This window comes from Humulus lupulus, chromosome X (genome assembly GCF_963169125.1).
Source record: "Humulus lupulus chromosome X, drHumLupu1.1, whole genome shotgun sequence".
In the NCBI taxonomy this organism is placed as follows: Eukaryota; Viridiplantae; Streptophyta; class Magnoliopsida; order Rosales; family Cannabaceae; genus Humulus; species Humulus lupulus.
The window spans coordinates 49,057,825-49,125,805 of record NC_084802.1 but is presented as its reverse complement, the minus strand read 5'-3'; the positions used below and the strand labels follow the sequence as shown (position 1 = coordinate 49,125,805).

Here is a 67,981-nt window from a genome sequence, read left to right as displayed (position 1 = left end):
CATGGAGTGAGAGTGTCATATGGCAGGAAGCCCGGGCAATGGTATCCCCATTTGTGGGATCAGGTAGGGGCGAAAGCCTAATAACCAGAAGAAGAAAAAAAAACAAACAAAAGACCCCCGATAGTTCTACTACTCCTGGTCCTGAGTGTGGATTTGTCTTTCAAATAAAGGACAACCATGGATTGTAAGAAATGATGTAAGATCATGAGAAGGTAACAAATTGGTGGTTGATTTCAAACTTGTTGACCCATAAAAGTCAATTTGTTGATAATTGAGTGGTACAATAATTAATTTTGTACATCAAAGGCTTAATCATACAGTTTAATTTGTGACTAATGTGTCTATTTTGTTCATAACCATGATTAAATACTTTAGTGAATGTTTATTAGTGACTTTTAGTCACTAATTGTACTCATAAACTGCATGGAAGCCAAAAAAATTTTGAACTTTAGTGGTATGATTTATGTTCATAATCAACAAAAGCTTATTAGTATGGTTGATTTTGTCTCTAATGTGTCCACTTTATGGTTGTTGATGAGAAAATAGCAAATGGGTGTTTAATTTGTGATTAAAGTCGTTAATTTCATGCGTTGACCTTTGAAAATCAATTGTTCGACGCTTTACTAGTACCATTAGTGATCATAATCATCAAGAGCCTAATCATGCGATTAATTTTCTCTAAAATGAGTCTATTGTATTTAGTATCTTGAAAAAAATACCAAATTGATAATCGATTAGTCACTAAAGTCACAAATTTCACCTCTCGACCCTTAAAAGTTTACATTATCTAACTTTAGTAGTATGATTAATTTTGTCTAATATATTCATTTTATACAAGATCATGATAAACTATGAAAATAGTGTTCGAATATTGATAAAGTAAGTGTTGAGCCATAAAAATAAACTTTTAATATTTTATTACTACAATTAATAATCTTGATCAACAAAAGCTAAAACAATTTTTCATGTATACTTTAGTGTTGCTGAAATTACCAGTATGATTATTACAAACATACATATATATATATATTCAAGAGTATTTCTGTACCTAAAACCTACATTTAAAAATCATTATCATTTTTTTTATATTTAAACGTACCAGATTGTTTTTAACTAATTATCTAATTCAATGCGCAAGTTCTAAACTTATATCAAATAAATTTGAGTATTTCAAATAATTATATAATTAGGAATTTTAGTACAATGAGTAAAAATATATTACATCCTAACCCACTCAATTAAAAATATAAACAAAGTTAAAAAAAATACTTGTATCACACTATAAAATGATTATTTTTAATTGTTTATTTAAATATTTTGGTCTGAATTTAATTTTTGGCCTCCAGTCACTCGGGCTTGTAGTAGTTCAACATTCATATATAACTAGAGTTTTTCAAGACCAACTTAAAGACCTTTATCAGGTATGGGATGCATGGTCAATAAGTTGGAATAATGTGGAGTTTGTTTAATTACCAAAAATACATATTCTTTTTTCATATTTATGTTGTACGTTTTATCCCCCATGACCTAAGTATAGAATATCATGGCAGGCTAAATATATCATATCCTCTCACTTGTTTAAATTGTTGAGGTCATTGGTTAACACAACACATTATGTGGGATGTTAGGTGAACAAAAGATTACAGCTGGAAAATGTTCAAGATATAATGAACTGAACAAATTCACTTCTCCTATTGTTGTACTCAATCACTATGCCACATGTTCATCCTATACTTTCAATATACTATTTAAAATAGACCCTACGCATAGGGTACAGATTGGTACCATCATCCTACCTCAGACACGTTCTTCATCAAACCCTCATACTCATAAAATCAAGTTCACTACTTTCAAATTCCCGCCAAAGCTATTTGCATGAATATTTTTGTTTAAATCTAATATATTCCTGTTTAACTATCGTTGCATGTGCAATATAATGGATTCTGACTCATCAATAGACTCGTGTAATCGTCCAGTTCTCCCTACGGTACAATAGCCCCAACCAGGCCCGCCGGAGTGGGAAGAGCTCACTCATTATAGGATAACAACCCTGCCACCGGAACCTATACAATACATCAACGATCTTCATGAGAAATTGGAGGTGACAGAAAGCAAAATATTCTTTATAAATTTATAGAACCGTGGGTTGGAACAAAGGAACTGTTGATTGAAAGATAGGATATCGCAATTGGAAGCCCAGGTGGAAGAGAAGACCAAGGAATTTGAAGATCATAGGTTCAGTTGTTTCATGCCTAATTATCAATGGGTATCCCACGCTTTCAAAGAACTTAAGATAGAAGTGATTACCAGATACCAAGAGTATCTAGATCTGAAAGTGAAGAAAATCATGGGTCGTGATGTGAGAATGGATGGATGTCCATGATGAAGATCACCTCTGTTGTTTCATGTACAGGTGGTTCTTCCTTGTTCAAGTTAGAGATGCGTTGAGATGCAATTGGCATGTTTAGGTGACCAATTATATCAAAACTTGTTGCAAATCATAATTTATTAAGTTGACTACGATTATTGTAACATATTTATCTTAATAGTTCTATCCATGATGATGATCAACTCTATTGCAACATATTTATCTTAATTTAATTAACTGTATTTTAGTTGCTTAAACAAAGTGTAAGTAATTATGCTTATACTTGTTCATTGCTCAGGTTCAGGGAATGTAAGTATCGTACGCAGGCCCTCATACTCATATAGGAGAAACAAAGTAATGTTTACACCTTAATTTGAATTATTAGTTTAAAATATTACAAGGTCAAGTTAGGTTCATACGAATATATTTCTTTTTAGCCAAATGAGTAGCTACTACCCGCCTACTAAACTTAGGAGTCTAGAAGCCACCTAATGTAGAAGCATCACTATACCATACACTGCTCAAGGAACTAACAGCCGACTAGACAAAGCATGGAGTTGGATGTTGACCCTTAAATATGGTAGTTGCATTTTACTCGACATATTTTGCTTATGTTGGTGGTCTATCAAAAATAGTTTAGTAGCATAATTAATTTAAATCGGCTTGGGTTAAACCATTGCGCTATGTTTTTAAGAAGAATTTGTCAAATAATGCCAACTGCAATAAAGTGCTACCAAACATGCATTATAAACCATGACTATTCAACTCCTAAGTTTCATAATAAGTAGATATGTCTATGGTTCATAAAAACAATGTGTTGCTTCTAAGCAATTTTAATGATGTGTTAAGTAATTTAAATGATGTTATCCATAACACGAAACAAGTAGCACATAACTAAAATTGATATATTATGATTGTGTATTAAGTTTCTTTGGACATATTTGATTTTTTTTATTTCTTTAATGTTGGGATAAGTGAATTACCATAATTAAGTTTGAGATATTATTCACATGGTTTGAGAATATATTATGTGGTAGAAACAAAGTTATAATTTTTTTAAAGTTGTGTTTAAAAAATATATATATATATAGATGCATGGGAGAATATTTTAGCATTACTTATTTTTGCTAATATATTTGACACTAACATTAATTTGTTTTTTAAACTAAAATAAAAAAATGTTATAGATTGTACAACAGTTTTAACATTAATTAATTTTGCCAATATATTTGACAAAAGGTTAGTTAGATTTATATTTAGCAATAAAAAATAAATTATAAGTGGTTGAATGTTTGACAAATAGTAATGGAAAAAGGGAGAGGATAAAGAAGGTGATAAACCAAATACTAAGGATAATGACATACTAAGGTCAACTAAAACAGAAAAGGTGATAAACCACATAGACAACATTCAATTAGTTCGTCATACATCTTAAGCTTTTGCTTCTTCACTGTTGTTAGAACTCGATGTCCTCCAACTCTTGGAAGCAACGAACCATAGTGTTTATTGCGTCTTGCATTTCACCAATGTTCTTGTAGTTCAATCCTTTCTTTTCAATTTTTGCACGAACTAATTGTGCATTCTTCATAGCCTCATCAAACTTTTGAATCTCTTCATGAATGAAACGATCAGCGTCTAATGGTTTTGTCTTCTCTAGTTCTTTGTACACCGGTTTTGGAACAACCTCCCAAGGACCCAGTGTAGTTAACTTCATTCCTGGTGCCACTTCGGTCACTTGAAGGTTCCATGACTCGGGTACATGAAGAAGTTAGGCATTCCTGCTACTATCCCAGATTGAGTTCACGCCTTCATCGGCCGTTGAGCCAAATTCATAAATGTTCACATCCTGCACCTCCTTTGAATCTTTGTTGGAGATTGCCATCACATTCTCCTATGGGAAAATCTGATATTAACCTCTCGGAGTAAGAAAGAAAATGGGAATGGGATGCTTGTGTTGTTTGCGTGCATGCAGTTAGTGGGGATTGCAAGTTCTTTGGGTATTATATAGAGTAATCCATCAAAAAATAATTTTGTTAATAAAAACAAATCCCATGCATGGAAAAAACACGTGCCACCACATTTCCATTTAAAATTATTGGTGTATGGAAAGTAAATTTAAGCTTAGGGACTTGATTTTGATTTAAATGGATGTGCCAAATAGTGTAAAAGATAAATATTATGTTAACCACAAGTTTGGAGTACGTCCCATCATATAGATACTGAAAATATACATGTAAGGTTAAATAGTTCATATGCTCAAATTATAATCAAGTAAATGATAGTGAACTAGTTTATTAATGGGACATGTTAGGTGAACAAAAGAATTTTGTTTCAGTGGTCTTAGATATTCACTTTGTTATGGAATTCCAAATATTTCAGCCATTATTATTGGTGTACTTAGTAAGTGTGGTGAATAGTCCAACCAAATAATGGGTGGGGACCAATTTCTTGACTTCAAATACAACAAAAATGGTGGCACTTCCAATTACTGAAGTATCACTTGTCCATACCCTATAGATATTGCAGTCCCACATCATCTATACCGTCCCTATTGCACAATAAATGATCATGTACTCCAATCTTCAAAATCGCATCTCTTCCATATTGATTTCTCAGTTTAACATATTTATCTTGAACTCTATTTTTAGACCTTGGCAATGGATTCTGATTCATCAATTAACTCATGTAATATTCAGGTGTTCCCCGAGCTCGACCGACAACATCTAGACCTGTTGAAGTGGGAAGAGTTTACTCACTATAGAGTAACAAGCCTGCCCCAGAGCCTATACATTACATCAATGATCTACATGAGAAATTGGAGCAAAAGGAAAGCAAAATTTTTTATATAAATTTTGATAATCGTATGTTGAAACAAAGAACCAATTCCCTAAAAGAGAGGATCATGGAATTGGAAGCAGCGGTGGAAGTTAAGACGATGAAATTAGAGGAACTTCGGTCGGGTCTTCTCACGGCTGAGTATCAACAGATGTCCCAAGCAGTGGAGGAGCTCAAGAAGGAAGCGGTTAGTAAATACGAAGAGTATCTTCATATGAAAGTGAAGAATATAGTGGGACGTGATGTTCCAGTGGATCGACGAACATGATGAAGGTATTCGAGAGAAATTGTAGGGCGTATAGGTTGTTGATTCTTTGTTGAAGATTGAGAACAAGGCTAGTGGACTTGTTTATTTTTTTTCATTTCAACTTCCAGTGAATGAGGAACCTATGTTAATGACTTAATTATTGGCTGTAAATTTTGTAGGGCTATGACTATTTGCATTAAGTAACCAATTACTGTAGTGGCAGACTATTATATTTTCAACTGGGACTTTTGTTTGGACTACTGTTTAAGCTTACAAAAGTGGGACTACCCTTATTAATAATTTTTAATTATGTATTCCAAGGACTTTAGTTTTTGCAGATACATCCTTAATATTGACAAATGAGTCTTTTTTATGTATTATTTTTATGTTTGGTATTGAGTACAAAATAGTTGTAGTCCAAATAAACTTAGATTAGCTTAATAGACATCATGGCTAGTTTTAGGTAAATGAACACCTATTACGACCCTACTGTCCATAGGTCTGTAGAAGATACATGATAAACTGACAACTTACACAATTATATATAACTTGTAAACCTTAATATCAGGTGGCGCAATTTTAAATATTAACTATTAATGAAGCTCTTCAAACACATGAATAGTGGGTGGTACGCTAGTGTAAGTTAAGTCAAAAGAACAATTTCTCAATCACTCAAAGTGTGTGAGGAGTGATAGAGTTTTTTTGTTTAAAAATATCGGCAACCAATGGGTACTCGCATTAGGTTACTAATGAACATTGAAACATATAACATATTCATTTACATATGGGATGTAATTAAAATGACAACTGGACCATTCATGAACTAGAATGCTAGTGCAGCTTTACTTTTCTCACTACTATAACACTACTATAACAAAATGCTTAGATGAGGTGACTATTATTGTCCTACTTAGGCCCAATATTAGAACTAGAGGGAATATCACTGTACCACTGATGGAATTGGAGATTGTTGTCTCTGGCGAAGCTCGATTGAGACTGCATGAGATCTAGCCATGGTTCTGCTTCAGTGGCTAGACTATTACAAGAAAGTTCGTAATATTTTTCTATTGTGTGAGTTGCGGGATTAAATTTGCAAGTAGCCCTATTATGCCCTAACTTGTAGCAGTTGCGACACCTATTTTTCCTGGATCTCCCATTTTCTGTGTCCTTCTCTTTTGATTTTGATTTGTTTGGTTCCCTCCCTTTTGTTCTTACCACAGCTGGGTCTCGGATTACTCTGTTGGCAGGGTGATCGGGGTCGTTAGTAGGAGCCACATTTGAAACTTGGTCTACAAATTCGACCTCCACTGATATTGACTTAAATTTTTGTTCCATACGTGACATTTCATTCATTGCCTCTTCATAAGTTTCACTCTGTTTTGTGGCATAGTATCCCATTTCATTAAAACGCGAAGTTAAAGATCCCCATCTTGTACAAACTAGCACATCCGGTGGCACCCTTGAGTGGGGTAAAATGTTTAACCCAATCATGTTTTTCGCATCCTTCTTCCATCAGTCCTTATAAAGAGAATGAGGAATGCATGGTATGTTGAGGTGCTTCATAACTGAAAATATATGTCGACATGGAATTCCATCTGACTTGAACAACATACATGTATAGTTTATATGACCATCGGCAATATGGTAGCGCACTCTACTTTGTACAAGTCCCTTTGGAAACCGCATCAGTGAGTAAAACCTAAAGTCAATGGATACGTTGGTGGAGTCCACTAAGTAAGCCAGGGCACTCATGATCTGTTCCTCGACCTTTCTGTACATGTTCCTTGTCAAAATCGAAGCCACCTATTCATAGTACTATCGGAGGACGTTCAATGGTAATTGTGGCATACTATGGTTGCTGATGAAGTCATCTTCCTGTTCTGTGTGACGAATACTCTGTATGACCTTGTCTACTTGGCCAACCAGATCTCTAATTTTGAGTTTGCTCGTCAAGAAGTGGGACAAGTAGGAATTAATTGACTCTGATCTTTGAGTAGTTCTTAGTCCCCCAAAGAAATTCCCTCGTAGGAAACACTCTGCCCAACTCCTCCTGTTATTGTAGGTAGTTGTTGTCCATCGACTATCCTCAAATTCGAATTCTGAAACCATGCTCTTCCATGTATCCTCAAAATCTTCCTCGATACAGTATTGATAAAGTAGTTCATTGAACTTGGACTTGAAAACAGGATGAGGCGCATGAATAGCTACATTATTCTAAAGATGCCAAGAACACAAGCGGTGAATAGAAGTTGGCAAAACTTTTTGTATTGTTTTTTCCATAGCATGATCACCATCGGTGACCACCACAGAAGGTGGTTTGTTTTTCATGCACTCTAGAAATTCCTCTAAAACCCAAATATATGTCTCCTTGGTCTCATCGTATAGCAAAGCAACTGCAAAGACTATTGTCTTGTAATGGTGATTCAACCCAACAAAGATAATCAGGGGCTTATTGTACGAGTTCTTCTTATAGGTGGTGTCAAAATCCATAATGTCCCCAAAACAAGCATAATCACGACGAGAAATACCATCAGCCCAAAATAGGTCTGCCAACCTATTTTCTACATCAATTGTGTGTGTCTCAAAAGAGTCAGCATCAGGGCGGCCCAGACATTCCAAGTACCCCAATGCTCCTTCAGTGTCAGTTTGTTCTTCATCTTCAACTAGTATTTGGTGACCAATCCGATTATAAAGATCCTATTTTTCATAAAGGGAACATACTCACGTCCTCCTCTTTCTTGTGCTAAGTGGTTGAATATGTATCAGGTGCGTATACCTGATCGTCACATCGACATTACCTGGGATCCAATTGACTCTGGTATGGCCCGATTAGATTGCAAGAAGTGCAATTCCCTTTTCGAAGCTAACTCATGATTATGTTTTAGATTGAAGTATTTTTCCACCCAATTGTTTTTTGTTTAATCCAAGTTCACGCGTAGAAGTGTGAGACACTCTGTTCTTGTGATAGGTCTCGATTTTTTCTTACGATTTAGAAGGTATGTCCACTTGTCGCGAAGAAAACCTCAGTTTGAGCAAACCCTTTTCCGTTGCCATGCGTTGTTTTCATGGTTGCGTCGAACATATTCCTTGCGAACAATAAACCCCATCCATTTTGAGTATTCAGAAAGAAAAAAAAATTATTCCCATTTATCGAGACTTTGGAGGTGTTTGCCTTCTTTTGACAGATCATGTGGTTGCTTATTGTAGATTTGAAGTTGTGCAAGTGTTGTGCCCATTTTATTCTCCATTTCTTACGTTTGTATTTGTCTACCTGAATAATTAAAAAAATTAATAATTGATATGGTAATCAATGAGCACTTTAAGGTTGGTAAATCCAAGAAGCAACAAGCTACAGTTGGTGGTTTCTTTTGTTTTTCTTAATAATTAATAAAAAACCAAAAAGATGTAAATGAACACACTGACCAAATTTTTATTTTCATGTTCGTATATTTTGGACAAATAACATATTTTATTTAATTACATCATGGGACATGTTATATACAATATTTATTATTGAAGGGTTTGACCTAGCATTTCAATGGCTCAAAGAACGAGTTATTTATGTGTAGAGTAATTAATATTCAAGTTAATATGGTGGATGAGGTAAATATACTATGTACTTATTTTATTGGACAGCTATCCTTATGTTTACATGCCAAAGATATCTTTTACTTGACCTTAGTGTATAGCTATTGTAAAACAATAGAAATAGAGGTCCTTCTAATTTTTAAAAAATGACCATTTTTGGTGGTCATTTAGTTGATCTATCTAGGTGGACCCCATTCTCTGTTATGCCACGTAAAATTAAAACAAAGGGTTTGAAAAAGAGAGTTCAATAACATAGTTGAGCCGAGTCCACAATGCATAATATGAAGTACATACATCAAACTTTTAAGGGCATTGATCAGTAGGACCACATAACTAAGACATGACTTCAAAAGACCTTTACTCGGTACTTCCATTACCGAAAACCATTGATTATGGTAATCTCAGTACCTGGAGGTGATAGATACTTAAGCTTAAGTGAAATTGCTTACAAGAATTAATAAGAAAGGGGACATGGACTTAAACATACTACAAAATGAAGATGGGAGTCATAGTAGTCCAATGTACTAAGGTACTAACACATAACAAAAAGCACTACACTTAGAAAAGATCAATCCAACAAGATGATGTCTGTGTTATTTGGTGATTGATTAGCTTCAACACATAACTCACTACTTAGTGTCTCTTGGCGTTTCACCATGGAACCAACATGATCTATGATTTGGCACTGCTGAAAAAGGAAAGAACTAATGTCCATTGAATTCATCCTTAAAGTGCTGCCTTTCTTAGCAACTACATTTTTTAAAGTCGTTAGCTTCTCAATCTTCAAGTCCTTTTCCAAGCAGTTTTTACACTTCCCTCTAAACACGTCCCTTGGTGTTTTCTTCCCTCCCTGAGTTGGTGAGATTGTGTCCCCTGGACTTACTAAGGACCAATTTTGCTGGGGTGTGATTTCACTAGTTTTGGTGGATGGAGGTGGAGTGGGTATGGACTGAACAAGGAAGGGAATTGAAAATTGTTTGGTTGGTGATTCAATCTCTGTTTTCACCTTAACATCATCGAGGAATAGATTCACGCATAACTTAGAGGGTGACATGGTTTGGTAATGGTAGGAATGAAGATAGTAGTACGTGGGGGTATATTTTCTCTTGGACTAGTTCACTTAAGGAACTAAGATATATATGTATAGTTAGCATTGTGAAAGGTCCATTGTGTTCACTACATTCCTGCCAAAACACTACCTATGGATCTAGGAAACAGTGAATGAGAATAAATTCATTAACCCTTAATAATGGGTGATTCTTCAATTTACGCTACAAATGTATGGTTTTTAAAGATATTATATGCAAAACAGAGGAAAATTTGTAATGGTTTGGCACATTATCAAGTGGACACTCACTTTTCGCATAGGTGATGATTGAACAAAAGTATGGGAACAGTAAGAGAACTCTAACCTGTATCTCAATGTGGCCCCATGAAATCTTCAATGTGGATATTGAGGACACTATTCCAGACTCAGGCTATAATTTGGCGCCTTAAAACTGAGTGGAGGATGGATGGTAAATCCTGGAAATAGGGTTTGAGAACATCCTGCAACAAGAGAGGTGGTGATTTATGTATAAAAAATTAAGAGAGTAGTTCAATGCATGTGTGTCATGAATACATTATCTTCGTAGCTTAACATTTTTGCATTTGCTCATGAACAAACCATTGGTTTAGTTAGAAAAACTGCAACGAAAATGGCATTTTCATCATATATTTAGTTATCGAAAATAAAAAATATGATAACCTAAAAGTGGAAAAGTATAAGAGTAATGAAAGTGTAATGTTGGAAAAAAAAAAGCAAAACCAACATGAGTAAGTGTTTTATGCGGCAATGGTTTTTGATGAAAGTTGGTGACATTTACCTCTTAATTTATCTTGAACAACTTACGAGTACAACTGAAGCATAAAAAATAACGGGGCTTCCTATCACACTGCATGAAAAAAAAAATCAGAGCAATGGGTTAAGCTAGTGTTTTTTGAGATTGAGTTCACGCATGTGACACCTATATATCAATTTTTCTTCACCATTTAATGAGATGGTTGTGGTTTGTTGTGACCCGTTATCTGGCATTAATAATTCTTTGAATTAGACAGGCTGATGTATTGGGTGTATTTATTTTAGTAAATAAGTTGAAAAATGTATTAGTAGTAATTTATATAAATTATGTTGGTAATAAGTAATAAGTGAGATTTTAAAAGTTTGACTTAACATTTCATTCAATGGTTAGATGCTATTTTGAGTAAGTAAACATAAAATAACAAAAAAACATGATTCTTCATAACAAACAGTCACATTAAATACTTAAAGTAGTCACATGACATCATATATTAGGAAGAAGTAAACATTGACCATGGACAAGAGTTACAATGGTCCTACACATCAAGGAAAAGAGTTTTGTGAACTCATTAAAACAGACCAATAACAAAAGGAGTTACGAAGCCAAAAAGAACATCCTACTAGTGTGGTTGTTCAAGCCATGGACCTGAAATCAAATATAACACATACACACTACTACAACGCACATAATATAAAATTATAAATATATAACTACTGTGTGGGTGGCTTCTGACTTGGGACATTAGTTGTATTCTTTGCCATGTACCTAATTCGGAGCTCCTCGATCGTGACAACCATGGCTTGGAGGTCTTTTCTCCATTTACTTTCCATTTCCATGGACTTCTTCAGCATCACCCCTAAGGCCATTTCTAGCATATGTATCTTTGACTTTAGAGTAGAGTACTGCATGTTTGTGGCATTGTACATATTCTCGAACTCACTCCGCTCGATTTCCAACCTCACGTTCTCCAGCAATATGTAGTTGATGTATTCCATTTGCTCTAGTCGTAACTCATCAAAGTATGGGCAGCCAAATACATTACCATCTCCAGGAGGTGTATGATCCATGGTAGATAGAAAACTAAAACTGAAATAAGGAGAGAGGAATACGATTCAGATAAAAGGTGAACATAACACAAGGGCTACACGTATATTTATATATAACTTATGGCCTATGGAGTTCATGTAGTGCATGCTAGTATATGGTAACTTGTGTACAAGTTATACTTGGTAATGATATTTGATTTATCAATAAATGAGGCACCATATACTGCATATGATCTGAATTAGGTGATAACATGCAGGTAATAAGTCAGTTACTTGAATAAATCACATGTTTACTTGTTCGTACATCTTACTTACTTCCACAGTAATCAGCACACCATTAACTTTTTTTTTTTAAAAGGCTGCCCTTATGGACCCCATATTATATAAAATTGGTCGTTCCATCATTAAACTAAAATATCAATAAGACCACATGGAGGCAAACATAGTAGGGTCCACCCAAGCAATGTACTAATAAGGTTCTATGTGTTGTATCTTTCTCCCCCTTTACAAGTTACATGTGTTATAAGAAGTGTGGTACTACACATGGACCCACGTAATGGATATAATTGAGATGTGTCATCAGATTCATCATTAGAAGATATAGAGCAGGTAGTAGGAATAGACCCTATATTGAACCTTTCTCACTTGATAAAAAGAATTTAATTTTAGAACCAAATATCAATGTATTGATATTTATTTATTTTTGTTTTGGTTGCAGGAATTGGTTATGGATTCTTACTCTACTGTCAATTTGTGCAATGTAAAGGTGGTAGCCGACTTACGATGGGGAGAAGCAGATCCCCTAGATTTGGAACAGTGCAATCAGTATAGACTCACAACCCTCCCACCTGACCCAATCGAATACATTAATAATCTAAAGACGACATTACACGAGAAGAAGCACGAGATTTTCTCAATCAATCAGGACAAACACCTATTGGAGGAACACAACAAGTCAATGAAAGAAAAGATATTGCAATTGGAGTCAGAGCTTGGTGAGAAGATGAACAAGCTACAAGAATTGATCCGTGATGCAGTGTACTCATATGAGGAGTGGAAGACAGATTGTGAACGACTTTCGCAAGTGATCGACCACCTGATGGAGGAGGCTATAAATCGATACCAAGAATACCTAGAGCAAAGAGTAGTTAACATTGTCAGCCATGAGATGTTCATGGATAATGGAAGGGGATAACCACAAATATTATTTACCTCAGTACAGTTATTTTTTTTAATATTGAGTTAATTAGAAATACTTGGTAATCTTATTGTTGTTTGTTAAATCCTTGCTTTAAGTTAGATGTTGTAACTAAGTTATTGTAAATTATAAATTAGTCTACACCATGGTGTTTTAGGACTACTCTAGGGTGGTCTTTAAGTGGTCGAAGTCAAAAAATGACCTATATTTTTAATTAGGAAGACAAAAAGTAGATTTTTGCTAGGTCATAAGTTATTGAAGATGAGATTTTTTTTTTAGAATTTTTTTTAAAATATTTGGAGTAGTTGAATTGCAACCTTACCTTGTACTGTTCCAATTCGTACCACATATGAATAGATTAGGAAGCTATTGCAGTAGTGGGTGGACCTAGTACAAAATAAGAAGGGCTTGTACTCAATGTCAAGAATATATTTACTCTTCATGGTGTACCTGATTTTGTGGGATACACTGCCAAATCAATGGGTTTTAGTGCAAATCTTACATTTGTAATTTCTTCTGTGGGGGCCACCAAAGTGAAGCATAATTGAAGGAGACATCCTTCTTAATACACATTTATCATGTCCAAAAAATAAAAAATATGAAGATATCAATTTTTAGTCAAAGATTGAACCCTGAATTTTGTTACATTATCCAGTACAAAAATCTCACCTGGTACAAACTCTTGTGTTTCGGATGGTACCAATAATAAATATTTTTGAATAAATTTGATTATTGTTCGTATAAGCCTAAATAAATAAGTGGTTTGTTTTGACTTTGAAAATTAAAAGGCAAACGTTACCATTATTAAAAGTTAAAGAGACGAATGCCTTGCCATTATAATTTCCATGAAGTTCCATATTATCATCATGGAATGCCAAACTGGGCCATTTCTTTAACTACAGGCACTGTAGGAGTCAAAGGAGGTCACCTATATTGTTAGTTTTTTTTTATGAGCTTAATTCAAATATTGTGACATCCTTCATTATGCTCATTTTCCCTGCCAGATTTGTGAAGGTCTTATATGTACAGGAAAGAGTACATTGGTTGTAAACAAATACTAAAGTAATTAAGTTTTTAATTTGATGGATGCACCTACGAAATATATTTTATTTTAATGTGGAAACTTTTGATTGGAAAGATTTAATTTTTTTCCGGGTGACCGGAAAGATTTGATTGGAAACATTGGTTGTAAACAAATACTAAAGTAATTAAGTTTTTAATTTGATGGATGCACCTACGAAATATATTTTATTTTAATGTCGAAACTTTTGATTGGAAAGATTTAATTTTTTTTCCGGGTGACTGGCAAATGTGGCAATTTTGCAAAGCACATACATAATTGTGTATAAAACAGAGGAGCCCAAAAATGATTTGCAAGGTAGCCAACAGAAGGCTCAATCCAAGCCCACAGAGTAGAGCCAATGACGACCACCACCTTATTGTGTGCACGTGCCCTGAAGAAGTAGGACCACATTTGAGCTTACATTTTGGGTGGGATCCTCTACAAGTCTCTGTTCATTGTGAGCGTGACACATTAGCAGTGTTGGAACTTCATCTCGAATTCGAGGGTGACATGGGGCGAGGTTACGAAATAGTTGGTGTCGAAATGAAACTGTTTCAAGTTTATATAGCATATACATTGGAATTCTTATTTCAGTTTCCGACATTCAAAAGAATGTATTTTTCAATAAACCATACACTTTTTATTGGTGAAAACTATTTTTTGTACTTCAAGGTCTCCCTAAACCTTTATATAAAGACTCATGCTCATTATAATTTGGGTTGTGATTTTCCGTACTATATTTGGTAAGAATTTTACTTTCATTTTGTCTATTTGTATATGAAATTTCTCTTTATAAATTAGTGTGAGAATGTTTAGTTAGGCTGGATAAATTTATAGGTCAGGTAAGAGATGATCTTATATGTGAACTTATATGTTAAGTAAATTTATTTGTAGATCGAATCACCGAGTGTGTAAACGACTCTCAATTTAGCTTTTGTAAAAGAAATTTGTTTTCCCATTTTTAATGAAACCAAAGTTGGTTTTAAAAAGGTTGCACAAGATGCCCTACTATTAATTTATAAAATTAATTTGTAAGCTACACAACATAAGCATATATACCATTAGTGCTATGATTATGCATGAAACTAGACATATTAAAAACGTACTACCCAAAAGAAAGTTGTATAGTACAAAAGAGTTTGACGTTACTACTGGTAATAATTATTACCTACCATTATAACATAGTTATAATAAAAGAGTAACACCAAATATGTGTTGGTAAACTTGTCTGTTTGAAGTAACTGACTGATGTCCTCGACTAATGGTAAATGAAAGTAGTACCAAAATTGTATAAGGCAGGCGGATGGTGGTTAAGTTCAATCAGTTCTTCCTTTTTCTCTTACCCAGCTTGGACCATTGTTTGTCTCTAGCCTTTTTGGTTGATAGCATGGGAGGTACAGGCGAAGGTTTTGGAGGATAACAAGACAGTTCTTTTAAGTTAGGGGATTGTTCAACGCTACTTAAACAAGCTTTATAATAAGTGGTTGTGTTATCTTTCACTCCCATTCGAAGCCTATTGGATTCACAGGTCAAGATATCGATTGCAATGTCAAGTCTATCAGCATCCTCAACTTTCTGCAAAATCAAAACAAGGTGCTGAAAAACTAAAATATGAAACTGCTCTTTCAGGACTTAATTAATAACGCGTTTATAAAATATTAATTAAGTGGTAAAAACTTACATAGGACTTCGGGGGTGATTCCCCGTCCACAATCCACTCCATAAACTACATGACAAAAATACCACAGTCATGACCATTATCTTGTTGAGGTACTTGACCAGAGGGCACTACACTAAAAACGGAAAAAATGGGACGACCAACACGAGCACTATCCATGGTCATATGAAGCAACACATCAAGCGTCTTTAACTATATCAAATAAGTATATGTATATTAAATACTGAAAAACAACATGTGACAAGAGTATTAGTATACTCAGGAGACACGCATACCAGCTCACTTAGTATATGGGTCCTGACCCGTGTCCTATATCGACCAGACACTGAGTCCCATATGCTTGCACAACTTTTCTTGGAGTCTAGAACGGCTAGTATCCAATGATTGTTTTCGACATCCTTCATTGGCGCTAAGATCTGACAAGAAGATAATAACACTTAATTAGCTAACTCACTTTGAGAAGGCACTAAGTGGTAAAATAAGTCTAATATAACTACCTTCTGCACTTTCTTTAGCAACATATCCAGATTTACATGGCTACCAAGAAACCCAGTGTTGCCGGTGTCCCAAAAATATGCACCATTATGACATCGATGTTTTAAGTTATTTTATTGAAATAACATTTCAAATTCAAAACAAAAAATGGAATATTGAACCCAAGAAATTAAAATTGATATTGCAACATACCAGGTCGGGCCAATAGGTTGGGAAAATCAAAGTTTGAGCATCATCATCTATTACACTATCAGGTGTGTCTCTATACCTTAATACACACCCAAAAGCATCAATAATTTGTAAAGCAGTATCAAGTGTCAAATATTTTTCTCAACTTCTTCATATTGAAGAAAAAAAGACTTGGGCAATGTGCTACATGATCATAATTTTGTTACTTCAACAAAGGTGAACTTTAAATAGATCAGTATTTACCTTCATGTCCACCTCAGCTTCAGCTCTAAGGCTTCTAAAGTACCACCGCTCCAACTGTCCCATTACATTATCGACCAACACGTCTCTAAAATGATTGACTTCATTAATGAACCAAAGTGTCCTAACATCATTGAACCAAAGGAAAAAAATAGTGATATCAATAGCGAAAAAAATTATTCAGATAAGAATTTATCACATATCGCAAGGACAAACTAAAGTCAAACAAGAAAAGTCCAAGTTCGAACTTGGACTGTGGTAGGGTTGCTTTCAAATTGAATGCACCAATCTTCCTGCCTTTGCTTTTGTTATACTTAGGAATCATATCCTGAAATGATTTGTCCATTTTGCAGAGCTCTTTGTCTCTCCTTAGAATAGTAGGATCGATCTTGACGTTGTTATTGTCCTCTATTTTGTGAATAACAGGAGTGTCTGTGGTACCATACACACTGGCTTCATATGGAATGACATCTTCTGGTAAAACCTCACAATTTTGAATACCCAAGTCCTCCTTCTCATTCACTTTCATGCCAATTTTAGAAGCATCATCTTCCAAACCAATCTCATTCTCAAAATCTATCTTCTCATTCCCTGAACATGATAGTACACCATCAAGGTTTTGGATATCATTGTTAGGCCCAACATCATCATTGTAGTTGTCCGAGGGTAAAACAGTTGGTTTAGGATCATTGAAATCATTATGTATTACCCCCTTCTCCTCTCAATATCAAAAATTGAACCTTTTCTATAAGAATCTTCAAACTCATTTGGACGACCTATGTCGCACTCCAAAAGCATGGGGTCAATTGTCATCGCAAGCTGGCAGAAGTTCGTTTTCTCATGCAAGTAAATGCTTGGCTCGATTGGGTCTTTAGTCAACTTCCCAAACTGCACACACTTAGCGGCCTCTTCCTTGCTAATATGGGGGGAAGCATGCCTGGGAACCATTGAACTTATGGTAGTATTCAAGCTTTGATGTAATCGTTCAAATCCCTTGTTGAAATACAATTTCATCTCGTCTTTAAAATTTCCAATTTGAATGGGGTGACGATTCAGAGTACTCAAACTTTGTAAGCGTTGAAATCTCATGTCCAGTTCAATCTTCATGTCCTCTTTAAATTTATCGATTTCATTCTCCTTAGCAATCAATTTTTTCTCCAAAGATTCAACCATTACACACAAAGACGATATCATGGCGAGTAATTTCAATTGATCGACCCCTTCTTGCAATTCTAACATGGGGATCTGCACAACAATTACTTAACATTATTAACTCTGACATATTATAGACTTTGCCATCATAAGAACGAAGAAAAAAAATGACCAAATTTTATCCCATGCTTACTGTATTCGACTCAAACCTCCTTCATCTTCTACCCAGTCAAGCAAAGCCTTGGTATCATTGTCAGACCAAACACCTATAGGGCATAGGGACCTATCTACATACCATTCCTTCCAAACAATATAGTGACAGTAAAATACCTACAAAATGCACAGACATACAAAATTATTATGCACCATTCACCAAGGCCAAGATTATTGCAAGAGACTAAAAAATAAATATTACTTGTAAAAAATAGACGTATCCTCCAATGAACTTCACTGGTTTGCCGTGACACTGTCTAATGCTCTTCCATAGATGCATATATGCCATCGACGTCCAATTAACACGACAAACAGCGGCAATGTTAGTTAGGGACATTATAGGACCCTCGACCTCCCGAGCAACATGTATAGATGTATTAGGCAGCAAAAAACACTAACTAAAAACAACAAGAATTGTCGAACAAAGGACATGTCAGCCAATTCACGAAGGCTCAATTTTTCCTCCAACAGACTCATAGTATTCTTCTCACCTTTCTTGTAAAAAGGTTGTTCAACAGGGTTAGCATGTCTGTGTAAATCTTCAACACCATCATTAACACACATGGTAGCACTAAAAACTTTATTGTCCAGTTTGAAGTGCTTCCCATGAACATCTAAAGATCCATCATCAACGTTGAACCTATTGGGAAAACTTATACGGGATCTTTATTTATTTTCATGTATATCTAATATTAAACAAATTAATACGAGATAGCCTAAAATATGTTTTTAAAATTGAATTCAAAGAGAAACAATGAATAGAATACTTACGCAGCGGAATTAAAGAGTCATTCCTTCAGTTTCTCTAACTCTTGAATCCTTTCTGTCGTAGAGTATTATCAAGAAACTGAATCGTTCTTCTAATTTCTTCACAGTCTTCCAATGTAACCTTAGAATCACCTAGACTAGTGTGGGCAATTCTCAACACATGAGATAGATACAGAGAGAAGAAGAGAAATTAATCAAGAGGCTTAGAAAAAATGACTTGTGTTTAGAGAGAATCTAAAACTATCAGAAAATCTTACTTATGACTTATCAAACTTATGTTTTGACTTCTCTCTAAGCACTCCTTTTATAGACTCAATTGGTCCATTTAATTTAATTAAAAAATCAATAAAACAATAGCCATTTTAAAGCCCTAGGTCGAAATTATCATGGGCTTTACGCCCGTGAAATTTCCCATTTGATTATAAGCCCATTGGACTTAAAATCAAGGCATGTATTATTTTCTATTGATTTAATTAATTAAATAATTATTTAAATCCTTCATCAAATTAATTATTTATAATTTGAACATTGATTTAAACTTATTTATTAATTTAGATATCAATTTATCTTAATTAATAAATCTGTCATGATTTATCTTTTCTTCTCAAAATTACACAACTCTGTGAAACTATCCAAAATTGACCTGGTCAACTTTGATAATTCTAATTGATAATTAAATCAATTAATTGAGACTATCTAGATGATTTTATCCAAGGTACAATGGGGACCATGGGCCTATGAAATCAAGCTCCAATAAGTTATCATAAATCTAACAAATAAATTTACTAACTTATTAATTCCTGGTGACCCCACTATAGACTCGGAATTGAACTCTTGAATTCATAGAACGCTCTATAAAAAATATAGATACGCTATTAATTATCCATTGTTACAACCATAATTGTCACTCAATCCTCTATAAATGGTCTGCAATGAGATAGGACTAAAATATCAGTTTACCCCTCATTGTATTTTATCCTTAAAACACTTAGTTCCTTGAAAATGATATTTCATTAAACTAATATTAATTATTGCAATGAGATCTCTATCATTTAGCACATTGAACCAAACTAAAAGGAAACCATCGTTTCACTTCTTCATCAGAAGCTATAGATGTTCATATCTATGATTAACACTCCCACTCAATTATACTACCGAGTTCCCAAGATGTAAGTATGGGCTAGTTCATAGGGTAAGTTGGTAATGAACAAGTCAAAGAACTCAAATAATACAATCAGTTAGAATACTAACCACTCAGAATTGAGATTGAATTGACCTATGGTCAACTGTATGATATGACTAGAATAGATAATAACGGTATGTTTACTTATCTTATCAACTGTCAATATCGGTCTTGTCCGATGTAACAAATACATCCGATCTTATCTACTTTGCTAATGTTCTGGAAAGAACATAACACTGTAATGTGTAAGTAGATCATATCGTAGATTGGCAAGTCAATGTAAATCTGGTGCACTAACTAATCTTAGGACTAACTTATTTTGAACATATAATCATATTTATATTCCATTGTGATTACGTCACTATAAATACGATTAGCTATATGCTCGGGATTTAATAGAAGTTTATATTATTTAAATAATCATGAAAATAAAATATGTGAGCAAAGTGATTGACCAAGTCAAAAAATGATTTCTATTCTTTTATTGATAATAAAATGAGATTACAAAGAATTTGAGTTTTAATTAGGGCATAAAACCCCAACAGAACCTACTCAACAACCAAAATTGAAGATTCTGTCTCAAGTTACAATCTTTCATCCCCAATAGTGCCCTGAATCCCAATTCTTTGAGCACCTCTTTTTGACCCCCATTCATATGGGAAATAAGGGTGAAGATCCTATGAGGAGAGCATCTATAGTCTAATTTATCATGTTCAGCCATTTTCAAATCCACTTTACAAGAAAATGTTCACCTGCCATTAAAACAATAAAAGAGAACACAATGATATATGACAAGAAAATTCTTTTCAATTAATGGGGAAAAAAATAAATAGACAAAGTACCAATGATCTACAGTGGAAATTAATTCAAACTCAAAACATTCAATGTAAAAGTAACAAATTCTAACAAACAAACACGGTCCCTCTCAAGTAACAATGACTAATGTACAAGTAATCAGTGCACTTCGCTAGATAACAAGGTTCAATATAAAAGTAACATATTAATATGGACAAATACAGTTATTCAACTATACCAATGCTTCATTCCAAGTAATCCCACAAGTAAGAACGATGAATCGTAACCAATTTATTATTTTCTAGATCTCTCTCTCTATATATATATACATACATACATAGTCAGACATGACAGTCATGTTCTATGTCAACATATTGTTGCCCTCAAACAATAGCAACCAACATAATCTGCATTTCACAATAAATCAAATGATACAAAACTCTAAGATAGTTTAATCAACAATTCATAGTTATACATACAGAAATTATTATAATTTCCTATCTTTAAAGTTATATCGATTGCTTAATAATAATCACATAAACTAATTCTCAATATCTTAGCCTTATCGAACTCGGAAAATGCATCTTAAACTTTACAACTTACAAAATTCCATAAATTAAAGCAATGCCTAGTGCAAATTTCGTTAATGTCTACATTTCTAGAAAAAAAATTGCCCGAATAAATTCCAAACATCCCAAGTTTTATAACTATCCAAAGTCAAGATTCATGAAAATATCTTAACTAGTAATTACAAAATGAGAATTTTTTCTAAAAATAAAAACCAACAACGAGAGAGATAACAACATACCAGTAAGAGAACAACTCTTTTCTCCAACTCAGACACTACAAAAGACAAAACCCACGAAGCTAAAGACCTTAAACAATGTGTAACCAAGTTCCACCCACAACCCACAAAGCCACTCCAACGATATCTCAATTAAAAAAAAATCCAAAAACGTTATTTCTTAGTCCAACTCGAAGTCGTAGAGGAAGAAGCGTTTTTTTTTTTTTAAAAATATTTTTTGGATTAAACAAATTAAAAACAAACAAAATGGTAAATGGCAATCGGTACCCAATTAAAGGGGGTCCCTAAGGGTATATAGGTATTTTTGTATCACTCAATCAAAAGATTCAAATCCAACCATCCAACCTAAAAATTAGCACATCATACGACTCACAACTATTGTGGGACTAAATCCTGAAAATGTCAACTGAGAGACTAAAGAATTGTCATTTATATTATAGAAATATAATTGTAAAGATCCCAAGAGGAAAATCAAATAATCAACTTAGCCCATAACAATAACTGAATTTTACGACAATCAAAATTCAAAAACTAATTCAAAACAAAACTATAATATAACCTAGAAATCATATATCCATGTTTGTGATGTTTTCCTTGATAACATGCCTAATTCTCAATCAATTCTCGAAAAAAATCTGAAATGTTACCATGAGTGAAATCATTTATATTCTTATTCATTAGAAGCGCTTCCATATATCAAATTCTGAATACATGATGAATTAACAAAATAAAATTAATGTGTATTATATTTAACAATAAAAATAGTTTTCTATATTTTATTAGCAATTAAAATAGTTTATTTAACACTAATCATTTGAAATATATATATATATATATATCTTTCTATATAAAAAGTGTGTAAATAAGTGAAATTTTTTGTTTTAACAATTTTTTATTTTTTTTCTGTTAACTTTAACTAATATTATTATATTTAACAGAATATTCTTATATTTAACGGTAGATTGTAAACATGACTTAAACTTAAATAAATAAATAATTAAACAAATTAAAATAAGATATTTTACAATGATAATTATTTAAAAATAATAAAATCATACGTTTTATAACAAACATAAACTAAAACAAAAATTAATTAATTAAAATATGATATTTTATGATAATTTAAATAATTAAATCATATTTATTTAAAAATAATAAATGCATACATATATATTTTTTTATCTTATAAATTTATGTAATAGTTTATTTTTTATCAGTTAATTGGAGCTCTTTTTCTTCATCAAATTCACCAAATGACATTGCCAAATACATTAGAAACTAAAAATAGTTAATGCATGTATACTACTGTCTACACTGTGACTTTTTCTATTCTTATTTTATGTCTATTATTAATTTCTTTTAAAATTTTATTGTAATTTATATATATGTCATGTAGTGATGTAAATATATATATATCTACATCAATGTTGTGTTTAGATGTCATATATGTAGAGATTATTGATATAAATATTTATATATACTATAGAACTATAATTCAATCTATATATATTTTTTATAAAAAAAAACGGTAAACCAGTTTTTATTAAAATTATAGACAATGTTTACTATTTTAAAACTAAGCAAACGTGCAATACATGTTACTTCTACCTAATATATATAAAAAAATATGTAGATAACGGAAATTCTTGGTTTTAACGGTTTTTTATTTTTTTCGTTAACCTTAACAGAATATTCTTATATTTAACGGTAGAATGTAAACATGACTTAAACTTAAATAAAATTAAATAAATAAACTTAATATATATAAACTTTTGTTGTCACTGTCAAATTCAAAAACTAGAACAACCATAAACTTAAATAAAAATAAATTAATTAATTGATTAAAATAGAATATTTTTAAAGATATTTTATGATAATTTAAATAATTAAATCATATTTATTTAAAATTAATAAAGGCATACATATCATTTTTTTATCTTATAAATTTATGTGATAGTTTGTTTTTTATCAATTGATTAAAACTTTTTTTTCTTCATCAAATTCACTAAAAGACATTGCGCGATACATTAGAAACTAAAAATAGTTTATGCATATATACTATTGTCTATAGTATGGCTTTTTCTATTCTCATTTTAGTTCTATTATTAATTTCTTTTTAAATAGTATTATATTTTATATGTCACGTAGCCATGTAAATATATATATGTCAACGATGTGTTTAGATGGCATATATGTAGAGATTATTGATATAAATATTTATATATACTATAGAACTATAATTCATTCTATATATATTTTTTATAAAAAAAACGGTAAACCAATTTTTATTAAAATTATAGACAATGTTTACCATTTTAAAACTAAGCAAACGTGCAATACATGTTACTTCTACCTAATATATATAAAAAAAATATGTAGATAACGGAAATTCTTGGTTTTAACGATTTTTTATTTTTTTCGTTAACCTTAACAGAATATTCTTATATTTAACGGTAGAATGTAAACATGATTTAAACTTAAATAAAATTAAATAAATAAACTTAATATATATAAACTTTTGTTGTCACTGTCAAATTCAAAAACTAGAACAACCTTAAACTTAAATAAAAATAAATTAATTAATTGATTAAAATATAATATTTTTAAGATATTTTATGATAATTTAAATAATTAAATCATATTTATTTAAAATTAATAAAGGCATACATATCATTTTTTTATCTTATAAATTTATGTGATAGTTTGTTTTTTATCAATTGATTAAAACTTTTTTTTCTTCATCAAATTCACTAAAAGACATTGCGCGATACATTAGAAACTAAAAATAGTTTATGCATATATACTATTGTCAATAGTATGGCTTTTCCTATTCTCATTTTAGTTCTATTATTAATTTCTTTTTAAATAGTATTATATTTTATATATATGTCACGTAGCCATGTAAATATATATGTCAACGCTGTGTTTAGATGTCATATATGTAGAGATTATTGATATAAATATTTATATATACTATAGAACTATAATTCATTCTATATATATTTTTTATAAAAAAAAACGGTAAACCAGTTTTTATTAAAATTATAGACAATGGTTACCATTTTAAAACTAAGCAAACGTGCAATACATGTTACTTCTACCTAATATATATAAAAAAAATATGTAGATAACGAAAATTCTTGGTTTTAACGGTTTTTTATTTTTTTCGTTAACCTTAACAGAATATTCTTATATTTAACGGTAGAATGTAAACATGACTTAAACTTAAATAAAATTAAATAAATAAACTTAATATATATAAACTTTTGTTGTCACTGTCAAATTCAAAAACTAGAACAACCATAAACTTAAATAAAAATAAATTAATTAATTGATTGAAATAGAATATTTTTAAGATATTTTATGATAATTTAAATAATTAAATCATATATATTTAAAATTAATAAAGGCATACATATAATTTTTTTATCTTATAAATTTATGTGATAGTTTGTTTTTTATCAATTGATTAAAACTTTTTTTTCTTCATCAAATTCATTAAAGGACATTGCGCGATACATTAGAAACTAAAAATAGTTTATGCATATATACTATTGTCTATAGTATGGCTTTTTCTATTCTCATTTTAGTTCTATTATTAATTTCTTTTTAAATAGTATTATATTTTATATATATGTCATGTAGCCATGTAAATATATATGTCAACGCTGTGTTTAGATGTCATATATGTAGAGATTATTCATATAAATATTTATATATACTATAGAACTATAATTCATTCTATTATATATATTTTTTTTTTTTAAATAGTAAACCAATTTTTATTAAAATTATAGACAATGTTTACAATTTTAAAACTAAGCAATGTGCATTGCACGTTAGTTCTACCTAATATATATATATAGAAGATTTCTCAATGGTTACTACTCATAGATGGGTACTAACAATTATGATGACGTGGCAACATAATGACTTGGTATAGCAAGTCACCAACAGGTACATATTTTTTTCTACATTAATTTTGAATTTTTTTTTTGCTATAACTAATGTTGTTTCCAATCAATGAGAGACACTAGCTATATTTAGAAATTGACATACATTTGAAAAATGAAAAGTTTACAATATTATATTTTCATATAAATACACGTTTTTCATCAAGTAACCCTTCCAAAAATTTGAAAAAATCAAAATTTATGTTTAGAAATATTAATTAACAATTATAAATATGGATCATTGATCTTAATCCAATAATTAATATTAAAGTAATCATTGTAATCATTAAAAGTACACTCATATATATAAATGTTTATTTTTTCAATGTAGGATTAATATAATGTAATTTAATATAACCATGTTACAATGGCTGTAACCTAATAGATTTTTTTGCAGTGTAAGAAATCTTCCTTTGCCAATTTTTTTTTTTTTTTGTCAAGAAGTGTATTGCTTAATTGTTATGGCCTAAGTTATTTTTCTTTTAAGTTTTTTACGTTTTTAACTACCTACACCTAATTTTATTTTTTCTAGCAATTTATTATGGAAGTTACATATATTATTATTATTTTACAGTTTGATATAATTTAATATTATTTAATAAAGGAAAATTGGCAGCTAAAATACTTAAGTTGTTGTCATTCAAGCACTTAAAAAATTTGGTGCTCCGTTGTACCTGCCGTTAAGTTTTCCATTAATTATTGATGGACAGTAATTAAATGGGAAATTGATGGTTAAAATACCTAAATTATTGTCATCCAAGCACTTAAATACTTAAGTTTTTTTTTAAAATTACTTTTTATTTAAAAATTATTTAACCACTTAACAAAGTATAAATAAAATTTGATTTAAAATATAAAAAAAAATTAATTAAAATAATATAAATAAAAAACTTAATAGACAGTTTAATACAAAATTAATTAAAATAATATAAATAAAAATTTATATAAATTACTATAACAGTGGTGGTTATAAAATATACATATAGAAAATATATATATTAAATATATAAATAAAAAATTAAAAATATCAAAATATATAAAAATTATTGAAGTAAGAGTTTTTTATTCACAAAATAGAAATTATAGAATGTCAAAAAATTATATTGAGAAAAAGTGTTAAAAATGATTTTAATTTTTTTATTATTGGGGTTGTAGGCCCTGATTTTCCCACGGGCTGATTAACGAGCTGAGATACAGCCTAATCATGACTACCACGTGGACATCCCCCAAGACCGGAGCTGCCATCATATGATCCTACCTCCTTAGCTCGAGGTAACCCAAGGGTTTGCCAAGATTGCTTAAGGACTGAGTCTGGACTCTGAAGGCCGCAGGTCGAGGTAAGCATATATCAGACATCACGTGGTACGAGCTAGAGTTGGAGCTGTGACCTTTTGTAAAGTCAACCACGCAAGGTAAGCGTGCATATATCAAGCATCACGTGTCTGATATATCCCTGACTTCTCGGACACGCAGCATGAACGTGCGTATTCAGACACCCACAACTGGGTTGGGCCGTGCGGCCCATTATCCCCTTACCTATTGATTTGACCACACTTATGTGTCAGGTTTAGGAATTAATCATGAATGTCACAGAGTTGACATGATAGGTAAGAAGGTCACGGGATGACCTTCTTACCAACTCCCAGGTGCCTTCTCCTATAAATATGGAGACCCTGGGAGTTACAAGGGGTTGGATTCTATTATGTAAAAAATACCCTGTAAAAGAATACAGCATATAGCAATAATACTGACTGGTGGAGTAGAAGGATTTTAACCTTTGAACCACCTAAAAAACGTATTTTGTGTCATCATTCCATTTCCAAGATCATTCATCTATTTCGGTTCAACATAAGCACTAATCTCTTCCTCTTTCTTTTCTTAATTACCTGTTGGCGAAGAACCACGTCAACAGGGGTGTCTATATATATTTTTGGAGTGCAAATACAATGACTCTTAAGTTTTTAAATTATATTTTATTTATTCTTTTTTAAGTGTTTAATTAATATTTAAATAATAATTAAACTTTTTAAAAAAAAACTTAGGTATTTAAGTGATTGGATGACAATAACTTAGATATTTTAGACTCCAATTTCCCATTTAATTATTGTCACGTCAACAGTCAATGGAAAACTTAACAACAGGTACCACGGAGCACCAAATTTTTTGAAGTTAGGTACTTTTACCATTAAAAAAAACTTAGGTATTTATGTAACGCCCTAGTTAGTCAAGACCGTTACACTATGTATTTTAAATAGTGTTTAACTCGCTAAACGAGTCATTAGGTCATAAACGTGCATCTAAGTGTGATTACCGGTCCAAAGTTAAAAATTTCAGTTAAAAGGAATGGATATTTCATTAAAAACATTAAACTGTACATGGGATCCCATAATAATGTTTACAATTCCAAAAAAGTCATTACAATTCAAAAGTTACAACCCGCCAACCTAAGCGGCAAAAATAGGGTTTAACCCTAGTTCCTCTGAGAAATCTTGGCCGTGGTGGTCAAACAACCGCATATGTACACGTCGCCACCTAAACTCTCCACTCATGGCTGGGTAAGTTTTTTCTTTTCCTTTACTTGCACCACATAGCATCCGTGAGCCAAGGTCCAGCAAGAAAACTTAATACTGCATGCATACAAGTACAAGTAAATGATTATAGAATCATTCTGGGGCCCGCAACCCTAGTCCAAATGACCATAGAGTCAACCTGGGGCCATTTTCCCTTAATAGATGACCATGGAGTCAACTTGTGGCACTTTTCCCTAAATAGATGACCATGGAGTCAACCCGAGGCCTTTTGCCCTAGCCATGTGACCATAAAGTCACTCTGGGCCTTTTGCCCTAGCTCTGAGTAACTAGCCATAGAACTAGTCAAGCGCTTTAGTTTTCTACGACTATTGGGTCGGACGAGCGTGTAACACTCTGCTGATTAGATCTAATCATATCGACCAGCGCTATTGCCATCCTTGACTGATAAGTCAATGTTTTTCTCAAGTAAGTAATGCAAACAAGCATTCATTATACAACCAATATCCATATATAGAGCACTCAATATGCTTCATCAATAATCATGCGCATTTATAGGGGCCAATGCACAATCATGTATGTCACATAATTGATGCAGTTTTCTTACCTCAAGTCCGAGCTTAAGATAAATTAAGAACGACCCTCGAGCACGATCCTGACCTTGAACCCTTAGTGGTAACCTAGTCATAACCAAATATAAAATTCCATCAATAATGAGTAAATAAAGGCTTACGGACAAATTCCTAGCCTCCGAGACCTCGAATTCTACCAAACCGGGTAGTAGATTCGATCCCGAGCCTTAAAGTTTGAAATCCCGCCATTAAAACCCAAGGTTGCCGAAAATGGCCAGGTGGGCCGCGACTTGCCCCTAAGGGTCGCAGCGCACCTCCCAGACAGAAAGGCCCATGTCTAGGTCGAGGGCACGGGCCGCAGCGCGCCTCCAAGACAGAGCCCTTCCAAGGCTTTGGGGCTCACACGGGCCGTGGCGCCCAAGAACACGACCGCGGCGCACCCCTCCGAACCCAGCATCCCTGTTTTTCCTTCAGCCCAAACTCAACCAAAATCATAACAAATCCTTCCCAAATCCAAAACTACAACCCCCAACTATTATCAACACACTACCAGCATCAAAACCCAGGCTTTAACCCATTCAAAGCACCACCAACAACACAATCACAACCTTAAACTTTCAAGCTTATAACAGCCAAAACCATAGAGAAAACATACTAAAATAGAGTTTATAAACCCTTACCTCAGCTGTGAATTGAAGTCTCCTAGCTGCAGCAATTCAATCTTAAATCCTCAAGCCTTAAATCCTTAAGCTTAGCCTCAAATATTCTTTGTTTTTCTCAACAAAAAAAAAAAAAAAAACAGCTCAAGAGAGCAAGAGAAAGAGAACTATCGAGAGAGAAGAAAAAGAAAGCTAGAGTGTTTTGTTTCTTCAGCCAAGGGAAAGGTGACTAAGACACCAGATTTTTTGCCTTAAATGACTAAAATGCCCATAGGGCCAACCTTCTCTCTCAAAGCCCCTCAAGGGCAGTTTTTTCATTTGCCACCTACCCCATTAATCATAATTAATTTCCATCAATTCTTGTTACTTCTAATATCCTCAAATAATTACCAAATAATTTCTCATTACCCTCTCAATCCTGGTAATGTACTAAGCACGAAGTTACCCCTAGGCTCACCTTAAGCTCAGTATTTGACTCAGTTATGACTAAACCACTAACTTGCTTCCTAGGATCGCCTCATGCTGAGTAACTCAAATATATCAACATAATAATGTAGTCTCATCCATATACCACATACATGCACATAAATATACAAATATGCTCTCAACGGGCCAAAATTACGAAAATGCTCTTCTTATAAGAAACGACCCCATACACATGCAAATACAACTATATAATAACACAACGCACATAATCATGCATATAATCACATAATAATACATTAAACCAATTATTGCCCTCCTGGCCCCCTAATTTAGCCACTAAGCCATATTAGGGAATTTGGGACGTTACAATTTAAGTGTTTGAATAACAACAACTTAAGTATTTTAACTGTCAATTTCTATTTAATAAACATGTAATTGTTTCTAATTATTTATCTTAGGTCAAATATATTTATATAATAAATATGTTAAATTTAATATTTTGAGATAATTATTTTAATCTTATGTCACTTGTTTTTTTAAATAATCTTCGGTCAGTCATTATTCTTGTAGTTTTCAATTAATTTTATCTTATTTTTTTCAATTATTTTGGAATTTAATATTTATGTTATATTATTTTAGTTTCTATTATTTTGATAAATTATTTTTATTATTATTGTTGTTATTCAAAGTTATTGGAGTTATTTGTTATTTATAAGTTTTGTTATTTTGAGTTGTTATTATAAGTCACTGGAAATTTTGACAACTTAGGAGGATGGTTGAAATTTCCAGTTTTTGTTATTAGACTCTATTTATCGAGGCATCAATACAAAACTGTGATACAATGGTGACAACTTCATATTTTTTTTTCTTATTTCTTTCTAATTTATAAGTTTAGTTTTTTCTTTTTTTGTTTTGTCTAACTCATAAGAATATTTTTATTGTATTTTATTTTTATTGCAATTGATTAAACTTAGTTGTATAGTGTTTATTATTATTATTATTATTATTATTAGGGAATTTACTTATTTGGTACCCTGTACTTTTGTAAAGTATCATTTTGGTACCCTCTGTTTTCAATAATGCTCATATAGTGCCCATGTATTTTAAAATTATACATATGCGATACCCTAAGCTCAGATTTAATAGATAAAATTTTGTCAGTATGACAAAACTGCCATCAATTATATGTAATTAAGTAATTGAATTTAAATTTTGAACTTATATAATTGACAACAGTTTGATTAAATTGGCAAAATTTTATTAATTAAATTTGAGTTTAGAGTACCAAATATGTACGATTTTAAAATACATGGTACCAAATATGTACGGTTTCAAAATACTGGGTACCAAATTAACATTATTATAAATATAGGGCACCAAAATGATACTTTGTAAAAACACAGGGTACCAAATGGTTACCTACCCTTATTATTAATATTATTATCTTTTCTAAAAATATACTTATCCATCTTTCATTTATCTTTTTTTTGTAGATTTATTGAAAAATATTCATGTTTGTCATTGGATATCTACATGCTATACAAGAAGGATGAGAATTTGTATAAGGAGAATGTGTGTCTTTAATGTTTGTGCTGGATTAGAGCTATTTACTTGGTCTTTCATTGCACATTGTTGTATAAGACTGTTTAGCAGTTGTGACTGTTTTTTTAAGAGATTTCTATTTTTCAATGGCTTCAGGTCTTTGTTAGAAAATATTGCAAGTTTGTTGTCTAAAATTCTAATAGTATCATTGATTCATGTTCATCATCATGGATTAACTGTGCATGCTCTTTGGATAGATGAAAAACTTGTTTGGCTAGAAGATTTTATTTTTTTTCTTCAGGCCCCCTAGTTTTATAGGTTGTGTGACATTATGAATTTTTTTTCAATGAATATATTTTATTGTGACAAAAAAAAATCAAAATTTAAGATTATCAGATTATATCATTAGAATCAAAATTGTTAACAACATTAAAAATATATTTGTATATAATCAAAGTCCTTCATGGTTATCCGATTATATTATTAGAATAAAAAAAATTATTATTAAATTATATTGATTAGGAGTTACTAAAATATTACACCAATTGACACGACAATTTCATTTAAGCAATCAAATTTATATCAAGCGTCAGTCAGTTGTTATAATGTTTTGGTGCATAATTTTAGTGCACATATTATTACACATGCTTCAAAGGTCTTATACGTTTTTGAGATTCTATATTAGTCTAAACTTGGCCTCATTGCTTAAATTATTCTATATTAGGTAAACAAAATTAGAGGTGAATTAGAATAAAATTTGGCATTTGTAATGCTTTAAAGTCTTATACGGCTAAATGGGGAACTAATTTCCTATATACTAGAATTACTTTTATGATATACTAAAAGGATTGTTCCGTTTTTAAATTGATTATGTAAGGGTTTAAGGCTTCTAATGGAAAGACACTTGTTATACTATACTATTAGGAGGAAAATTAGGTTCTATTATAGTGTTTTTAGATAAAATTAATGGGTCTAATAAAAGGAAAATTTCAGTTTGTATACTTGATAAATGCTATAATTTTAAAAAAAAATGCTAGGCATATTAAACATTTTAAAATAATGCTACTTTTTAGCACTTTACCCAAAATATTCTTACAATTTCCTCATCACTTTTCACTTCTCATTTCTCTCTTCTCTCTTCTCTCTCTCTCTCATATTTCACTCTCTCTCACCTCACAGCACCACCACCAACACCACAATAAATATTGTATTTCGAACAGATCTGGACATGATTTTTGAGTTTGTTTTTTGCAATTTTTTTTTCAGATTTGAAACTCTGAAATCTGCAGAAAATCAGCATTGCTCGATGGTGCTCAATGCCAGCTCGATGTAACCTTCAAAATCATGATTTTTCATAAAAAAAATGACTTTGCTCGATGATGGTTCAATGGTAGCTCGATGGTGCTCAATGCAATTCTTGCAAGAGACATAATTTTGCACTCGGGTGTCCGTTTGAGGTGATTTTTTTTTTTTTTTGGCATTTTTCAAGATCTACATGTTTGACATGTTCATATGCACATTTGTGAAGTGTAACACTTATAAAAAATACAAAAGTGCAAACATACCTCATGTTTAAGACATCTTTTGGTATATTTTTAAGTTTTAAACTTCTCAAATGTGCATATGAGCATGTTAAACGTGTAGATCTTGAAAAAAATACCAAAAATAAAAAAAATCACATCAAACGGACACCCGAGTGAAAAATTATATCTCTTACAAGAATCACATCGAGCACCATCGAGCATCATCAAGCCATAATCGAACCACTATCAAGTTATCAAATAAAAGCTCCAGAAATTACCTTTAAAAATTGCTTTCATGTTCTTCTCTATCGTTTAAAATATCTCATCAAAACATTATTTTATCTATTTTACCTCTAACTTTTATATTATATCATACATCAATTTTTCGATTTTTTCTCTGTATCATTTAAGTATTATTTTTTATTCATTTAAATTTTTTTCTCTAATTATCAATAATATCTTTTAATATTTATGATATTTATCCATATATAATATATTTATATCTTTTAAATTCATATTTATATTAGATTGTTCCAAAATAAAATAAAAATTAATATAAAATTTAAAAATAATTCTCAATATAATAATTATAACAAAATATAAAAAGATAATATGTATATAAATTTAAATAAAAACATTAAAACCATGTAATATTATTCATAACATCAAACATATATAGAGAAAAATATTTATAAAAGAATGAATAGTTATCTCTACATGTTGAGAATATGTTGAGAATGAATAGCATATTGAGCTAAAAAAAAAAAATTAAAGTAGCTCATTTGATGGAGTCACTTTATCATATTTGATCTATAAATTTAGAATATAGCTATTTTAAATGAGTCATTCAGAGAATATAACTATTTTAAATGAGTCATTCAGAGTGCTCTAATTGCAATAATTGAGGAGCAATGAGCTAAAACAATCACAAAACGTGTTATTTCTATATTGTAGATGATTAGGTGACAATACTACAATATGAATGTCAGACATCACCATGAGATGTCATTTCTATATAAATCATCGTAACATTGTTTGATGTCAATAAAAATAAGAAATGACGCCAACACACATAGGATGTTGCTTTATGCAAAAGCAATGTATCATATTGCAAGTTCAGTATGAAACGTCGCTGAGCAGCGACGCTCAACGACGTTCCATGTTTGTATAAGACACCATGTGTCAGTTATACTATAAGTGATGTGTGTAGCAACCATTTTAATGTTTATTTTTATAATCTTAATTTTAATAATATCTATCATTTTTATTATAATAATTTTATTTTTGTTGTATGATAATTAAAATTATATATATAATTTGTTCGTACTTTTGTGTTATTTGTAAAGGTTGAAATTCATCATTAATATAAAAGTTATGGAATTCCAATGTCACAACTGAACCGACGAAAAAAGGAAAAATTTCCACACTTTTCATCTAGTTTGTTAATGGTTTCAGTTTAACATACAATTCAGCTCTTCTTCATCGTTAAGATACCTAAATTGCATACAATTTAATACAATAAAAATCATACCTTCTCTTACTCCAGAATGGGAGCTTTCTACTTAAGGAACAGAGTGTGTTGAAATAAAAAGAAAACCTGATATGTAGACATCTTCCAGTTTGGCTACAAATCACCTTTGAAGAGTTAAGAAATTGTTCTCTTCATGATAGAACCATACTTGCGCTTAAATCAGCTAACAGTTGTAAGCCAGTTAAAATAGACCCCTCCTTACAAGTTCAAAGCAGATTTTGTTTTCCCGTCACTGAATCTATAATGACTTTTGGTCCTGCTTAGTAACAACGAAGCATTTATACACACAGATAACAGGAAAACAACCAACACAACACAGGCAGAGATTTCTATCTTTAGGTCCCATTCAATTCATTAATTCAAGGGGCAAGGGATTAATGGAGGTAGCATAGTAAATTTAGCATAAAAGCATCCAATATTTCTGTGATAAGAGAGAGAAGAAAGCAGAAAAGTAAAAAAGAGGCATACCGGGTCCAATGGCCAGAACAGTTCTTGAGCCTGACGAAACCTGGGTAAAAGTAAGAAATTTCACGACAAGAAATTTGAATTGGTTCTTTTCTTTACAGAAAGGAATAGGATAATTTTAGATCGAGTAAGGGAGCATCTAGTTCCAGAAAGAATGAATACACCTAATTCAAACCCAAAATGTACCATTGCACTTAATACATATTAGAGTGTCTCACATCGAATAGATGTAAGATTATGGGTTACTCCACTCATTACCAATTGGTTTTGATGGAACCCGTGTTACTTACCAAACCCCACTCTATACTATGCAACATTTTCTTCTCAAACTCTCTAAAAACCTTCTCCTACATTCTAAACTTCCATCCCTCTATAAAATCTTACAATATATACAAAAAGAAAACCTAAATCATGGAGTCCACTTATGTCCTAAAAGAGCTCAAAATGATCCCAGAAGGCACAGGCAATGGACTATATGTCTAAACTAAAAAGTTTTATAATATAGGTCCAACCTCTACTACTGAGAGAAGAAACTCAGATTTCATAAAATCCCAATTCCAGAAGGATAAAAAAGTAGCAGGAGTATGTCTCCATGTGGATTATACCATTCAAAAGAACTATTTATTTGAGAATCCATTTCAACCTCAGGACAGTTTTCTCTGTTAAAAAAGCCAAAATTAGACCTTTTTTAATTTAAAACACAAATGTTTTTTGTTTTAAAAAATACTAAATACTACCACAGCCCATTTGCACTTCAATTCCTAAGATGACCTTGCATAGCTGAGCTATCCTATCTGAATCAATATCGTATATATACCTGTGTTCGCCCAGCATCAGCAACAACAAAAGTAGGAAGGCCAATGCCGTCAGCCTCTTCCTTCAGTTTATTCCTGGAAAAGAAAAACCTTAGCTCGCATAACTAGCAGAAAAGGAGTTCTTAATACGTGTTCAAGGAAGAACTAACATTTCTTGTTGGTTCTTGCAGGTGAGAACTATTTTTGGCTGCCCGCATTGCTCCCATTGTTTCAAAAGGGATCGGCGGCTGCAATATGTACAGAAAGGTTCAAGCATGAAATATCATTTATAAGAAGTAGAAAAGTCCAATAATAAATTGAGACCGAAAGAAGAACATAGCAACAATCACCTTTGCATAAGTTCTGCATACATGCCTGTGGCAGCATCTGCATTTGTGAATTAAATAATTAAGTTAATGATCACAGATCAACAAAGTAAATGATGAATACAAAACCAATGAAGCAAAAGAGCAGGTGATGAAACGGTTTAAACGGAAAGATAAGTCACAATGCAGAAACTAATAATTATCTTACGAGCACATTGAGATGCAATCTTTCCTGATTTCATCTTCAGGTCTAGTCTAACTACCAGAACCTGTCATGAGTAGTCCAACACGTTAACTCAGAGCATTAATTAGCAAAGCACAAACGAAGAATTCCACTTGATCAAGTTGTCAAAATTCGAATAAGATAACTTATAATGAAGCAACTCACAAAACCAAATAAAATTTAAAAACGAAGACAAAGAAACTGAAATAGCTAATGACTGAAAAACTATGTTCACCAGAATTTACAGGTTTCAACTGAAAGTTACCCTGGAAACATGAGACATCCTCTGGTTCTTTACATGATATAGCAGCATTAAGTTTCCTTAGCACTAAAAATAACATGTTGCCTCGTTACTATAATAAAAATATACTTTCTAACACCTTAAGCTTTTGAGAAAAATTGAGTAATATGGTGCCACACCCTACAATATGAACAACATAAATTTTACCCAAGTCTACCATTTTAAGCCTGAAATCAAATACAAGGGTCAGGGAACCACAATATAAGAAAGCAAATAGAATAAGAGCAGAAGCAATTCGTGGACCGACCATTTTAAGTTCTTGATCACCACTATTTAAGACCAAATCTTGGGTTTGGAGCTTGCTTGACGACCATTTTCTCTTTGCATTTGTCTGGTTTCCACTGGCCTTTGATAAATCAAAAAGCAAACCCAATATGAAACCAATAACAAGACCTGGAATGAAGTTCTCTGCCCTGAAACTCGACCCTAACCATTCTTTTTCTTGATTTTGTTGCTGTTTTGAATGATACCCATGAGAGTGAAATTGTCATAATTCCACTTGATATAAAAGACGCAAATAATTTAAGCTAAAATAATCAACTCGCAATTCGCATTTGGTTCATATGACACAACTGTAAAGCTTAAGCATGAGCAATATATGTGCTTCGATTATTTGAAAAACTAAAACGGCAAAAATTAAAAAAAAAAAAAAAAAGAAGAAGAAGAAGAAGCCACGCAAATTCACTTTCTTTCCAGCAGCTCCAACTTCCTCGGAAACCAAACGGAGGGCTTTGATGAACCCATGTCGGGAACATTAAGAACCGTTTATCCCATTTTGGAAACGAAGCTTTCGTTTGCCCAGTTCTATCAAAAGCCATAATTGTGTGTGTAAAGGAAACTCGGGAAAAAAGAAAGAAGGGAAGAAGGGAGAGAGTTCGAATACCTTCTTGGGAAGCTTGGAAGAGTTTCGAAACGAATCCAACATAGGTTTGAGCTGGAGTTGGAGTCGGTGGCTATCAAAGACTTTAAGGATAGAGATTAATTCAGGACCAGTATGGCCTGCAATTAGCAGTGGAAAAGCATTTGTTTTAGTTCGAACACCCGAAGTACGGCTTTTATAAACAGGGTAAGATATAGACTTAAAATAGTACCGTGTTATTTTTTTATTTAAAATATTTACGACATAATTACTATGTATTTTATACTTAAATACCTAATTTTTTATTTTTACTACTTTTTCTTTACGACAAAAATATATAAAATTGCTAAAACATTGCTTTTGTCAGTACTTCATGTCTTGAAACTGTTAAGCATATTGACTAAGTAAACATTTGTCACTTTATAATTGGTCAATTTTATATTTATTTTAAAAATATATATATTTTAAATTAGAAAAATGAATTGAAAAGATATTTTAAATTAATATAAATTTAAATAATACATATTTTGATAACAAAAATACATAAATTACAGAGTAATACATATCTGGTGAGTCAACACTTAACAACTTCAACAGAGGAGGTATTGAAAAAAGTAATGTTTTAAAAACTTTAGATATTTTTGCCGCAAAGAAAAAAGATTAGGTATTTATCTTTAACATATATTGAACATTGAATATTTTTGCTGTAAAAATAAAAGTAGGTATTTATGCTGCAAATATCTCTTTTAAAAAAATACAAAAGTATTGCTTTTGCAATTTTCTAGAATACTATTATTTTGTAAATATATTTTTTGTTGAATATCTTTTTTGCTATCAACTTAATAACATAAATTAAAGAAGATTAACACCGAGATTTTATGTGATTGAGGTTATAAAACAACCATAGTCCACGAGTTTTTAGTATTAGTGTTCTTGAAGATTGAGATGACAAACTTCAATAGAGGTTTTCTCAAGCAATGTAGAGAGTGTTGTGAGTGCAAGAAATTGTGAACAATTTTACAATGGTGCCTTATCCCTATTTATAGAGGTTGATGGCCATTAACTCTATTAATGATGAGTTATTACAAGAATATTCCCACATAAGTGGGATTAAAGGCCTAATTAAAACACTTTTATATGACAAAGGTGGCGGTAGGCCCAAGCAGATTTCACGGGGCCCAATTTGCAGGTACCATCCTACTCTTTCAAAGGAGGCATGTCCCTAACACTGTCAGAATGCAGCTGCACGTTTTCCTATGTCAGGCGGTGTTGTGGAAAATACCAATTGTCGAGTGTATGAACTCGCACTACTACAAATATAGGCTTTCTCTGCGCTTTTTTTCTAGCATTAAATTAAAAACGCAGAGAAAAGGTTCAAATGAGTTTGAAACACGAAATGGGAAAAAAATAGACTTTTCTCCGCGGTTCCATAAACAAAACTGCAGAGAAAGGTACCATTTTCTCTGCGGTTCCATAAACAAAACCGCAGAGAAAATACCTTTCTCTGCGGTTTTGTTTATGGAACCGCGGAGAAAAGTGGTACACTTTTCTCTGCAGTTTTCTTTATGGAACCGCAGAGAAAGCTTTTACCCTACATAAAACCCTCGACTCACAACCTTACTCATTCTTATAATTTCTTCCACTTTGGCAGACTCGAGAGGAACGATGCAACCCTTCTTCCCCAGCCACGGTTAGTGCTCTTTTCACCTTTTTTTTTAGTTTTTTTTTTTCATTTTCTTCCATATTTAGGCTACAACTCATGTAAATATACATATATATATTGATTTGTTTTGAAGTTTTAGGGCAAAAATGAAGATATATTGATTGAGTATAATGTGTTTTGAATGTATGTTTATAGGGTGATTTTCAAGCTTTTTTCCAACGTTTTTAAACGTTTGGGAAGGAATAAAAGTCATTTTTATTGTTCAAATCAGGTATTGATCACTAAAACATGACTTTTTTTTTGTTTTTTTTTAATTATTTCGGTTTTTTTTTATTTTTATATTATTTATCTAGCTTTTATGTATTTTGATAATGTTAATATTAATTATGTTTACTCTTTAAAATGTATTGTATTTGACATAATTTTTTATATTTTTTATGAAATAGAATATATATAATCGGAAATGAAAATAATTATATATATCGAAATTGAAAAATAATTTTTTTTTATTAAAATGGCTTTCTCTGCGGTTGTATTAACAAAACCGCAGAGAAAAGGGTACCTTTCTCCGCGGTTTTTTCAACACAACCGCAGAGAAAAGTGTGGCTTTTCTCCGCGGTTTTCATACCACTTTTCTCTGTGGTCGAATACACTGCGCTTTTCAATACTCTCGAAAACCGCAGTGTATTAAGTAAAAAAACCGCAGAGAGAGACATTTTTTGTAGTAGTGTCGACATCACTATTCGAGGCACCCAAAAAGCTGTCAGACGGTCTTGTGGTGGTCCAAGGCTGCAATGTCTGACACCTGGTGCTCTTTCTAGGCCCTGAGGACAAAGTTCCTAGACCTGGAGGACTATCGGGTTACGAAGGCAGGAAGACTGCTATGTTGGTCCTCAGGACGTGGCCTCACTTGGAGATCCACGCCTAAAATGGGATCACGACTTACTGGGGGGAGACTACACTCTGAGGAGCTTTGGGCGAGCTCCAAAGCTTTATTATCTCCCGATGAGCTTAATTACTTCTCTAATGACTGCCACGTGTCCAATGATGAAATCACAGACAATATTTTCCCCCCAAGTCTTCACTTGTTCTCGGACAGTGGAAACTTAGTCTAAGAGGAGTAATTTCAAAGTTCTTCGGGAGGTGACGTTTGGGCTCTTCATGACGCCACACTTGAAAAAGGTAAATCCACGTGTTGACTCCCCATTGCTGGGCCCATCAATCGGTGCAATTAATAAGGAGTATGTTCCACACCCAAGACATCCAATCTATACCTGAAGTGTCCTTTCGCCCTTAATTTGAGGCTTCATTTTCGCATGCTAATGATCGCGATCTGTGCCTTGATAACCATGACCATTGGATCACGCTCGAGTGCCTACCCCGTAGGTGATCAACGATCGGGTGGAGTGGCTTCCTGATGGACCCAAAACGGGTATGTTTAAAATTATACTCGCAAGCGCACGAATCGTATTTATAAAATAGTTTTCGTGTAAGCACGAGGTCGAACCCAAAGGAGTTGTCTAAAATCGAAAAAAGAAAACTATTTTAAATCAAAAGTAATAAATTCTAACCTAGTTCCAAAGATTGATGAGTTTTAATATTATGAACATAAAATAAAAGATTGAAAAATAAAGCTATTTAAGAGAATGAAAATAAACCAATAATGATTTGACAATAAGTGTTAAAAGAAAAGATTATTAAGATACTAGAATCCACAAAATGTAAGTTTAATAATATTTATTAGTATATTGATTCCCAAGTTTTAGTGATAGTTAAAATAATTTAAACTATCATTTTCCAAAAAGATTTATAATTTTAAGTACAAATTTCTTATAAAAAGATAGGATTTTTCTTCACCTTTCAAAATTATAATTTCAAAGCATTTAGTATAAATCAATATAATGAAATAACAAATAAATCAATGAACATTATTTATAAGGTAAAACATAATATTTTTGTTCTTAGCATGGATGTGTACAATTTAATGACACATCTTACACAAAGAATATTATGTTTATGCACTAAGAAGAACAAAGTGTAAATATGTTCTAACAATCTAAAATACAAGATATTTAAGATGAAAGAAATATATGAAGAAGAAAAATCCATAGACTTTGTTGCATTACAAGGGAAATCAACATACAACATAAATATTACCTAGTTACAAGTTGCTTCATCATGATCTTAATAATCTTATGAAAAAGATTAGAAGCACATAACTAGAGTAGAAATTACAAAGTAAAAGACATACATACTTGCAAAATGCTCTTAAAAAACCCAAATGGAAGAGAGAATGGTAGAGAGAAAATGGGAGAAAAAGATGGTAACCAAAACATTAAGCACCCAAAATGGTCTTCAAAACCCTTATTTATAGCCAAAATGAGATTATTAAAATAATCAATTTAAATTAAGTAAATTGATTAAATTAATAATAATATGGTAAATAGGGGTAAATTGTAGGAGTGATGATGATTTTGGGGTAAAAAGTGTGTAGAAAATGGGTAAAAAGGTGGCATTTTAGACAAGGGGACAATGAGCAAATTTATGGGCTCAAGGGGTGTATGGACAGCAGTGACAGGCGGCTGGGGCGCTAAGGGGCCTGCTGGGCGAGCTGGGGTTGGGCCGGCTGACAGGCCCACGGTGGCTGCTGGGTGATGTAGAAGCCAAATGCTGAGAAGGAGAAGGTTGATGGCTGAAGCAAGGGTGACAGCTGGCGTGGCCGAATGGATGCTGGGGAACTGCTGAAGGCTGAAGGCTGGTGGAGGTGGCAGTGGGCCTGGCGGGCCTGCTGAAGGATATGGCTGCCATAATTTGCTATTTTCTCTTCATAAATGCCACTTTTGTTTTCTTTTCTCTTCTTTCTTTCAAGCATGCAATATAATTCCTACAAGATAAAAATAAATTAAATAACAATCAAATATTTTCAATTATAAATAAATCATATTAATTATTTGAAAATATTGATTATAACTTAATTTAATAAAGCATTTAAGTTCAAAAGAATTACATTTTTAACTTCTAACTTAACAATACAAATTTCATATAATTAAATTACAACATATTATAATAAAAAATATATAAAAACATATAAAAATCTATAAAACTACACTAAGACTAATAAATTAAAAATTACATAAAAACTTAATAAGTTAATTAAAAACTCAAGAACTAAGCAACAATTAGCATATAAAATATGGTAAAATAACTCTATTTTATAGAGTTATCACTTCCACCCCAAGCTCTTCGAGTATAAAACTTGAGAACAGCCTCTCGCATACTCACTTTGGCCATTTGAAATTTGAAGATGCCAAAACCTTCAAACTCTCCCCAAGCTTCATCACTCCCATACCCCAAAATCCTCACCAGTTCTTGCATTTCCGACGACCTGGACAGTTAGAGGAAATCATCATTCTTCTGGTCGATCAACAAGAAATATTTTTCGAGTCCGCACATGGCACAACACCTACAAGGCTTTGATATTTATGGCATCTAGAAGTCTTTTTGACCTCTTTTTAGTTATTTTGGGCCCATTTTGTCGTTTTTAATGGTCGAAATGGCTCATTATGCGCTTTATGCGATTTTTCGCGTTTCTGGACATTCGACCAGAATCTAGAAAATTTTCAGATTTTGGCGAAGTTCATGATCTCCAATGGTGTTCTCCAGACCCAATCCATTGGTTTCGAGGACACCCTAGTCCCTTAGAATTCTTTCTCCTCCACTCCTCGAGCAATAGTCTTAGGGGTTCTCGTTTTGGCCTATCCTTCTTCTGGTGAAGGTGTTAACTGCTTGGTTTTGTTTTAGATGTCTAAAGAGCTACACAACCTCCACCAACAAGGATTATATCTTCGACAACGAAATATTGGAGATAGATCGAGACATGGGATGACTTCCCGAGAAGGGGAAATAAGTGGTCCCGGAGCATAATAAGGCCCTTGTGGTGAGGGAAGACATCCCTCCAATGGTGGAGAGGCCCCTTTGACTTGGCATCTCGAAAGAGGAGGCCAACATAGGTCCTCTTCCAGGGGACAACAAATATATCACCGAAGGCTTCGAGGCAGAGGAGCCCCCAAGCAAGCTGAGACATTGGGGAGCTCTTAACAGGATTATAGCCCACTTTGGAGTAGACATATGGGACATGCTGGTGCGTTTGTCCCGAGAGAATGAGAGGGCCCATGAAAGCGTCCATGGCCTCGAGGCGTGGAGCACTTCTCACCTCCAGGTAGGAGTCGCGCTACCACTCATCAATACTATGTTGACTTCCTGAAGTTCGTTGGCATAGCCCTCTTCCAGCTATCCCCGAACGGATATCAGGTGTTACCAGAGCTCTTCGTTCTATACAGAAGGCAGAATTGGCCCGCCCCTTCTCTGGTAGAGATCCTTTACATATACAGCTTCTGAGCATGCCCGAAGAAAGGGAACCATGACAGATGCTATACTTTGATGAAGTATACGTACCAGGGCATGTCTTACAAGGCTCCGTGCGGCAACAAGAGCCATGCGCGGGACTACAAAGACTACTTTTTCTAGACAAGTGGCTTTCCCACGCGGACCAATCCAACATTACTCCTGGAATTTTCCAGGGTTGGTAAGTTTCTCCTCGAGATGTTTTTGTTTATTTGTCCTCCCCTTCTTGCTAGTCCTTAGGAGTTGAGTCTTTTGTAGGTCCCTTCTGCCACACTCCTCACATTGATGCCTACAACGAGAGGTTTCAAAGAATGAAGGCCTTCCCAGACAAGAAGATGAGTCTCGCCTTCCTTGTCACTGAGGCTCATCTACGCCAGTACGAGCTTCTCCAGAAGGGTCAACACATAAGCCCTATGAACTTGTCCAGCTTCCGCGACTCGAAGAAATCATTGGCAGATGCCAGGGTTCACACGGAGTATGTGGCAGCGAGAGCGGTCCTCCACTACTAGCAGAGGATGTGCGAGGAGCACGTGGAGACAGTGTTCGCCGTCAGGCCTCTGCCAAGGCCGAAGAGAGCGAAGAGCTCAAGGTAGAGCTCGAGGTAAGGATAGTGTAACGTCTCAAATTCCCTAATAAGGCTTAGTGTCTTGATTAGGGGGCCAGAAGGGCAATAACTGATTAATTTCATTATTATGTGATGATATGCAAGATTATATGAATTATGTGAGTTATATTATAATATGTATGTATTTGCATGTTTAGGTGTATTAAGCATACATGCAGGCCCGTTTCTTATTAGAAAGGCATTTTCGTAATTTTGGCACATTGAGGGCATACTTGTATATATATATATATATATATATATGTGTGTCGTATTGATTGAGACCACATTATTATGTGGATATATTTGGGTTGTTCGGCACGAGATGATCCTAGCGAGCAAAGTAGCGGTTTAGTCATAACGGGGTTAAATACCCAACTCGGGGTGTGCCTAGAGATATTTTGGTAATTTAGTATATTACTGGGATTTATCAGGTAATGAGAAATAATTTAGAGAATATTCGAGGATATTGGAGATAACAGGAATTGTGAGACGTTAGTTATGATTAACGGGAAAAATGGCAAATGACAGATTTTCCCTTGTGAGCATTAGAGAGTAACTAATGAGCTAAAGGGCATTTTGGTCTTTTAAGTCCAAGAGGTGACTTAGTTAGTTAGGAAGGTAACCTCAGAACCTAGTAGAACAGAACATCATTTATCAGCTTAGCACACACACTCTCTCTCTCCATATTGTAACGTCCCAAATTTCCTAATTAGGCTTAAGGCCTTGATTAAGGGGCCAGAATGACAAATTATAGAATTATGTGATTATAAGATATTTATGTGCATCATTATGTGATTATGTGAGTTATATTATAATATGACTTGATATGCATGTGTTAGGTGTATTAAATATGCATGTGGGCCCATTTCTGTTTAATTGGGCAATTTTCATAATTTGACCAGTTTTGGGTATATTGGGCATATATGTCACTACACCAAACACCCATTACCATAACACATCATTATAATACTATTTAAAAAGAGTTATGGTATATTATCAAATTTCAGGCGGCAAATAAAATAAAAAAGCGCCAATTTCCCTTTGACCCATTTCCCCTTTCCCTTTGACCTATCTCTCTCGGTCTCTCACTCCCCTTCACGGAAGACAAATCCTGAGAAGAGGCACATCTCCTCTCTCTCGGATCTCTTTCTCCCACCAGACCTCTCTCCTTCCCTCTTTCTCTCTCACCTGTCTTTATGGAGCCCGACCTTCCCTATCATCGGCAAACGGCGCAAATGACAGGGGCTCGTGGGTCTTGTGAAAATGACGGGCTCAGGGCGTGGGTGGCTCGGTCTCACGGAGGGGGTGGGTGGCTCGGTCTTGCAGAGGGCGTGGGTGGCTCAGTCTTGAAAGTAACAGCTGGTTATGGAGAGAATGGTAAGTGTATTTACTGGAGAGCTTTATCTCTGATGTGTTGAACTTGTAGAAACCTAGTTATGAGACACGCTAAAGAAATTGGTAATATAGTTTCATTCTTGTTTTTGTACCAGTATCACTTAGAATAATATAAGGCCTTGTGCTAATTTTGTAATACAAACATGTGTTGATTTAGGATTTCTTGAGTTTCTTTATTTCACTGCAGGTCTTTGAAGAGGACCTGTTAAAAATTGGCTCTGTAGTCCGAATATTGGAAGAAAAATGTGTCAAGATAAATGAAGAGAAGGAAAAAATTGAGCAAACTGTGAAAAAATTGCAAGGTTTTGACTGGCTAGCACATCTATAGCTATTCTTTTTTATCTGTTGGAATCATTGTAAAAATGTTTTGACATATCTAAAGAATCTACTTGACCAAATCGACCATTTAATTTTGTGACACTGACATGTCCTTCCATGCTAGATAGTATACCTGGGTGCACTCACTCGGCTTTTAAAAATAATCAGAAGATGTGTAGTCAACTCATAAGAGTTAAAATCATTTAGAATTTTGTATCCAATATCTCGAACAGTTCTTTAGTTTGTCTAACTAAAGGTCCCTGATTTCTAGGTATTGTTACGAGGAGGCCACTGGTGTTGCAACTTCATAAGACAGAAGATGGTCAGACTGAGTATGCGGAGTTTCTTCATGCTCCTAGAAAGAAGTATACTGATTTTGGTGAGTTAATTTTCTTATCTGGGAATTTCTTCTCGATTAAGACATTTATCATTTATTGAGGGTTTTTATTCTATTTGTTTAAAGATATTCTTTCTATTGTATTTTTTTCTTTTCTGCAGCTGCTGTGCGTAAGGAGATCCAAGATGAGATAGATCGTATTACTGGGAAATCTAAGCAAATATCTAACATTCCAATTCATCTGAGCATATATTCTCCAAATGGTTTGTACTTTCATTTCATATGGAAATAAAAAAATATATATCATCAGTAATTTCTCAAATTTCATATCCTTTCTTATTTTTTAATCTTTCCTTTATATTGCAACTTCTTGGTGGTGATTGTCCCTTATACCCCTTAATTGTCTATTAACCAAGATGTGTGCTGATGAATCTCTTTGTCTGAAGAACTATTGAAGAAAAGACAAGTTAAGCATAGATAAGTTATCCATACTGTAAAATTGCAACAGAAAGCTCCAATATCTTAGAAGATCAGAAAAGTAATACATCCTTAAAATCTATTACACCAAACAACTATGGGGCAACCCACTTTCAGCTTCTCTACCATGTCATTGAAAATTCTGCTATACTTGTCATACTTAAAGTTTTTATTTTGCGATGGTAACCTTGTTTTGCTGGCGACTCCTTGATGGATCTGCTGTGAAATTTATAATTTCTTTAGTCCATCTACAATGATCGGTAATCCAATCCACTAGCAAACTGTAAATTCTTATGGAAAGCATACTCTGTTGTCTGTTATATACACTTAAACTCTTCTCGTAAATTGTTACAAGCATGCTTTATTTGTGCAAATGAAATTGGAGATCACTGTTAGCTTTTCATACAAGTGTTCATCTTGAGCTTTATTTGTTTTCTTGGATTCTATGGATGATTATTCATATTACATTGCCTTGTTGATGAAACACTTATATTCTACGATGGTTTTAATTGTATAATCTATAATGACTAAAATCACGTTTCCTCTGGCAGTTGTAAACTTGACAGTCATAGATCTTCCTAGGTTGACAAAGGTTGCTGTAGGTAATAATTTTCTCTAATCTATATAATTCAGTCAAAGAAAATGGCAATTCCTTTCTTTATTTGGTAAATATAATGAATATATAATATCAAGTAACAAAATTTGGCTGTTGCAGAGGGACAACCGGAAACCATTGTTGAAGATATTGAAAATATGGTCTGCTCTTATGTTGAGAAGGTGAGTACATGAAACATTTCTTTTTTTATTTCTCTCTGTTCTTTTTTTATATTTTTATTTTTGAATTCGAAATAAATGGTGGCAGTTTTCCTAGCTCATGTAGTCACTTGATAAACCAAACACAGAAATAAACGGTGATACTATAAATCTAGAAAAGTAAATAGATGTTCATTGCCTATTGTAGATTCTTATTAAAGGAAAACAAAGTGTCTTCTTGTTTTTAAGAGATGGAGGTGTGAGCCGTGAAAATGTATTTCATATGGCTTCTCAAGAAATTGTTGGTATTTTTTTACCCATCATCTCTAAAAACATCTGCCAAATCCAGTATCACTACCATCAAAATATTAGATACTGCAAGAGTATCTACCAAGTCATGAGCTCCAAATTAATTATATATTGATGCAAAACAATTCATTTTTTTTCTTCTTTTTTCTGGGAAACTAATTAATATTATTATTATTTTTATTCCTCCCCTCTTAAGTTGCAAACTGTTTGGGCCAGTGCAATTATTATTATTATTATTTTTAATTTCATCATCTAAGAAACCAATTTATTAAATGAAGCAATGGAATTTCACATTTTAGGATGAAAATATTCATGTTCTTTCTTCTAGAACTCAATTTTGTGAATATGGCAATCATATATTTGGGTTTTGGATTAAATTGCTACTTTCTTACATGCCATTGCTTCATTGGTTGAAAAGCTTTCATAAAGAAGGGCCAACAGTCAGTTTTATCTAGTATTTTTATATTCACCAATATGCGTTTGTGTCTTAAAAAAATGCAATGCAGTTGTTCCTATCAATTTCTTAGATTGTAAAAATTATGGAGTTCTGCCCCTATGTCAGCTGCAATTTCTACCTCAAGGGGAAGGATATCATTTACCTTATACAACTGTCTTTCTAAGTTCTAACTAAATATGCCTTACCAAGCTATTAACAGAAGAATCAAACTGCTTTTTCTCTTTAGTGTTTATAATAGTTTTTGTAGGACGTTGGGATTGTACTTTTTAAAATATTTGAAACTGTATAATGGAAGACAAAATATCTCTTGTGCTTATTGGTCTGCGTAAAGAGCGGGTAATAAGGGATTGATTCTCTCTTTGGGCCAAACAAATAAAACTATACTGATATGTTCTTTTCCCAAATTAGTGATCTGTGTCATGTTTTTGGTGTTACATTATATAGAAGGATATGCATTAACCATGTATATATATGTATATCTATTATCTGAAGAAAACAAAATTACAATTTGTTGTTCATATATATATATATTATCATGTAATCTTATAACTCTCTCTCTCTCTCTTCTTTTACATTCATCAGTTTTTCTTGTAGAGGCTAAGAAATAATTTTTCTTCATTGTAATTTGATATTTCAGGTGAAAGAACATTTGGGGTGCTAACAAAACTTGATTCAAAACTTGGACAGTGTATTATAGTAAACTATTCGGTTCTTATAATTACAAAATGATTTGCTGTTGTCTATCCTTGTGCAGATCTCTACAAATTTTTATTCTCCAAATATGAATGTTGTCAATGAGAACTTCCTCCCTCTGCCCAAACGCCTTGATGACTGCATAGCGTAAGGGGATGCTATTTACATCATATATATTTATGTATCTATTTTTGCTGCTTTAGTTGCATTCATTAAATATTACTTGTGTCGTACCATTAATTTATATGTTGATTTAGGGAATTACTAGCATATTTTGTTGAGACATTTATTTTCTCAATCAACTTGATGACCTTAAAAATTATCTACTTTATATTAGGTATGTAGAAAACAATCCACAGTATGCTGAATCCGGCGTTTACTTACTCAAATTTCGACAACTGCAGGCAGAAACAAATTTATGCAGATAGCTGATTAGATAACGTTACATTTTTGCACATTCTTCCACTAAAATTTGTTTCCATTTCCAATAATTTAGTAATTTTTTTGTTATGACAGTCTCGAGCATTGGGTATGATTCGCTCTCATGTACTTTATGTACTCAAAAGTGCGTCTTCTCAGGTAAAATAATGTAGGGGTTGAATTAATGCGCTCCATTGTTTTGTGCTGTTTTGTTGGGTTGGTAGACCTCTGTTTCTGTCTCCTTTTGGTCTTAAATCAAGTGCTCTGTTTGTTACCTAAAAAAGAGAACGTTCTGGTTCTATATGGTTATTGTTTCTTCATCAGGTTCAGTCAGCAATCCGGAGCAATAGTAGCAGCAAGGCATCTCTTGTTGAGGGTGTAGAGGCATCTGTTATATTGGCCAGGCTTTCAGAAATGGGAACAAGCTTCCTTTTGTTGCTGCTCAAATTGGCCAGGCTTTCAGAAATGAGGTTCTTGGATACATTTTTCATCAGTCACATATGTATCTTTTCAGTCATCCCTATCCATACTTTTTCTACTATGCATTTGTTATTACTTTTAGGATCTCTAAAGCTCTGTTTGATAATTGGATTCTATTGAGAGAGCAAGCAAATAATTTTTTGTTAAATCTTAAACTTTGTGGTAGGAAAATGTAATGTATATTGATAGTATTTAGAATGATTATATTGACTATGAAAGATACAAATTTCAAAATAAAGTTTTATATGGTTAGCTTTCTCTTTCTTTAACTTTAGTTGTTGGTGTTGTCATTGTTTTTTTATTTTTATTTTTGGTTCTGATTGAATTAGTCTTGGGCTTGGTAACTGGACAAGTTGTAATTTAAGATATTTTGTAGCTTAACATAGTTCAGAGTTCGATCAGCAACAGAATTCGACAGCATCGAGGATGGCCGAAGTTTTAGAGGCACATCCTAAGGTACAGGATGCAGCAATTTGTCACTGGACAGATTATAATTTAATACTTATCTTTTTATTTGTTAGTATCATGTATTGTGAATTGATAGTGTGACAACATTTTTGACAGGTGGCTCAGGTCTATTATCCTGGCTTGAAAAGTCATCCTGAACATGAACTTGCCAAGAGGCAAATGACTGGTTTTGGTGGTGTCGTCAGTTTTGATGTGAGCATTGTTGACTATTTTTCATCTATTTAGCTTGCTTTCGTGAGCCCGATATATGTTATTTCTACCTCTACTCATTGGTATGTTCAATCTCAACTGGTGTATTGCTTGACTATGCAGATTGATGGCGACTTACATACCACCATCAAATTCATTGATGCACTTAAAATTCCATACATTGCCCCATCTTTTGGTGGCTGTGAGAGTATTGTGGATCAACCAGCAATTATGTCTTATTGGTACTGCCCTTGAATTTTCAATATATTGATTGAAAATGTAATTATTATTTGTCAGTAGTAAGTTTTATCATGACAAGGTCGGATTATCATACACCCTCATGGATGCATATTCTTTAATGAAAAGATTAGCAAAGTTTAGCTTATAAATAACCCAAATAAAATTCAGATTACTATGAGGCCTAAGGAGTAAATAGTTTTGGCATAGATGCCTAGGCAGAGTGATAAAATTGCTTTTGTTAGAGCTTTTCAGTTTGTAGTACGGTAGGACCTGTAGTAATTTGAGATTATTTTACATCTCTAAAGATGGCTTTTCTTCTTCTTTTCTTTTCAATTAAAGCTTCAGCTCAAGTGCACATTTTTCTTCTATATGAGGTATTAATGTTTATCTATTGAAATAAAATAGAAGAAAAAAGAGTGCAAGTAATTTTTGTGTTGATTAAACTATGTGTTGATATTTATTAACTCCTAATTTATACTTGTACCATATATATATAGTGATGAAAAGACTAGATTATATTTAACACATACAAGGTCATCTCTCTATGTCTTAGTTATTTTAATTGTTGCTTAAACTGAAGAGATTTAAAAATTGAGGCACTAAGTTCAGCTCAAAATATTTATTGGCCTTTGTAAGCAATGATTGGGTTAAGCTATTATTTCAATGCCCTTAATAATGTATTTTTCAAGTAATATCTATCTAATTTTTTTTTTTGAATCCTGAGTAAGAAATTTGAGTTTGAAATCTCTTTGTTAATCTATATGTGGAGATCTTTCCTACAAATCCTAACTAACCTAATGATATTAGCTGTAAACTAACTAGCTGTAAACTCTTTTTTTTTTTTTTTTTTGTATTTTATAGTAATAGTATTGAATGGTTGGAGTTAGATATCATTAATAATTAATATACATTTATGAATAATATTTATAAACTAAAAATTATATAGTCTAAGTTTATAAAATAAACTAATATACACTATGTAATTAATATACATTATGGATATGATTAGAGTGGAGTTTTGTCCTGAAATATACAAACAAAGGGAATCAAAATTTAGTTTAGCAAACAATATTTCTTTTCTTTGGTCCCTTCAAGTCTGACTTTCGGCAGGGGTTGGTTGCTTATGTTGTGTTGTATTCTACTTTGTTTTAATGAATTAAGTGTGTGGCCTCTGTCTAGGAAAATACCATTTTAAATTAAAAAAAAATCCAACACAGCTGTTTGAAAAGTGCACTAATTTATCGAGTCCATGTGCCTAAGATGATGCCATTTGCAAGTTTCTTCTCTTTTTCCACTTGCTGCCCCTGTTTTGCATTTGTTCACTAGTAATATTTCTGCAATCTGGTGCTCTTTTAGGCTGCTTAGGAGAGATCCAATGGGTGCACTTGGCTATGCAAGTTTGAAATAAATAATCCAAACTTGTAATGTAGATTATTGCTGCTAGTCTAGAATGTGCATGTGTTCGAGTTCCTTGTTAAAATAGTCAAAATATGGTCCAACTATTTCACTACAGTCATGGGAACAACAGCTAACCACAGTATTTATCAATTCATAATACATGAACTTTAGTCTTTGGCACAAAGAGCAATCGAGATATATCATCATGAAGGATTTTAGTATTGATGTTTCTCACTTGTTTTTAATATTTAGCTTCAATGGACAGAGAGATGTTTTTCTTTCCTTTTATATTTCCCCTGCCTGTTTAAAACCATGGAGTTGGAAAATTACATAGGATATGTTTTTTGTTAGGACCATGTACACTACAACAACACTTCATTGAAGCACTACTATTTCTTTTATCTTGCACTACTCTTCTCTACTGATTCTCTTTTATTTTATTGTTCATCTGAAAATTCCCTAGCTCTTTCTTGATAGCTCTCTTATTTTATTGAACTAAAACAGATAAGTATTTATCTTAGTTTTCCATTTTCTTCTTTTGAAGTTTTCAATGTATCATTTAAGAAAAGACTGTAAGTTTGTTGTTGTGGTGGCAAGAACTTTTGTTCTTAATAATAAAAGGACTTTTTTTTTTACAATGTGCAGGTATATTGAGATGATTTCTTTGGAGCAATTCTTGACAACATTTGTAGTTGAGGCCTTTAGAATGGAAGAATGTATTTCACTAATTTTTGTATACATTTCTTGTTTTGTATTTAGTGATAAAGTAATCTGAATTGGGCATAAATTATGTTGTAATATGATTTCTTAAGCTTAGACTAGTAGACTAAATATTGTAATTACATTTGAGTAATTAATAAAAATCTATTTATGTTACATTATTTGGCTTCAACTTTCATATTTGTTGTCCTAGTTTTGTGTAAGTAAAAAAAAGATTATGTTTCTCTAAACTAATATAACACATGTGTTATACTAAAGTGTAGTATAACACAAAAAATGTGTTATACTAAAGTATAGTATAACACAAAAAATGTGTTATGCTAAAGTGTAGGATAACACAAAAAAAGTGTTATACTAAAGTGTAGTATAACACAAAAAAAGTGTTATACTAAAGTGTAGTATAACACAAAAAAAGTGTTATAGTATCGACTATAAATAACATAATTCAACACTTATCTATGTATTAAAATAACACAGAAATTGTGTTATCGCTGACAGTACAATAACACATATGTATAACACTGATAAAGTGTTATGTAAAGTACCCTGACCTACGATAACATAGTCTATCTTAACACATCAGAAAGTGTTATCGTAGGTTTTGATAACACATTTTTGGTGTTATTAAAAGCATTTTTTCTTGTAGTGTGTGATATATATGTGTGTGAGACCACATTATTATGTGAGTATGTTTGGGTTACTCGGCACAAGACGATCCTAGGGAGCAAGCTAGTGGGAAAGTCACAACGGGACCCATACTTGACTTGGAGTGAGTCAAGGGGTATATTAGGTATTTAGCACATTACTGGGATATTGGGTAATGGGAATGATTATTTGATGATATATTGGGAGTTAGTGAGATCAAGGGTAAATTCTGGGAATTTTGACTATTTTACCCCTGGGGGGCATTTTTTGAACCCCGAGCATTAGGATTTGCTTGAGGTTACTTAATCTTGAAGTAACCCGTCAGAAATAAAAAGAACGTTCAGAACGCTCTCTCTCTCTCTCGTTCCCTTTTCGATACTCGTTCGCATTTTCAAAGGAAACTCGAGTTTTAGGACTCAGATTCAAGCAAGGATTGAGGCATAGCGATTCTAGGGAAGATTATAAGCTTATTAGCAAGAGTATTTAGTTGGGAAACAACCCAATAGAAGGTAATCTGAGTTTTAAGTTTTCAAGTTTTTAAGCTTTGATTGGATTTTATGTTTTGATGAGTTTTTGGATGGTTTGAGGCTTGGGATTTAATGGTTTTGGGAAATTGGGATGTTCGGGAACTTTGATTTTGGGATTTGGATATGTTTGGATAGGTTTTTGGAAGGTTTTAAAAGGGAGAAAATGAAGAAAATGGCTGGGTTCGTGGTCAAGTCGCGACCTTGTTCTAGCAAGTAGCGACCTGAGTGAACCCAGAATCAGGAGGGATCTCTGTCAGGGAGGTGCGTCGTGACCCTCAGGGCCAAGTTGCGACTTGCCTGTGCATTTTTTACTAGATTTTGTTTTTAGTCATGGGAACTTAACTCTAAGGGCTTGGAATCGATCCTACTACCCAATTTGGTAGGATTCGACGTCCCGGAGGCTAGGACTCAGTCCGGAAGTATTTATTTACTCGTTTTTTTATGGGATTTTATATTATGGTTGTGACTAGGTGACTGCTAGGGGCTTGGAAACAGGATCGTGCTTGAGGGTCGTTTATTGATAACCTGTGCTTGGACCAAAGGTAAGAAAACTGTGCCCAGTATGTGATGCATGTGATACCTGTGGTTATGGCATGGCATGAGTGTTGAATAAGGAATTGATCAGAGCTTGAGTCTCTGTAATTGTGCATGATTATCATTATGCTTGTCATTATTGGTTAAGCATGCTGAATGCTTTATATTTGGATGTTTGAATGTGCATGATTATAATTATGCTGGTGATTATTGATGATGCATGTTGAGTTCTGTTAGGAGTATATCCTAAAAGCATGTAAAAGACATTTATTATTTCAATGAAAAAATAAATACAATGGTCTATTATTGTTATATTTAGATTATTAAATTATTGTTTGAATAATTTTGTAAATATCATAAAAATTCCTTATTTATTATTGAGGATGTGATATTATATTAGTACGAGAGAATTAAGATCACATGAATGAATAAAAATACTCAACAACAACAAATTGAAGTTATGGAATTCTTTAATTGGGGTTGTAAGTACGGTTTGTTGAGTATCATGTTGATACAAATAATCTAGATTCGGATTATTGATGTGGTAAGACATCTCGGTAAATGTGCTTTATATAATATGATTATATATGACATGGACCGATATGAATAAAAGTCTTTATCCAAAAACCATTTAATAATAAAGACTTGTAATTCATATCATAACTGATGATCATTTATAGATCAACCTAAATCCTGAGTGTTCATGAACTCCTGTTCATGTTTATTAAATCTTTTGATTCATTCATTAAGGTCTCTTCATAGAATGAGGCTAATGACTTTTGTTTTGAAGATTTAATATCATGGATGGCTGGGAACATGTATCAACAATACGAAATCTAATCTTTCCTAACGGGTCGTATATTGGTTCCCTTAAGGGTTAATTCTGGAACTGAATGATTTTGAGCTCAAATGAATAATTAGATTATAGATTAATTATTCACTAGTGAATTAATGGTACTTAAGGAATAAGAAGTAAATTAGAAAGGTAAAATGGTAATTCTTCCATTCTAATTTATGAACTAATTAATTAGAGAGTTGAACTATTGTAAGATGGTTATATCAATAGACAACTTAAAATAAGATTTCTGTAAAAGTATATCTATAACATAAAGAGTTCAATTATGAATTTATAGTGGAGAAATATCATAAATAAATTAACTATTATGATTAAAGAGTTTAATTATTTAGTTTCAATTTATTGGAGCTTAATGTTATAGGTCCATGGTCCCCAAAATGGCTCAAACAAACACTGACAAAGATAAATGCAAAAATGGGCAAAATGACTTATTTGATAAGTAAAAATATTGTTCTATGCACTAAACATAATTATTGTATAATTATGTGTAATTAATTAATTATTTGATTTAACAAAAATATAATTAATTTTGAATTCATTTATTTTTTGGATTTTTGGTATTTAAATAATAATAAAAAAATTGGGAAAAATCACATGCCTTCCTTGGCATGTGGTACACGTGTAGCACAGTGCACAGTCACTGTGCTACACGCATGAGAAACTAATAGTAGTTTCTTTGTTCCACAATTTTAGTTATTTAAATATTAAATAAATAATGAGATATTGTAATATGATTAAAATATTATTATTTAAACAAAATCTGATAACTAATTAGTTATTTTTTAAATTGTTTAAAATAACTAATATTTTATTTTTAATATATTGGATATATTAAATATATGAGATCAATTTCAGAGCGATACTTTTTCAGTGATAGAAAATATATCGTGAAATCTCTCTGAGAGAAGGAGAACTTCACAAAACATAGGTCCAAACTTTATCAGATCTCATGTGTTGAGAACATCTGATAAATAGATTTTGCCTATTATTTTGTATAGCGATCCCACACTCGTTCTTTGTGTGCTGAGAACATTTTGGAAGATCCTGGTGTGAGATCTCAAGGATTTTTGTCGTACAAAAAGATAGTAGCAAGGAAGGACTTGAGGTAATTTTCTATTAATCTATTTGATTCAATATATATATATGTATGTGAAGAAGTAGATCTAGAAATCTTGTGGGGTTAAATTAACAATTTTGATTGTTGTTCCGCTGCGTATAATCTCTGATTTGATCTATAAAAACCAACAAGTTCTTTATATATATGGACATTGATTGCATTGTAAATGCTTGGCAGCATGGCTAACTTGTGAATGGTTGTAATGCCCTGAATTATCCGATGTGGTTTAGTAGGCCGGGAGGGCCGTAATTGTTTAATTACGCCATTAAATGAATATATGCATGTTTATGTGAATTATATTATGATATGATGATATATGCATGCATGTGGGTCCACATTTGAAATATTATGTTGTTTTGATAATTTGGCCCATTGAGGGTAAACTTGTGTATTTGGGTGCATGATGTGATTTGTGAATGAGATTCCATTATTATGGAGATATATTCGAGCTATTCGGCATGAGACGGTCATATTTAGTGGATTAGCGGTTTTGTCATAACGGGGTCAATTTTGGGGTAATAGAAATGTTTATTTGATGATAAATTGAGAATTATTGAGATCAGGGTGAAATTCTGGAAGTTTTGACTATAATGTCCCCGGGGGTATTTTCGGGACCCCGAGCATTAGGTTTTATTTGAGGTTACTTAAGCTTGAAGTAGCTGTCAGATAGAACGTACGATTAGAAAACCTCTCGTTCTCCTACGTTAGTTCATTTTTGCCACCCGAAGCATTTTCGAGGAAATCTTGAGTTCTAGGAGTCAGAATCAAGTGAGGATTGAGGCATAGAAGTCCTAAGAAAGATTATAAGCTTCTTGACCGAAGGATTTGACGGAAAACAACCTAATCGAAGGTAATCTAAGTTTAAAGTTTTGAGTTTTTAGAGTTTCTAAGATTTGAATTGGACTTTGTGAATTGTTGGGTTTTTGATTCATTTGAACCTTGGGTTTTGAGGGTTTTGGTGCATTGGGAAGCTTGGGAACCTTGTTTTGATGATTGGGTAATGTTTAGGTATGAATTTGGAGGTTTTGAGAAGTTGAAAACGCGTTTGGGAATGGCCCAGGGTTGGGGGCCGCGACCCTGTTCTTGGGCGCCGCGGCCCTAGCTCGAGGTTGAAGGAGGAGGTTCTGTTTGCGCTGGGCACCGCGGCGCTTGCCTCTGGAATTTCTGGGGGCTGCGGCACAAGGTGCCAGGGCCGCAGCTCATGTGCAGGGTTGAGCCCATTTGCATGTTTTGACCCCGGGATCATGGTTTTAGGCCTCGGGATCACTCCTACTACCCGGATTAGTGAGGATTGATGTCTCAGAGGCTAAATCTTGGTTTGAGAACCCTTGATTATCATGTTATTGATGGTATCCTATAATGTGTTATGATTATGTAACCGCTAAAGGACTAAAAGCTAAACTGTTCTCAAGGGTCGTTCTTTTGCTCATTCTAGCTCGAATCAGAGGTAAGAAAACTGCACCCCATATGTGACATGCATGGTTACTCATGAGGCATGTTGGTTGTACAAATGTGGACATGGATTGATTGTGGAATACTTAGCAAATGTTGCTCACTTGTGCATGGTACTGACTCATTAGTCAGATTTGGCAAAGGTGCTAGTATCAACTATGAAGCTGTGACTCATTAGTCAGGTTCGGCAGTGGTACTGGGCACTGGTCATATTGCGCTGACTCATTAGTCAGGACGGCCTTAGCGTGTTCAACGCAAGCCAATAAAGATTAGATCCAATCGACTTTCTACATTGGATGACTCAAAGAGCATTAATGTCAGACCGACCTCAAGTTTGATGAATATTATAAGCGCTTGAAGGCTAGTGGCTTACCTAGCAGCCACTCTTCTATTTGAATTAGTGACCTGCTTGTCAGTCACTCAGTATGGTTTACCAGAACTTGTTGAAGGCTAGTGGCTTACCTAGCAGCCACTCTTCCATTTGAATTAGTGATCTGTTTGTCAGTCACTCGGTATGGTTTACCAGGACCTCAAAGTGATATTCACTCATCTGTTTGAAGGCTATGAGTTCTGTGTGATTATAATGATAATCATTTGATGATGTTTACATATAATTCCATGTTTTCTTGTTGGGCTTTGGCTCATGGGTGATATGTGGTGCAGGTAAAGGATAAGAAAAGCTCACCCAGCCTTGAGTGGAGAGCTTAGGTGGTGATGTGTACATATGCGGCCGCTTGACCACCACGGCCAAGGAGTTCTCAGAGGAACTAGGGGGTTTACCCTATTTTTCCCACTTAGGTCGGCGAGGTTTGAAATTTTGGAACAGTAATGACCTTTTTGAGTTGTAAATAACTTGTAAATGTTCTTGTGGGCCCATGAACAATTTTATGTATCAAATAAAACATATCCTTTCCTTTTTACTGGTTTTCACCTTAACCTGTTAATAACACTTAGAGCACATTTTTAACCAAATGACTCAGGCAATGAGTCAAATTTCCAGTTCACTGTTCACTGTAACTGTTCTGGGGTAACCAGGGCATTACAATGGCACTCACTTATTATTCATTAACAACAATGGTGTTTAGTACTGGTCGTGAAGCTCTGACTTATCAGTCATGATCGGCAATAGTACTGAGCGTTGGTCATATGGACTTAACTTAGGAGTCAAGAGCGGCATTAGCGTTCTGACCACAGGCTGAAATGATTAGATCTAATCAGCATGAGCATGAAATGCTTGATCAACCTATTGGTCGAAGAAAACTCTAAGCGCTTGGCTAGCCTAAGACTAGTTACTCAGAGCCTGGGCTAAAAGGCTCAGGTGACTGGAAAGTCACATGGCTTAGGGCGCAGGTCCCCAAAGAGACTTATTAGTCCTCTATTCAGGGCACAGGTCCCCAGAGAGACTTATTAGTCATCTATTTAGGGCGCAAGACCCCAGATTGACTTGATAAGTCATCCATTCAAGGCGCATAACCCCAGATTGACTTGACAGTCATCTACTCATGGCGCAGGACTCCATAATCATTTATTGGTACTTGCTTGCATGCATGAATAAAGTTATTACTGCTAGGCATGCTTATTATGATTTGGTGACACGTTATTATTTGTTTATGAGCATGTGTTTGAGTTTTCTTACTAAGCCTCGACTCACGGGTGCTATGTGGTGCAGGTAAAGGTATAAGAAAGCTGGACAATCCTTGAGTTGGAGAGCTTAGGTGACAATGTGTACATATGTGGCTGCTCAACCACCACGGCTGAGGGTTTAAAGAGGAATTAGGGTTAAACCCTATTTTGTCGCTTAGGCCGGCTGGTTGTAACTCTTTTATTGTAATTAACCTTTCAAATGTATTTTGGGATCCCAATGTATATAGCAAATGTTTTAGTGAAACGTTCTATCTTTGACCAAATTTTTTAACCCTAAACCATTAATCATATTTAGTTACACAATTATGGTCACATGACTCATTTAGCGAGTTTAACATTGTTTAAAATACACAGTGTAACAGTCCCTGGGTAGTAGGGCGTTACACATATGTTCTCGCTCTCTCTCTCTCTCTCTCTCTACATATATATATATATATTTATTGGTGTGGGATTTTTGAGGAAACTAGTGGAATTCAAAGCTTGGAATTGAAGGTTTAGGTCTAGAGTGTGATTGGCTGCAACTAGGAGGTCATAATTCACAACTGAGGTAAGCTCTAATCCCTGCTTTCATTCAAGTTTGTTTTGGTTTAAGAGTGTTCTTGAGCTTTGAAGCTTAAAGATGTGGGTTTTGAGTTTTGGTGGGATTTTGATCAAGTTTAAGCTTGGGTTTTGTTAATGTTAATGTGTTGATGATGTTCTGAGGCTGAATTATGAGTTTGGGGTAGATTTTGGGGGTTTGAATTCGAAGAAAACGCAGGTGGAAAACCTAGAATTTTTTGGGTTCACAGGCTGGCGCCCCTGCGCTATGCAGAGGAGGACCTTGGGGTTCCCTGTTTGGGTTAGGGTGCCCCTTCCCTTTGTGTTGGGCGCCCCTGCGCTATGCAGGGAAAGTTCTAGGGGCTCTTTAACTTGGTTGGGTGCCCCTGCTCTATCCTTAGGCGCCCCTGCCATATACCAAGTTCAACAAGCCTCATTTTTAGAGCTTGGGAAGGCTTTGGGGGCTCCGGGGATGTTTCCACCACCCCGTTGGGTGGGATTGGAAGTCGCGAGAGCATGGTAGTGGTCTCGGAGTTTGTTTTTGGAATTGAATCTTAATTAGGTTATTACTTATGGTTGTGACTAGGTTACCGCTAAGGCTCGGTGCAAGATCGTGCTCAAGGGTTGTTTTATCTATCCGGTGCTTGGACCAAAGGTAAGAAAACTGCACCCAATACGTGATGTATGAGATTAGGGCTTAGGCCCTTGTAAATGTGCATGATTATGATCATGCTTGTGATTGTTTGATTAAGCATGTTGAATGCTCTGTATTTGGATATTGTTATATAATGTATGTCTGTTTGCATTATCTGATTGAGAAAGACTTGACTTATAAGTCAAGGACAACAATAGCGCTGATCGAAAGCATTGACTTGTAAGTCAAAGGCGGCAATAGCGCACTGAGCACTGGTCATTATGGTTAGGCCTAATCAGGAGTGCATTATATGCTTGTCCGATCTGATGGTCATGGAAAATTAAAGCGACAGGTATGCTGAGTCAGCTCCAAGGCTGGTTATACAGAGGATAGGGCAATGGGCCCAGAGGTGACTTATTAGTCCCATATCCTAGGGCACTAGGCCCCAATATGACTTATTAGTCAGTTAATTAGGGCAACTGGCCCTGATATGACACTGTAGTCATTTATATGAATATAATGTATGCATGAGTAGGGTTATTACTGCTAGACATGCTTATAATGATTCGATAATATGTTATTAACTGCCTATGAGCATGTTTAAGTTTTCTTGTTGAGCCTTGGCACACGGGTGCTACATGGTGCAGGTAAGGGGAAACGGAAGCTGGAGCAGCCATGAGTTGGAGAGCTTCAGTGGCAACGTGTACATATGTGGCTGCTCGACCACCACGGTCGGGGTTTCTCAGAGGAGCTAGGGTCAAACCTTATTTTTCTGCTTAGGTCGGCTGTTTGTGTAACACCCCACATCACTATGGTTGCTTCCTGGAATGACGACTAGCCCTACAAACCAACAAGAGTCTTTCCAGCGTTCTTTGTCCTCACTCGCACGCTTCCTGGGAAAACTTCCCAGTAGGTCACCCATCATGAGACTACTCCAGGTCAAGCACGCTTAACTTTGGAGTTCTCAAGTGATGGGTTACCGAAAAGAAGATGCTTCTTGTTGGCGTAGGTAGTACCCATCAATCCATTTAAGCCCTCTTCAACTATGTAGCCCCATACCTACACAGTCTTAGAATCATCACTCTTGACCTTCCCCAGGTGATGTGGGATTGCACAACTTTTACCCAGTCTTTCCCCCTGCGGATCACAGGATTCTGACTGTCACAATCACCCCCCTTAGGGGCCCGACGTCCCCGTCGGCCACACTTATGGCTGGGTCAAGGCTCTGATACCATTTGTAACGCCCCACGTCATTATGGTTGCATCCTGGAATGACGACTAGCCCTACAAACCAACACGAGTCTTTCCAACGTGCTTTGTCCTCACTCGCACGCTTCCTGGGAAAACTTCCCAGGAGGTCACCCATCATGAGACTACTCCAGGTCAAGCACGCTTAACTTTGGAGTTCTCAAGTGATGGGCTAGTGAAAAGAAGATGCATCTTGTTAGCATAGTTAGTACCCATCAATCCATTTAAGCCTTCTTCAACTGTGTAGTCCCATACCTATACAGTCTTAGAATCATCACACTTGACCTTCTCTAGGCGATGTGGGATTGCACAACTTTTTCCCGGTCTTTCCCTATGCGGATCATAAGATTCTGACTGTCACAGTTTGTAACTTTTAAGTTGTAATAAACCTTTTAAACGTTATTTTGGGATCCCATGTATGAACGTAAATATTTTAATGAAATGGTTATTCCTTTTAATTAAATAGGATACTTTAATTAAATAGGATATAAATGCCTTATCTGCCTGCCTTATTAGGAAACAATAGATATTGTGATAAGGCTTGGCCCTTGACTGTTGTATGAATGATAAAGATATGCTTATTAGCATTGTTATTGCTTGTGAATGCAAAGGAAACACTTATTAGCATTGTTATATGGACATATTGGTCAGGACACACTCATTAGCGTTGTTGTAGGTACATGTATGCTAGGAAATGCTTATTAGCACTTTTAAGTGTTAAAGAAATGCTTAGTAGCATCGCTATTTGTCTATGAATGTTAGAAAATGCTTATTACCATTGTTAATTGTTTACGAGTGCCAGAAAATGCTTGTTAGCATCGTTACTTGCTTATAAATGTTGGGAAATGCTTATTAGCACTATGTTTGGATATGAACATGAATCGACATGCTCATTGGCATGTTTGTTGAGTGTGAATGTTTGTTTGTTCAGTCTTGGACCATAAGTAACAAGAGGTATAGTAATTACTACCTAATTGGCCGAATTGATTATTGTAGCAAGGTATAAGTTTGGAAGCATGCTTCCAAGGCAGACAGATTCATCAGTTGGTCAGGAAGACAGGACCAGAATGATAGGCAGGGCCAGAATGATAATCAGGGTCAGACCCCTCCCCCAGCTCCTGAGAACTGGCTGTAAGTGCTTGCTGATATGCAAACCATCTTATTGAGGTAGGAAGAAGAGATCTGCCTCCTAAGTCAGCAACAGGTTCTTGCAGGGAACATTTTGCCAAAGGTACCACCTGTGTTGGTATTGTAGGTACATGTATGCTAGGAAATTCTTATTAGCACTTTTATGTGTTAAAGAAATGCTTATTAGCATCACTATTTGTCTATGAATGTTAGAAAATTCTTATTACCATTGTTAATTGTTTATGAGTGCCAGAAAATGCTTGTTAGCATCATTACTTGCATATAAAATGTTGGGAAGTTCTTATCAGCACCATGTTTGGATATGAACATGAATCGACATGCTCATTGGCATGTTTGTTGAGTGTGAATGTTTGTTTGTTCGGTCTTGGACCGTAGGCGTCAAAAGGTATAGTTATTACTACCTAACTGGCCAAATTGATTATTGTAGCAAGGTATAAGTTTGGAAGTATGCTTCCAAGGCAAACAGATTCATCAGGTGGTCAGGAAGAACAGGACCAGAATGATAGGCATGGCCAGAATGATAATCAGGGTCAAACCCCTCCCCTAGCTCCTGAGAACTGGTAGTAAGTGCTTGCTGATATGCAAGCCATCTTATTGAGGCAGGAAGAAGAGATCCGCCTCCTAAGACAACAACAGGTTCTTGCAGGGAACATTTTGCCAAAGGTACCATTTGTGTTGGTGCCAACAGTAGAGCAGCCGCCAGAGGCTGATATCATATGGGAACCTCTTTATGAAAGGTTCAGGAAACATCACCCTTCAGTCTTTAAGGGGAGTGCAGATCTGGCTAAGGTCGAGTAGTGGATAAGCATGGTTACCACCATCTTGGATTTTATAAGAGTAGTTGGTAATGGGAGGGTGGCTTGTGTCACATACATGTTTCAAGAGGAAGCCCGGATTTGGTGGGAGGTGATATCCCAGACCAGGAACGTCAGTACCCTAGATTGGGAAGAGTTTAGAACTCTGTGCAATGAGAAGTATTACTATGATGCAGTTAGGGATGCAAAGGCAGAAGAATTCAGTAAACTGCTTCAGGGGAATATGTCAGTGTCAGAGTATGCATTGAGATTTCATATATTGGCCAAGTTCACTGCAGACTTGGTGCCCACTGATGGGACAAGGAAGGAAAGATTCATTCAGGGCTACAACCTATGATAGCCCAAGATGTTCGCATTACCACTATGCCTGGGGTGACAACTTATGTATAGGTGATGGAGAAAGCCCTTACTGCAGAGGGTGCATATCACAAAATCTAGTGCGAGAACACGGACAGGAGAAACACCAGGAGGATGGGACCTCCATTCATGGGTTTAGGTAGGGGCGGAGGCCCTAGTGATCAGAAAAGGAAGGCTCTAGACACTTTTTCAGCTCCAAGCCTCGACAAGAGACCATGTGGTATACAGATAGGTCGCTAGGGCAGCAATCAGGGCTGGAAGACTTATCCAGAGTGCGCCAGGTGTAGGGGGCGCCATGCGGGGGAGTGTCGGGCAAATGCCTAATTTTTGTGCGGGATAGTGGGACACTTAAAGAAAGATTGCTCGAGAGCAAGAAAGGAAAAACCAAGCAAGGTTGACAGCTCGACTCTAGCTCGAGTGTTCGCACTAACATAGGCAGAGGCTGAGGCTAGTCCCTCAGTAGTGACAGGTCAGCTTTCTAGTGCTGGAACCTCTTATACTATTTTGATTGATTTTGGTGCTACACACTCTTTTGTTTCTAGTAGGATTATTGATATACTGTGCATGCCATGTGATTATTATGTTGTGGGGTTCAAAACCTTATTTCCCACTGGGGAGTTAGTAGTTTCCAAGCGATGGGTCAGATGTAACGCCCTGGATAACCAAGATTGTTACACCGTGTGTTTAAAATAGTGCAAGACTTTCTAATCAAGTCATTTAAATGAAAATGTGAATCTAAAGTCATAAACGGGAAAGGTTTAAAAGATTTTGGTCATAAACAGATTGTTTCATTAGAATGAGAGTTCAGTACATGGGATCCCAAAAATGGGTTTAGAGAACATATTTACAAAATTTCCAAAAGTTATAAATAATCAAGGCCACTCTAATGGCAAAATACACATGACCGTGGTGGCCGAGCAACTGAGAATGTACACCTCGCCCCCAGAGCTCTCCAACCCATGGTTGATCCATTTTACCCTTGCCTTTACCTGCACCACGTAGCACCTGTGAGCTGAGGCTTAGCAAGAAAACCATAATATCACAACATGAACAATATCGATAACCAAATAATTCATAAAACATAACCAAATATTATGTAGTCCATAACATTCACATAATCAGCGATAACAATTGACAAATCAATAATCTATTATCCAGGTACCCAACATATCATATTCATCAAATTAACAACAATAGACATATCATACAATAACTAGGGTTGACGCCAGTTGGCCGCACCCTCTGTTTAACCCACTGTCTCCGGCTCACTTAGGTCGAGCCCAACGTTTAACCCACTAACTCTGGCTCACTTAGGCCAAGCTCAGTGATTATTTAATTGACCTTAGCTACTAGTGGCCGAGCCGCATCCTTGTTCGCTAATATTAATTTCGGCACTCTTAGGTCATTTATCTCATGTCCACATGGCATAATACCATCATACAACATTGCATACAAGTATAGGGAACTCTTAGTCCCAACATAGCCATATAACCGGGTGCAGTTTTCTTACCTTTGATTCTGAGCGGAGAAGGTGAACTGGTTCCAAGCACGGTCCTCAGCCTCGAGCCCTTGGCGATAAATCTAGTCACAAGGCCATTGATATCCATCAACTTCCAAATACAATAAAATACCTAGGAAACAAAACTAGCCTCTGGAACCTAAATTTCTACTAAACTGGGTAGTAGAAATTGTCTCGAGCACCTAGGTTCGAACCCCCGAGCCCTAACAACATTTGAAATACTTCCAAGACCAAACTTCCCAGGCGAGTCGCAACTTGGCTCAGCAAGTCACGACTTTCCTCAAGTCAGAGAGCAAACTCCCAAGCCAAAGGGGAGGTGAGTCGTGACTTGGCCAGGCAAGTTGCAGCACGCCCCAGATCAGAGAGCACCCCAGGCCATAAGGCCACATGCGCCACAGCGCCCCCTGGCTAGGTCGCGGCGCGCCCCCTTCGACCCTGAAAATTATGGGTTTTCTTCCTCCTTCTTCCCAGCCAAGAACACTGAAGATAAGTCAAGAATTTTCCCTTCAATTCAACACTAACCATCTACGAATTTCAAGCTTAGATTCCATATTTCTAATCACCAAAGCTTTAACAATTATACAACAATCATTGTAATGCCCTGGTTACTCCAAGACCATTATTGTGAGCTTTGAACCGTGCTTAACTCGCTAATCGAGTCATTTGGTTACAAACGTGCATCTAGGTGTTATTAATAGGCCAGGGTGAAAAATCACGATCAAAAGGAAATGATATATTTTATTTAAAACATAAAACTGTACATGGGCCCATAAAAGCGTTTACAAGTTATTTAGAATTCAAAACAGTCATTACAGTGTAAAAGTACAACCCGCCGACCTAAGCGGCAAAATATAGGGTTAATCCCTAGTTCCTTTGAAAAACACCTTGGCCGTGGTGGTCAAGCGGCCGCATATGTACACATCACCACCTAAGCTCTCCACTCAAGGCTGGATGAGCTTTTCTTTCCCTTTACCTGCACCACATAGCACCCGTGAGCCAAGGCTCAGCAAGAAAACTCAGTACTGCATGTATACAATATCAAATGATGATTATGATAATCATACATAGCTTATAGCCCTAAACAGATGAGTGAACATCACTTCAAGGTTTTGGTAACCATGCGAGGGCTTGTAGCCCTAATCAGATAATGTCGAGATTCTGATAATCATGCTGGACGTGTAGCCCTAATCAGATGGTGACTGATGAGTAAGTCACAAACTTAAACCAGGTGAGTGACTATGGAGTCACAACTTGAATCAGATGAGTGACTAATGTGTAAGTCATGAACTTGGGCTCCGCACCCATAGCCATGTGACAATGTAGTCACCTGGGCCTTCTGGCCCTGGCTCTAAGTAAATAGCCTTTAGACTAGACAAGCACTTTTGTTTTTCATCGAACTTAAGGTCGGTCAAGCATTTCATGCTCAAGACAATAATGCTTATGTCGATTAGATCTAATCTTTTCGGCTTGCCTTAAACACGCTAAAATCGTTCTTGATTCATAAGCCAATACCGTACGACCAGTGCTTAATACTACTGCCGAACTTGACTAATAAGTCACAACTTCACAGTTAATACTAACGCCATTGCCGATTCGGACTAATAAGTTGGTGCCATTCACAAGTAAGCAAGATTTGCTAAGTATTTGATATGCAATCAATGTCCACATTTAAACACTCAACATGCCTTATTAATAACCATGCATGTCACATATGGGGTGCAGTTTTCTTACCTCTGGTTCGAGCGAGAAATAGTAAAAGAACGACCCTTGAGAACGATCAACCCTTAGATTTCGTAGCGGTCACCTAGTCATAACCAAATATAACCTCCATCAATGAAAATCAACAATAAAAGGTTCTTGACCTAAACCTCACTCCCGGGGCCTGAATCGTACCCAAACGGTGAGTTATCCAGAGCCTTAGGAATTGAAACCCCGACCCAAAAACTCTCAAAAGTTCCCAAAATAGGAATCAGGAAAGACAGGGAAGCGCTACAGCGCTGCCCCCCTAGAGCCCCAACGCTACAAGCAAGATTGAATGGCCCTGGCTAGCGTTGTAGCACTCTCCCTTGGGCGTTGTAGCGCTAGGACCAGGCTGATCAACCCTGGTTTTTCCCTCCTTCGACTTATCCATTTCCAACCTTCATGAATTGATTCTAAACTTCACCCAAACTCACAAAAGAACCCCAAAACCATATATACAAGTCCTAGGCATCATA

General features: G+C 34.3%; 3 protein-coding genes and 1 long non-coding RNA gene across 5 annotated transcripts; 2 read left to right on the top strand and 2 right to left on the bottom strand.

Annotated features, from left to right (window-relative positions):
• Positions 1–7,265: 7,265 nt before the first annotated feature.
• LOC133805794 (protein FAR-RED IMPAIRED RESPONSE 1-like) lies at positions 7,266–8,504 on the bottom strand. The gene is made up of 4 exons (XM_062243947.1): positions 8,437–8,504; positions 8,249–8,303; positions 7,710–8,147; positions 7,266–7,664 (listed from the first exon to the last, which is right to left on the bottom strand). The coding sequence occupies exons 1-4, from the start codon at positions 8,502–8,504 to the stop codon at positions 7,266–7,268; spliced, it is 960 nt and encodes a 319-aa protein (XP_062099931.1).
• Positions 8,505–34,260: 25,756 nt separating this feature from the next.
• On the bottom strand, positions 34,261–37,588 carry LOC133804031 (uncharacterized). Of its 2 annotated transcripts, none has more exons than XM_062242177.1 (8): positions 37,431–37,588; positions 36,795–37,001; positions 36,232–36,292; positions 36,048–36,084; positions 35,868–35,945; positions 35,721–35,793; positions 34,907–34,946; positions 34,261–34,697 (listed from the first exon to the last, which is right to left on the bottom strand). In XM_062242177.1, the coding sequence occupies exons 1-8, from the start codon at positions 37,470–37,472 to the stop codon at positions 34,645–34,647; spliced, it is 591 nt and encodes a 196-aa protein (XP_062098161.1). In that variant the 5' UTR covers positions 37,473–37,588; the 3' UTR covers positions 34,261–34,644. The 2 variants fall into 2 exon arrangements, with proteins under 2 accessions (XP_062098161.1, XP_062098162.1); XM_062242178.1 differs by having other exon boundaries at positions 34,261–34,694.
• An 8,393-nt stretch (positions 37,589–45,981) lies between these two features.
• LOC133807172 (uncharacterized) lies at positions 45,982–47,381 on the top strand. The gene is made up of 4 exons (XR_009879215.1): positions 45,982–46,169; positions 46,289–46,390; positions 47,156–47,206; positions 47,320–47,381. It is a non-coding gene; the product is annotated as an uncharacterized LOC133807172 (long non-coding RNA).
• Positions 47,382–49,857: 2,476 nt separating this feature from the next.
• LOC133805793 (cystathionine gamma-synthase 1, chloroplastic-like) lies at positions 49,858–50,628 on the top strand. Its single transcript, XM_062243946.1, has 3 exons — positions 49,858–50,172; positions 50,281–50,376; positions 50,497–50,628. The coding sequence occupies exons 1-3, from the start codon at positions 50,143–50,145 to the stop codon at positions 50,626–50,628; spliced, it is 258 nt and encodes an 85-aa protein (XP_062099930.1). The 5' UTR covers positions 49,858–50,142.
• The last annotated feature ends 17,353 nt before the right edge of the window (positions 50,629–67,981 follow it).

Excerpts from the sequence above, each read along its gene's own strand:
- LOC133805794 (XM_062243947.1), bottom strand. The coding sequence starts at position 8,504 with ATGGCAACGGAAAAGGGTTTGCTCAAACTGAGGTTTTCTTCGCGACAA. Across the intron at positions 8,148-8,248 it reads CAGAGTCAATTGGATCCCAG|GATCTTTATAATCGGATTGG; the intron begins GTAATGTCGATG and ends TATGAAAAATAG. Across the intron at positions 7,665-7,709 it reads TGGAAAAAACAATACAAAAA|AATAATGTAGCTATTCATGC; the intron begins GTTTTGCCAACT and ends TGGCATCTTTAG.
- LOC133804031 (XM_062242177.1), bottom strand. The coding sequence starts at position 37,472 with ATGTTGGATTCGTTTCGAAACTCTTCCAAGCTTCCCAAGAAG. Across the intron at positions 36,293-36,794 it reads GTGATCAAGAACTTAAAATG|GTTCTGGTAGTTAGACTAGA; the intron begins GTCGGTCCACGA and ends TACTCATGACAG. Across the intron at positions 34,698-34,906 it reads TGTTCTGGCCATTGGACCCG|CAGGACCAAAAGTCATTATA; the intron begins GTATGCCTCTTT and ends GTTGTTACTAAG.
- LOC133805793 (XM_062243946.1), top strand. The coding sequence starts at position 50,143 with ATGGCCGAAGTTTTAGAGGCACATCCTAAG. Across the intron at positions 50,173-50,280 it reads TTTTAGAGGCACATCCTAAG|GTGGCTCAGGTCTATTATCC; the intron begins GTACAGGATGCA and ends CATTTTTGACAG. Across the intron at positions 50,377-50,496 it reads GTGGTGTCGTCAGTTTTGAT|ATTGATGGCGACTTACATAC; the intron begins GTGAGCATTGTT and ends TTGACTATGCAG.